This window comes from Netta rufina, assembly GCF_964035555.1.
Source record: "Netta rufina genome assembly, chromosome: 1".
Lineage (NCBI taxonomy): Eukaryota > Metazoa > Chordata > Aves > Anseriformes > Anatidae > Netta > Netta rufina.
Window position 1 is genome coordinate 115269126 of NC_140123.1, and position 72089 is coordinate 115341214.

At 40.6% G+C, this 72089-nt stretch overlaps 1 protein-coding gene across 1 annotated transcript; it reads left to right on the forward strand.

The window, feature by feature from the left end:
* Positions 1-250: 250 nt before the first annotated feature.
* MYH15 (myosin heavy chain 15) lies at positions 251-45950 on the forward strand (the record flags this gene model as incomplete). Its single annotated transcript, XM_084294069.1, has 42 exons — positions 251-341; positions 1417-1520; positions 2052-2195; positions 3943-4099; positions 5396-5423; positions 6326-6419; positions 7745-7765; positions 8398-8490; positions 9486-9549; positions 9693-9791; positions 11983-12086; positions 12517-12655; positions 13233-13351; positions 14450-14599; positions 15379-15549; positions 16812-16991; positions 18291-18423; positions 20247-20314; positions 22007-22094; positions 22308-22425; positions 22661-22784; positions 23467-23603; positions 24004-24259; positions 24489-24731; positions 25336-25512; positions 26043-26188; positions 26745-26835; positions 27954-28343; positions 29646-29772; positions 30854-30972; positions 31446-31642; positions 32272-32621; positions 33359-33483; positions 35749-35864; positions 37970-38162; positions 38820-39023; positions 40033-40158; positions 41542-41712; positions 42191-42295; positions 43418-43513; positions 44011-44148; positions 45933-45950. 42 exons carry the CDS (start codon positions 251-253, stop codon positions 45948-45950), a joined length of 5814 nt encoding a protein of 1937 aa, XP_084150195.1.
* Between the last annotated feature and the right edge of the window lie 26139 nt (positions 45951-72089).

Here is a 72089-nt window from a genome sequence, read left to right on the forward strand (position 1 = left end):
AAGGATCTGTCTGGCTTTAAATAAACTGAGACAGGCAAGGGTTTAGCGAAGGGTTCAGTAAAGCCCAAAATCTCCATTAGGTATTTCTGTTTCAAATTAGTCGTCACTTTAATCAGCCACCTGCCGTGTTCTGCTGAGTGTTTCATATTGCATCACATGGTCCAAGAAATGCAACTTTTTCCTCCTTTTTGTTAGAGCGGTTCCCTGCCTTTCTTCTCCTTGAGCTGTGACACCTTGAAACCTTGCCAAGATGATGGACATGTCGGAATTCGGGGAGGCTGCTCCCTTCCTACGAAAGAGCGAGAAGGAGCTGATGATGGCACAAACTGTGGCCTTCGATGGTGAGTTGCAGCACCATTTTTTTATGCTGGTGTTGGCCTGTTAACCCAGTAAGGGTTGCATCCATAATGTAGCTGGGGGAGTGCAGAGCAAAGCAGGATGCAAACCCCTGTTGCTGCTGATGATGATGAGATGGCTGGTTCAACCAAGTTTGAATAATCTTCTCTATCTTGCAAAGCTACAGAGAGCCCTAAGGCAGTGCTGAAGGGAAGCAATCTATCAACTCATACTAAGTAATTAGCTAGATTTAGAAGCAAGACATACTTGCACTGCACTGCTAAAAGAGAGATTGCTGCTTTGTCCATTTGGGAGAAAAATGTCGCATGCTGATGTTGCTGTAATGTAAGAAATTCTGTGACCTGACTAAATGTCCCTGTTGTACGTGTACCTCTGCTTGATTTGTATGCTTTATTGACAGCCCAGTGCTAGGTTTTAACTTTCCATAAGTTATTTTTCATGAAATGGTTTTGTGAGCTCTGAGGTGTAGTAGTAAGAGTAAGATCACAAATAACCACAGCTGTATGCTGTTCAGAGTAGTTGCTAAAACAAGTCATCTGAAGTCCAGCATGGCTAATCCAAACTTCTAAGAAGCAGCATACATAACTCAGTGTGAGTTATTAATATTACTGTTTTTCAAGACAGACTTCAAAGGAGTGTGCAGGAACAAGGTTAAATCTGATAGCTGGCAGGCAAATAATATGGGCTGAATTCCTCATTCAGATAGCAATACTCTGTGGCTTTTTAGCAAATGGTTTCATTTGGGCTTGGATCTCAGTTCCTCCATCTGCACGCTGGTGATGATGACTGTGGATTTCCCGTGAAGGCTGAGGCTTCGCCAGTGTTCGTGAAATATTATGACACCTTGTGCTGGGAGGATCTAGGGAAGCCAAGTGGTAGTTTCAAAGGAGAGACAACATTTGGAAGCTCTGAACCTTCTGTTTTGGCACTCAGCTCCCGCAGCACTGCCGATCTACTGTGATCCCAGGGGTTTAACTAACCCTAGCAATCTCACTTAGTAGGACTCGGCGTTGTTATTTGACTCAAGACTGTGAACCCTCTGTCTCCTTAATTTCACAGGGAAGAAGAAATGTTGGGTTCCCGATGAAAAGAAAGCTTATGTTGAAGCTGAAATTACAGAAACCAGTGGTGGCAAAGTGACCGTCGAGACAACAGATGGACGGGTATGATAGCATTTTTGTATGACCCATGATGAATGAGGGCTGAGCAGCAAGTCCCAGAACATACCTGGCTCAGTTTAAGCTCTGCTGCCTGGTTCATGTCATCCATGAAATAGGCTGTGAACAAGAAGCCTCAGTAACTGATGGCAAATGAGAAACAACCAAGGGAAAAATAGGAATTTGCTGGTGCCTGAAGGAGCATCAGTATGTGCACAGCACTGTGAACAGAGGTATGCGGCCAACCAGTCCAGGTTTGGACCCCAGAGGGAGAAATAAGGAGGTGGGAGGTAAAACTCTATGCTGACAGTGAATTCCCATGGCTCCACAGCCACACCACCACTCTTCTTATTTGTTCCATCTCAGGCTTCCCTCATTCTTTCGGTGTCTGTGAAAATAAATGGCATCACGTACATAGACGACGTTGAGCCAAAGAATCTCCCTCTACAGGGAAAAACATGTTCTCCTCTAAGGTGTGCAAAGTGATAGAAAATCTCAGTGTCTTCCAGTGGTGCTGTACTCTGTCTGTCTTTGCAGACCATAACTATAAAAGAAGACGACGTGCAGTCCATGAACCCTCCCAAATTTGACATGATTGAGGACATGGCTATGCTGACCCATCTGAATGAGGCATCTGTGTTGTACAACCTGAGGAAGCGCTACAGCAACTGGATGATTTATGTAAGGGTCACTACTTTGTCTCTCTGGAAATACGCATTTCAAATGCTGTGATATTCGAGCATGTGATCTTCATATTCAGTTTACAACTTGGATATGTTATAAAACTGAGGGTCTCACTCATTTTTTTCAGTAGGAAAAAGGAAAGTTCCTTGCAGTAATTTTGACTGAATACAGACAAAAGTGAATAAGATTGTGTCTATCTCTGTTTTTCCTTGCTTGTCTAGGAAAGAGGTGTCGTGGGACATATTTTCAGCAGTCAAGACCTTGGGAAGACCTAGTTTATTTTTCCACTTCTAATGCTAATCCATGTCATTACCAGCTATGGAGATTTCCTTGTTAAGAAACAATGCCTCAAGCTTTTAGAGCACACATATAACTTGTTTTAACTAGAAGCCATTCTATCTTTAGTTCAGTAATTTTATTCGCTTCATTTTCAGTGTTGACATCTGTCTTGTTTTGCTCTGGCCTTTTTCCTCGCTCTGTATCTTCCCTGTAACATCATTAACATAATTTCTGTTATCGCCAGAATAAGTTTCAGTGGCATCTAGTTTCATGAGGCCAAACTTTTGCCCTCAGCTTGCTACATCCAATTGTGTCTGAAGTCAGTCAGGAGAATCGATAGATTTTTCTAGCCAATCCTTATTCAGGTTTTCGGTTTACATCAGAGGAGTGAATCCAATTTAAATTCTGATTGTTATATAGCTTCTGTATTTATTTAATAACCCCTGTATAAACATGTACAGCGTAAAACATAGCTAATAGTCTTGTAGATCATTATAGTTAGAAAATGAAATTTCATCATCTTGCTTAATCCATTTACAGCTTGTTTGTTTGGTTGTTTTTCTGCTTAGAAAATTAGTACTGAAGACTCATGCCAAGGCCATTCTGGAGCAGGTCCTAATCCTATTTTAGGGAAAGACACCTGCAATCATTATCTCATTGAACTCATTAATCTATATGAACTTATGAATTATATGGGCTTGTGCCCATATAATATCTGGGTTCTGAAAAGTTTTCTGCGTTGACCCAGACTAAGTACCTGAAAAGTTATCAGCTAATGCTAATCCCCCAGTGTTACAACCTGAAACTCATTCTTCCTCAGAACTGTCAGGCCCCAGCTAATTGATAAAGAGAGCCCACAGAGTGACTATGAAGATAGATTTTATTTATTTATTTATTTGCCAACTGCATTTCTCCTAAAGCTGAAAAAGCTTTGGGGAATAGTACGACAAAGTTATTTTCTCTTTGAACATCCAACTGAAATTTGCCCCAGGGTGTTCACATCAAGTTAGTAATGGGAGATTTTTTCTCCCAGATTTCTCTTCCTAAGAACAGAGTTCAAACAGAAAAGCTCTGACTTTTTTTTTTTTTTTTTTTTTTTTCATAATCATTGTTTTCAAGAGGAAACAGCTTTTAATGGGTGGCCAGGCAGAAAATCAGACAGAGGTCTCCTTGCTGCTCCTCTGTTCATCTGGAGGGGCTGTTTCTCTCTGGCTGTCATCTTGAAAATCATTTTCCCCCTTTGGAAAACTGCTTAATATCTGTCATATTGGTACCATTGATTGCTAATGGGAAGTCCAGTAGCAAACCAGTAGCTCTAGGAATTCAGATCAAAGGCTACAATTTTGACCAGAATTCAAAGTCAGATCAAAAGCTGGCAACATGAGTTCCTGCCGGGTTAACTTAGGTTTTCTTTCTTATTCCTTGAAAGTTTTTTTTTCCACCCTTGTCTTGTGTTTCCCTCTAGACCTACTCAGGCTTATTCTGCGTGACTATAAACCCCTACAAATGGTTGCCTGTCTATAAGTCGGAGGTTGTCGCTGCCTACAAAGGCAAGAGGCGCTCAGAGGCTCCTCCTCACATCTTCTCCATCGCTGATAACGCATACCACGACATGCTGCGTAGTAAGTGGCGCTCCTTGCTTTTAAATTTAGTTTTGCTTTATTTAGCAGACATGATTGATACCAGATGGCCATTTGTGAGAGTATTTGCAGTGTGCACCAAATGTGCAGATACTCAACAAGCAACAGGGGCTTGGGAGTCTGCATCAGTAATTTTTTTTTAATTATTGTGTTTTTTGCCCTGCCTGTCCCTGTGCTAGTTCTGGTAACAGCTCATTCAGATGCTCATCAGATGCAAACATTCAGAAGTTAATGAAGGGCAGCTATGGAGGATGCTGTGTGCACATTGTTGGCAAGAACCTGCTGTGGATCAGCAACGCGCTGACTGTGCGTGGGGTCTGAGCGCCTTCTGCGCAGCAGCAAGCTCTGCTATTTTTCTATAGAATCTCGCCCAAGCCCTCCAATCACTGGAAAAAGAGTTTGTCAGCAGAGGGCAGCAGTGATGTGCTTACACCGGGTCCTGTGAGGCTGCAGGATAAATCCCAGAGAGACTTGGTGTGGTCACACGCTGCTGTCGCCTGGTTTTCATAAAATGGCAAGCACCATGGCTGCAAGGGGACAAAAGGTGCTGGGGCAGAGACGTGTCTGCAGAAAGATGCTCTTTTATCAGATGAGAGTGAAATATGGCCACGCTGCCCAATATGTATCTCATCAGGATGTCTGGAATTAAAACAGAAAAGAGGGATTCAGGCCCAGTGGTTCCTAGAATCTGCTTCTAGTTAGCATTTGCTGAACTAGTTTAATAATATATTGATTGCAAAACGTTCTTATAAATGTTTACTTCTGCTCAGGCCGTTAACAGTAGGGAAACTATAAAACTTGATTTCAGCAGCATGGCTCACCAAAAAAGCGTACATACATACAGTGATGAATGGCCCAAGAACAAGTAGTAGAATTGCTTGGGTTGGTGCAATAATGCAGGGCAGAGGAGTCAGACATGAGCAGAGACCTACACGGGAGTAAGTAAAGCAACATTTTGCTGACAGCAAATTACTTTATTTTTGTTGTTTGTTTCCTAGACGTAGGGGAATGTGCATGACTTGCAGGTCTTTAGTACTAACTTGAACAAAACATGAGAGGAGGCTTCAGGGTACAGGAAAAACTGGCAATGCTGGAGGTTGGACTAATAATGCTTATTTTTACCTTTCCACTGCTACTTCCTGTGTTTCTCTCCTGTCCATTCAGGACTGGTTCTAGAATAGTTGGTTCTGATTTGAAATGATAACAAGCAATTTCTACAGCCAAGTTTGCTTCAATTCTTTTTTTTTTTTTTTTTTTTTTTTTTTTCCTCCTCCACAGATCGGGAGAATCAGTCTATGCTGATCACGTAAGTGCTTCTCTTTTGGCTGATTCAAGACTCTTTTGCTGCAGAAAAAAACGTCAAAGGGAAAAAAAAGAAAAAGACTATTGAAAAGTCTCCTTGAAAATCCCATTGAAATACAAGTTGACCCTTAAAAGCTCAGCTATATTGCCTGGAACTTGATCCAAGTGAAATAATTGGCAATTTAGCCACCTGATGGCTGCCTTGAGCCCCATTGGAAAGGAATAGCTGAGAGTTTGATGGAGGCTGGCCCGTTTCTGATTTGCATTTGGTGTCCTTTCCAAGTAGGCATGAAAACAACTCAACAGGCAGTTAGAGAAGCTTCTTCCAGGGTTGTCCTTGCTGTGTCTGCCCTCTCTGGACACAGAAGATTTTCTTCAAAATGTTGTTCTTGTTACAAAACATAGTCAAGAATGTTGAATAGACTCATCCACAGGAAGGAATATAACCAAGAAAAGAGGAGGCACATTTACTGTCAAGCATGAAAGGTGGAGAGCTAGGTCTCTCTCTACACAGTTCACATATTCTACTGGATGATGCTGGCAAAATACTGCAGTTCTCATGTATGTTTTTTAACTCATTAGCTGTATAGAGTTGGATTCTGAGTCTGGACATTTTTAATAAACCTTTCTATTAAGACTTAAAGGAAACTCAAAGTAGTGTGGGTTTGCATTAGATTTCTGAATGCAGTCACATGAAGAAATAGTTGCTGTTGTTGTAGGCATTCAGCTTGTCATTCAGTTAATATGACATGATTTTCCTTGGAATGACCCAAAAACAGGCTGCAGAAATCAGTCAGTGACTGTAAGAATAGCCTGTGCAGGGCATGGAGCTGACAGGATGGGTGGGCAAAAGAATGGGTTAGAGCTGATTGGGCGACTCTAACGTTACCTTCCTTCTTCCCCTAGCGGAGAATCCGGTGCTGGCAAGACTGTCAACACAAAACGTGTCATCCAGTACTTTGCCACAGTGGCAGCCTTGGGTGAACCTGGTAAAAAGAACGTAAGTCTGCCAGCAGCTCTTTCATTTCAAGCTTCCAAGATATTTGTTGTGCACAACATTGCAAGTCTGCATCCTGAGTGCTGGACTATGTGCTAGACCTCAATGGGCATGGTTAAGATAAGAAATTGTTGGGAAAAGTTATTGATGCATCTAAATGGCATTACTGAAACCATGTAGTCCTGAAGGTAGGAAGGCAATGCTCTTCCAAATTTGCCATGCTGCAGGCAGAGCAGCAAAACCCCTCCTGTTTCTGAACTACTGCTGGTTGCTGATATTTTTTTCTAAGAGTTTTAGTTGTCACGTGTTAAATGTTTCTTAATGTGTTAAAACTGGTCAAATGCTGGGAAGATCATGAAGATTAAAAAAAAAAAAAAAGATTTCTTTTCACATGGAAAACAGTCTTCAAAAGCATAGCTTTGATCAAAATGTCTGTTTTGTTGAAAAGCCTTTTTGTCCTCTAAAATAGGAATGTTTTGACAAAAGGTTTTAAAATCAACTTCTCTATATTTCCTTTTGGTTAAGTGCTGTTCTGCTTTTAAGTGCTAAGGTTACAGTGAATACTGCATTCATGTTGCTTTTTATTCTGTGTTGCTATGAGTTTATTCACTACACTTCATTGCACTTCAAGGTTCAACGCTCTTTTGTGGCAAATTGATTCCTATGAACTTTATGTATAAAGCTAAGACTTCAGCCAGCCTCAGATTCTGTTTGCTCACCTCATGTTCCCAAAATATAATATGCATTCATATGAAGTCTGCAAAGTTCTCTTAGGAAATGACTGAGTGGTCCAGAGTCAGCCTTGTATGTGCAATGACATTGATGCTCATAATGGCATCAGAAATCTGGCATGAAAAAAAATGTGCAAATAACAGATATTGCAGCTGGAAGACTTTGTCCATGTAACTTCTCAGCTGAAGTCACATTTTATCTTCAACATTTCAGCCCTTGTTTCTAATAATCCAAGAATTCACGTGCAGCACAATCTGATTGTCTAAAACTTTCCTGTTTGCATTTACATTCTTTTATCCTTACCATCTGGTACTTGCCTGTTTTCTCTGTCTGGTTTGTTAATTTTGTCTGGTTCCTTCTGGAACACCTCTGGAGTAAAACCAGGCATATGCTTGGAGTAGGGAGTTAAAATAATGAGCTGGGTAGGAGCAGCACTTGGCTATTTTGTGATGTGTGGTGAATGCAAAATAAGATTTCAGAAATTCCTGCTAGTATGTGGGCCCCAACTAGATGTCTAACCTTGCTAATGTTTATATCCTGTGATCCTGTGATGTCCTTTTAGTAAGTACTCACTTTTTTTTTCTGTCTTTTGACAGCAACCAGCTACCAAAACTGGGGTAAGTATTCAGCTTTGTTTTTTTTTTTTTTTTTTTTTTTTACCTTTTCCATGTGAAGACAGCACTCAGCTCTGTCATTCCATTTCATGAACCTCAGCATCTTGCTTTGCATGGTTCCCCTATTGAAGTGTTCCCCAAAGCCAAGGCAGTTGTAGTTTTCTTTAACAAACTGAAGTTTGTGCAAGTGGTGGTTAACGCTTTTCTCGTTTCCAAAAATTCTAGACACTAAAAGCTCTGAGTGCTTTAAAAATTAATGCATTTCACTGCAGTGCTTGTCACTGTCTTCAGTAGCCCCTCTCCTACACACATGCACTTGGATGTCCCCAGCGACTTCTCAGTACACGGAAAGATATGGTGATTTCATCTGCATGCAGATGGCATAAATTATCAAATCTACAAAGCAAAACAGCAGAGAGCCACTGAACATTTGAGGCATTTTAAGCATTCCTAGTTGGCTGTCAATTCTGCTGTTACACCACTCCATGCTGTGCCACCCCTCGGGTGGAGCTAAGCTGTTTTCCTTGGGAGGCTTCTCTCTATGAGTGAACGCATGCCTGAGTTAGTTACCGTATGAGTTTGTGGCCTCATACGGTATTGAGGTTTCTCAATATTACTGCAACCTTGATTTCTAGGGAACCTTGGAGGACCAAATCATTCAAGCAAACCCAGCCCTAGAAGCTTTTGGAAATGCCAAAACCCTGAGAAATGACAACTCGTCACGTTTTGTAAGTCTGTAATGCAGCATAATAATATCGTCATTAACAATGCCACTTGGTAACATCTCTGTAATAATTATTTCATAAATTGCTTCTCATTTTGTCCACTAAAATGGTTGGGCTTCTTCACAAGGAAGGAATAACAAAGTAGGATCTGTCTAGGAAAAACTATTGGAGGGATTAATGAGGAAAAAAGAGAGATTGATCCACCTTGAATAGTTGTTTAAACAATTCCATGAGAAGGAACCAAGAAAAGCCTCACTTTATGAAGCCCTTCACATCACGTAATTTTAAACAGCAATGGCAAATTCTCCCCAAGACTGCTTCTGCTGCATAGCCTTATTGTCCTACCGTTTTCCACCAGCCCAACTCATCCACCCTCTCTACGATACCTCTACTTGATCATGAAGTGTCAGAGATGTACCACAATCCCTGCTCCTTCCCGCATCTTCTTCTGCAGACCCATATAGAGAGCAGTTCTGCTTTTGACCAACACCATCTACTTTTTTTTTTTTTGTCTCAATAAGCTGTCCCTGCTTGTTTCTCTTGTTTCTTAGTTCTGTCATGAGCTTGGGCCTCTCTCTCTGTTTTCATTAGACCAGTAAATTATAAGTCAGGACTACAAATGAGAGGGAGTCACTACACACACATGCATGGACGCAGACATCTGTGTCTCATGTTCAGGTTTATTGGATTATTACTTTGAGTCCCACATTCCTGTAAAGCTGTAATATGAAACTGGAAGCCACATGCTTTCCCATATCTCAGCCTGGTATAATAGTACACAGTTATCCTTTCCCCACAAGCTGATTAAAGAGCTGTAGATACAGACTCAGGCTGCTTAGGAAACTGTTATATCATTGTTTGGTATTTCTCATTGAAAATGAGCCTGTGCAAAGCCAAGTAGTTAGCATAAACTGATTCTTTGAACCAAATGATCGCCTTCAAGTTTTCCTCTCTGTATACTGTATGCACTAATTAGAATATTTTTCTCTGGGGTTTAGGGTAAATTTATCCGAATCCACTTTGGAACCACAGGCAAACTGTCATCTGCTGATATTGAGATTTGTAAGCAGCAAATTCTTTTTTTTTTCTCTTGTTTCTTTTTTTTTTTTTTTTTTTTTTTTTCTTTTTAAAGTAATTAAAAGTACAATTCCTCATCTGAAAGCTTGGAGAACCTTACTCACTGATTTTTTTTTTTGTGAAACCAGATTTACTGGAGAAATCCCGAGTGATTTTCCAGCAACCAGGTGAAAGAGACTATCACATCTTCTACCAAATCCTGTCAGGAAAGAAACCAGAGTTACTAGGTAAGTGTTTAATGGATACACAGCCTTTAAGAACCAGCCTTTCTCTGAAGCAGCTAAAGAGGGGGGTAGGGAGCAAAGATGTGTTCAGAAAGTCTCTTTCACTGATGCAAGTACCCAATAAAGTGATGTGATTTTAGGTATTAGAATAAAGGAATTAGGTTTGGATGTGACTTCTAAAATGTAGCATTATAAAGCCAAAAACCATCATGTTGAATCTGTGTAATTCAAGCTCTCAAAACATCTGGAAAAAATCTATGCCTTTAAAAGCATTTATGGCAATAAAACTTTGATAATGATTTTTTTTTTTTTTCTTTGTGTGTGTGAGGAGATTTGCTTATATATCCATGAAGAAAAACTATTTCCCTCTTCCTGTCCCAAATGGGCATAGTATCCTAGCACAACTCATAGAAAAGGAGAATATGCATGGCTGCTTGGCGATCTCCCCTGTCAAGTTTCCCCTGGCTGAAGGCAGTCCCATAGACTGCTGGAGAAGAGCAGAGAGCAGATGAGGTCTCCTTGCTCCTATATCCTAACGCTTTAAATAGAGCCTTCACTAATCATTAAAGTGATGTGGCTAGCTGACTTTTATTTGTGCTCTAAGAAACATATTCTATAAAACACATTGAAGAGTCACTCTGTTGCTATGCTGAACTCCCGTTAAGCTGTAGCAATCATAATCTGTTTTGAAGTCTTATCCTGACAGTGTGTGGTCAAGTCCCTAACCCTCTTAACTTTTATGTGGTCTAATGACAATTATGGGAAAGATTTCAAGGAAGCATTGGACTGAGATTCCTCTGTGAATCCCTGTGCTGGGAAAATATGGTCCTTCTCATAAACTGTCTGTATATTCCACAAACAGCATTCACCTTTCTGGCCAGGAGGGGCATGTTTACAGGCTCTTAAAGAGTCTGAAACCAATGGTGGCTTTGCTTTGTAGACAAGAAATGTACATCTTTGTACATCAATACATAGTTCTCTAAATATAGATAAATATATGTATTATGTGTATATTTATAAGTGATCGCATAAGATAGTGATTACATAGCAAAGTAACGTGTAGACATAGAGAATATGACTTTATATATACATAATAACAGACAAAAAAATATATATATATATATATATTTACACACACACTTAGATATGTACTTCTGCTCTACTCTGTACTGGTGAGACCTCACCTCGAGTACTGTGTGTGGTTTTGGGAGCCACAACATTACAAGGACATAAAATTATTAGCATCCAAAGGAAGGTTACAAAGACAGTGAAAGGTCTAGAGGGCAAGACAGTATGAGGAGTGTCTGAGGGCCCTTGGTTTGTTCAGACCCAAGAAGAGCAGGCTGAGGGGAGGCCTCATGAGGCCTCCTTTGTTTGCTTTGAGACGCAAACTCTGATTTTGGGGTGGTCCTGTGTGGAGCCAGGAGTTGGACCTGATGATCCTTGTGGGTCCCTTCCAACTCAGGCTATTCTGTGTGTGTGTGTGTAAATAAAACACTGACATCTAGCTTGGTCAAAGCTTGGTCTGCTGAATCCAGGTGAAACTTCCTGTGAATTCAAGGAAGCAGGACTCTCCATGAAGTATTGAAGCCTTCTAGCATTCTAGAAAATAACTCTGTAATTTTGACTTTTGATGTGAGGAGAAAGGAAAGAGGAGAGAAATAAAAAGCTGTGTTTAGGCTTTTGTTCATTAAGATACAAGAGACTTTTCCAAAGAATCCTGAAACTCATTTTTTTCAGGTCTGTCATAAAATAGGGAACCATCCCAGTTGTCCCTATCTTGAATCCTACTCAAATATTTTTTCCCTGTAACTAAATAGTGTTCTTACCCCCTACAGCCATGCAAAGCAGAAAATAGGGCTATATAGGAAATGATGACCTCAGTATAATGCAAAACATGTTTAATAGAAGTGTGTGCATATTATTCATATTATTTTTATTTACTCTTATTATTTTTATTTTTTTATTTACTCGTATTATTTTTATTTACTCTTTCTCTAAATCTTGGTCTTCAGACTGGAACAGTAAAATGAAAGAGTTGGTTGCTGCCCTGCACTTGAAACACATTTTACACATTTGTGTAAAGACAAATGTATGTCAGATTTGATCCCTTCAGTCTCCATTTTTGGGTGGATTTCCTGAATGGATGGAATTTGGATTGGAATGGATTTTGACCTTGGCAATTCTTTTACAGATATGTTACTGGTCTCCACCAATCCATATGACTACCACTTCTGCTCACAAGGAGTAGTTACAGTGGACAACTTGGACGATGGAGAAGAATTGATGGCAACAGATGTAAGCCTGTATTGATTTAACTTTTTGCCTCATTGATTAGGTGCATGTGAGGAGGAAAGGTGCTGGCCAGGAGCCAAAATTCTGTCACTGAAACTGCTAGAATAAAATGGAAACGGGAATGGGTCTCAATTGTATTCAAACCATGAATCATGAGGCCCGGTAAAATATTGTGCTTTTGAATCTGGTCCATGTAATGCCCATGGGCTCAATGTTCTTATAATTTTGATGCATAAAACACTAAATAATGGGATCTCTTCCCTTGCCTCCCAGCCATTGCTGGGTCATCAGGGTGTTCCAGTGGCTGCTTTGAGATAATGCCCCTTGGCAGGTTAATAACACCCTCCTGTGCAAGGGTAGATTGTGGGGCTGTAAAATGACATTAATATTGAAGAGGCAAGCAATAAAATACCCATTTTTTTGCTTTTCACAGCAAGCCATGGACATCTTGGGATTTGTGCCAGATGAAAAGTCTGGTGCCTACAAACTCACAGGAGCCATCATGCACTTTGGAAACATGAAATTCAAACAACGACCCAGAGAAGAGCAGGCAGAGGCTGATGGCACTGAAAGTAAGAAAAACATTTAATGTTACTCCTTACCTTCAAAAGTCTGGCACATTATCAAACCCTGTGCTGAGGAAGGTGGAGCCTGTTTAATTTGATCTTGTGCAGTATAGCTGCTATTCAGCCAAGAGTGCTGCACTTCATTTCTAGCAGTGATTCGTACACTGCCAAGCAACCTCACTTAGTAGAGAGTGAATCGACACAGTCAGAGCAACACAATGAAACTCCCTTTTTTTTGACCATTTGAACAAAATGGTTGTAAAAAGTTGTTGCTTTAGCTTTAAATTTTATTTCCTCAGGCTTTCTTCTTTGCTTCCTCTAGCACGTGAAATAGTACTATTTCAACTGCCTATATCCATTCTGAAAATCTCTTCTTATATCTGAAGAGTTTGTCAAGTGTGTTTCTAGCTGACCTTCTCCACCACAGAACTGAGCATAAGCACACCCAAGATGAATAATTTTAAAAGAAAGTTCTTTATCTAGTTTCTCTTTGGATGTAGATGAACTAAGAACTTTTTCTTGGCTAGGTATGTTTTCACGTAGAAGTTCAGAGCCAGCTAAAACCTTGTTTTCTCCCGATCAGGTGCTGACAAAGCTGCCTACCTGATGGGAATCAACTCCTCTGATTTGGTTAAGGGTTTATTGCACCCTAGAGTGAAAGTTGGAAATGAGTATGTGACTAAAGGTCAAAGTGTTGAACAGGTAAGGAGAAACTGTCACAGTATTTGGATACCTGTTCCACAAGCCTGGGGCCTTCTGTAACATCCCAGAGAGGCTTTTGCTAGCAATATTAACGTGCGTGCGTGTTGTTTGAACAGTGGATCCTCCAGTAACTGTTCTCATTTTATATCCCCAAACATGGGGGAATAGATGATGAAAGAGCAGGATACTGGTAAAAAGATTGACAAGAGGATAGTGGCCTTTGGGATTGTTTTTCAGACGTGTTAGTAGCAGCCACTCAAGGAAATGAGGTGCAGTAAAAGCACATGGGACTTGGTATCTAATTCTGGATGAGAATAGTTACCTAGAGGAGATGATCTGTGGATTATTTATACATTCATTTATTATTCATGTAATTCTAAATTCTGTGTGACCTCTATCAGCTAAAGGCAATATCCACGTAAAGGTACCTTTTAATTTAGGAAACAAATGTCCTTGGGTTAGCACTGCTGCAGGCTGTATAGTATTCTAGAAGGTACTTCAGCATTGTGGTTAAAATGAAAATTGTTGTCTGAAGGCAGGCTATGGCACAGGCTCAGTAACTGGAGAACTGTTGGAGAGAGCTCTACCTTACTAGTGTAGTCATGCACTTGGTACACTAAAGAAAAGGCACAGACATTTCCTTTCCAACATCCTGCTTGTGACATAGCATCCTTCAAAATTTGAAACAAACGTCAAGGAGTAGCTTAAGCACAGACATCCCCTGTGCCTACAGTTCTGGTTATCATGGCTAACGTCAGGCCTTTGAGCTTTGTGGTACTGAACTCCACAGCGGTACAAGGGATGAAGCCTTTTGCTACTTGCCATCCAGCTCTTTCCAAAGAGGAACTTTACTAACACTTTATGTACATGTTTGTACATATGTGACTGAAATATGTATAGCAATGGTTTGAGGAAAAGTCAGCATAGATAATGGAAGAAGCTGTGTGTTGTATTAACTAGTAATTACCTCAGCGATTATAAGAAAAACTGTGATATTTAAACTGTAAGTAGGAATTTTAAAAGACTAATGTACTGAAATCCTTGTGTTCCACAGTGAATTCTGTTGTATGTAGTGGCATTTTGAAATGTGTATTTTAGGTTTTGTATGCTGTTGGGGCCTTATCCAAGGCAGTGTATGATCGAATGTTCAAGTGGCTGGTGGTCCGTATCAACAAGACATTGGACACTAAGCTACCCAGACAGTTCTTCATTGGAGTGCTGGACATTGCTGGCTTTGAAATCTTTGATGTGAGTATTCATGTGTGAGGACCTGGGGAAGGACACAGAAGTTACTTAACAATACTTCTTGGGATGGGTATTTTCTTCTAAATGGACACAAAGCCAAAAGGCAAGAAAGCTGTAGAGCAAACAGCATATATGACTTTACAAGGTTTTGCCATGAATAGATGCAGACAATGCTCAGTATTCAACACAGCTGGAAATGCTCATAGTTCCTGGGCAGGAAGAGGGTCTTTAGCAGAGACAACATCTCATATTGTTTGGGCTGAATTTTAGGATGGTGTGCCCACTGTAGCCACTTTTTCTCTTTGAGAGAAAGTGCCTTTTATATGATGCAGCACTTCTTCATTTTTTTTTTTTATTATCACCATAAAAAATGTCTGCAACATAAAATATTTCACAACTTCTGTTTCTCAGAAGCCATTCCTAAGGGTATGTGCTTAATGCTGATGCTGCTATGATTTGCTCTCTGTATTAAGCAGAGTAAAGACTGCACTGGCTCTGCTCTAGAGGACTTGGATGGCATGCTGCTGAGGAAAACTGGTGTGCATTCTAACTGAGAGACCTGAACAAATCTGGGCATCCTCATGCTCCAGAGAACAGCACACAAGGCAGCCAGCAGCCTACTATTGAACTCCCCCTCCTTTGCCTTCAGTGTAATGCTCAGTAGTTTCTCAACTTGTTACTGTTTAGAAGGCTGTAAATGTAGATAGCTTCCCTCTTGCTTTTCCACTAAACCCATGACATAGAGAACTATGTACAAATGCATCTCCTTTTAACTCCTGCAGTTCAACAGCTTTGAGCAACTCTGCATCAATTACACTAATGAGAAACTGCAACAGTTTTTCAATCATCACATGTTTGTCCTGGAGCAAGAAGAATATAAAAAGGAAGGCATTGAGTGGGTATTCATTGATTTTGGCATGGACCTGCAGGCTTGTATCGATCTAATTGAGAAGGTACGTACAGGAGTGCTAAGGTGTATTTAATGAATTGTTTTAATTCATGATGTTCCTTTGGAGTTACCCTCAAATCCCAGTCAATAGAGCAGGATAAACAGCAAGACAGATTTCTCACCATATGCATTATGGAATCAAAGAAAAATCAATATTTGTGCCATTTCTTTCTATTTAACTTTATTTCAGTAAGTTTGCCTTGAAGAGCCAACAGCAGCCACAAGTTGTACTTGTTTTTTACTTCACTTTTCTCCTACTGTTCAACAGTTTACTTTGTTCCACATATGCTTAATGGCAGCATCTCTCTCCCCATGATGTCTTGTTTCTTACATAACATGTTCATGTGCAAAGTCCTTCAGGCTCTCCCTAGCCTGAAGCCATGCTTCCCTCCCACAGCTTCCCCAGCATAGGATATGCCTTTCCTTTTCCCTTCCTCATGAACATAATGTAGCCTTGTCAGGGCAGCTGAATCTTGCTGTATCTCTTTATGCCATCTCTTCTGACATAGTATTTAACCCTGCTGATCTCTGAGAAAAAATGAAATTTTGAGTCTTGCATTAGTAGGACACTTGGAACAGCAGAAATAGCCAGATTATTAAGTGCTCTTGTACTTGATCACTTTCTTCTCCAGGGTTAGGATGTCTGTGCATTTCACCCTCATCTCACAACAAATCTGTCCTGTCAACTCCTAGGAAGTCAGTCTATCTTGTTCTGAAAGATGAGCAATAAAATGTGAGTTGGTCCAATTGTCTAAACCAAACAATTTCTGGAAGCCATCAGAAAGCCTCCTAAGGCAGAAGTGTCATACTGAATAGAGAAAGGTGTGGTTACAATTTTAACAGAATAGTCAAAGATTTCATCCTCAGAATGGGAAGAAATTTTGCAAGCTTAAACTTCCATCAGATCAAACTTAAAGGCTGCACAGCTGCTGTAGGCAGACTAAACATTTTCCAAGAAAGATCTGGAGACAGAATTTTTATCAGAGTGGTAATAGGACAATGGGAAATGGCTTTAAACTAAAAGAAGGTAGATTTGGATTACATATAAGGACGAAATTCTTTACTATGAGGGTGATGAGGCACTAGAACACGTAGCCCAGCGAAGCTGTGGATACCCCATCTCTGGAAGTGTTTGAGGCTAGGATGGGTGGAGATTTGGGCAACCTGGTCTAGTGGGAGGTGTTCCTGCCAATGGCAATTAGGTGATCCCTAATGTTCTTTATAACCCAAAGTATTCTATGATTCTGTGACCTTTTTAATCAACAGCCATTGGGAATCCTGTCAATCCTTGAAGAGGAATGCATGTTCCCAAAAGCAACAGATATGACGTTCAAAGCCAAACTTTATGACAATCATCTTGGCAAGTCACCTAACTTGCAGAAGCCCAGGCCTGATAAGAAAAGGAAATATGAAGCTCACTTTGAACTTCTTCATTATGCTGGTGCAGTAAGTTCCTCTGTTTGCAAGTAGACCTTATATTAGTGGTCTTCCAGGTGTGTATGTGTGGAGGGGGGATTAAACTGTAGCACACAGTGAGGAAGGGAGGGTGGGAAGGGTGAAGATGGAAAGGAGTTAAGAGCAAATGCCTGCTCTCTCTGCATAAACATTGCAACGCAATAAGATGCCACCAGGCTTCAGGACATCTGGTTCTTGGCTACACAAATAAAGGAAGTGAACTGAGGAGGGCTAACAGTGGTATTGCTAAAAATAAGCCTTATTTTTTTCACTTGTCCTGTAATCAGATTCAGGTTAGTGGTTAAATAGCAGCAGCATCTAACTTTCCATCTTGTTTTCCTGTACAAATGAACTAAGTAATCTCTGCCTAACTTCAGGAAGGTTTAAAAGAACAGATTTTATATCACTTATTACTCATGTTGGGACCGGTGTGTCAATACAGCCAAAGGGAAGTGTCATTGATTTTGCTGTGAAGGTTTAGTTAACAGGTCTGATGATGATGGGGTAAAGGAATACAATCCAATGTTGTGACACTTGAGTCAAAACGTACACGATTTCAAAGCTGCATTTTCAGACTAGATGGGCAGAAAGAATTTGAGAGGGACATAAGAAATATTTTATTATCAAACTAGCATTGATAAGAAGTGTCAGTACAGCAGAGCTGGAACCTACCTAGTACTGGTTTGAGTTTATTTTCAAGTATGATTGAACTGTAAGCTGCCTTTGCTTTTATTATGAGAAGTAACGCTCATCTTGCTCTTTATCTGTAGATGTTAACGTATTCAGCAAAGAAAATGAGAATTTTCATTTCCACATGGTACTATTAACAGAATGTATTTTTTCACTAAACAGAGAGACGTGGCAAAGTCCAGGAGTTAGTTTTTCAATCACTACATTTCTGTCAGAAAATCTTAATTATTTGAGCGTAGTATACTGTTGTGAAGTGAAATTATTACCTGTGTGTTTTATAGTTCAGCTGTTATAAGGAGGGTTCCTGGGACACTGATGGCATGTGGTGTATTTACAGCCAGCCACATGGAGTTCAGAAGATATAGAGACCAACAAGTTTGGAAAGAGTGTGTGGGATTCAGATGGTAATTGTTAGGAAGAGAGGTCGGGCAATTAAGAAGCAGAGAATTGGATGGAAAGTGATGGAAAAACTGGGTGGCTGGTCCTGCTCTGAGAACAGCATTTTGCAAAAGGTCATTAGCTTCGAGCCAAGCCTTAAGGGACTACTTTGACGGAGAGCATTTGCAACCTCTGGTTTATGTTTTCAACACCTTGCTGTAGGTTCCCTACAACATCATTGGATGGCTTGAGAAGAACAAAGACCCGCTTAATGAAACCGTAGTAGGGATTTTCCAAAAATCATCCAACAAACTCCTGGCAAGCCTGTTTGAAAGCTACGTTGGTGCTGACAGTGGTAAGCAGAATCAACTCACATGAGTTTTTGTTCATTTCTGGGGCGTGTGCTTGGAAATGAATTTAAGAAACAACTATAAACTGCAGTCGACTCAATGCTAAATGAGGCAGTGACTAGTTATTTAGATGCACACAGCATCTGTAGGAGTCTGCCATGTTATCCTAAGTAGGCCATTAACTCAGCTAGTTTGAATGCATAATACCTCTAAGCAATTTTGGCAAGGAAATCTGTGTTGTGAACACTCCAGTGGGTGTTTGAGCATGCAAGTGTTCAGTTATGCAGGCAAGTGTTTCACAAAACATTTTGTACATAAATGCCTGTCAACAAGAACAGCTCTTGTTCCCTGTGCTGTAGTCCTCCTTGCTAGCCATCCTGGATTAAATAAGAAGTTCAATATTTAAGAGAGAATCTTGAAATATTTTGTTGGATTAGTGGCAAGAAGATAATGAATGTGACTGAACACTGTTCCTCCTTTGCCAAAGTAGCAGAAGATTTTACAAATACATCTTCCTTTCTGGTTGCTGCTGTTGACGTGGGTTTCTTTTTTCCTTTTTGTCTGTTTTTGAAAAGACTGATAGACTAATGTACATCTGAGGATGCATTTAAGCTATATGCATTATACAGAACTGTTTTAGTTGAGAGAAGACAAGTAGCAAGCATCCAGAGAAAGGATGCTAAGTAAATAAACTGGCATTCTTTACAAAGATGTCGTTCTTATGTCCTGAAGTTGCAATCACTTACAGCCTACTTATTAGTAACCTCATTCCCGTGGATGATGTTGTCGTGAATCATAAGACACTTGCTGAGAAAGCAAGCAGAATGCAGACTTCATAATGTGTTAAGAGATGGAGCTGAATATAAATAACAAAAATCATGCCATTAGCAAATTCTTGCAAGTTACTAGCTGCCTACTTGCCTGTGGATAGTCCTGTCTGTCAGAATGCTACCTTGCTTTTCTTCAGTGTCAGGAGAAAAGAACAGCCTGCCCAGATTAGCCTCTTCCAGTCTTAGCAGTGTCCCTTTCAGAAGGGGGAGAGGATTTCGATAATTGCATCAAACAGATTGTACTGTTCACCTCACCTTTTACATTGACTGTTGTCAGGTGACAGAATGTCAGACCTCCTGGAAATGATCTAATGGTCCAGTATTTACAAACTGTAGAAATTCAGAAATTTCTGTATATTTTTGGGTCATGCTTTGCTCATGAGTTGTGAAACTTCATAAAGGTCATGTCAAAAATTATCATTTCTTCAAGAGATTTCAACTCTGAAACTTTAAGCAAAATTCAGGGGATGCCAAGCTACTGTATATAAAATTACAAAATAAATATTTATTTCTATTTATTCTGGCCAAATGTAACTTGCATGAGTTCAGTGTCTCATTAGCTGACATGAGAATCAGGTCTGTACAGTACAATGAGCAGTACAAATTCTGCCTAAGCATTTCTTTCTTTAGCTTTTTCTCTTTCTGTGTCATCTCACCCTAGGCATTTTAGTGAAATACAAGCTACTCTGTGTTGTTAAAGTTATTTTTTCTGCCTTGTTCATATTTATGGACTTTCTGTGTAACAAGTGATGCTGTCCAGATCTGAAATGAAAATGCAATGCAGAAAGCAATGGTCTTTGACAAAACTCCTGAATGTGGACAGTAAGCTGCAAACTTGTGATATATAACACTCGACATTCAGAAGGTTTTTTTGTATAATATTTGAATGATCACAGCCATCAAGTCATCTATGGTTTGTCTGTTTCCCGTGCCACAGCCTGCACCCCTTACTGAGATACATGGTGTGATTTTTACTCTTTTTTTTCTTTTTTCCTTAGCTGACCAGGGTGGAGAAAAGAAACGGAAGAAAGGTGCTTCTTTTCAAACTGTGTCCTCATTACACAAGGTTTGTTTACATCACCACACCTGATGGTTAGTGTTGAGACAATGCTTTGAAGAAGGATGTTAATGACTATAATGGACAAAGGAAACTGAAATCCGATATCAGAATTTGATTCCAAGCCTAGGTTATTGACCCTGTCAAAGTTATTAAAACTGTATGTGTGAGGGGCTGTGATGTTTTCTTTTATTTGAGCATGCAGGAGGTAAATCATTTTTAATTCTATTTTAGCAAGTATAATTTATTTCATGGCTTGTAGCTTCATGCAAGTCTTTGGAACTGGAACTGATTACAAGTCATTTGCTACTCCCTGCTTTGTTACTGCTTCTAATGGGATCCTAGGATAAGAGCAATTGTAGAAAACAAAAGTTGTGGAAAGGAGCGGAGTATAACCTCTTTTTTCCTGTGTAATTCCCTCACTGGAATGCATTCCTGGTGGAAGCTGACATCAGGATCATCTCTGGGGAAAAAATGGGCTTGTAATTTACCATTAGTGTGTTTTTGTTTTCTTGTGGGTTTTTGGTTTGGTTGTGTTTTTTTTGGCTTTTTTTATGCATTATATTGAGGAAGACGTAATGTAAGCTAGCATCAGGTGGGGAAGTTGATAGGGGTTTCCCCTTAGACATGTATTTTATTTTGTTAGATGTTACTCCTCATGAAGTGAAATCACAGGAAACAGAGAGACATATCTTGCCAGCTGAAGAAATGTAAAGATATCTGAAGGATGTATTTGCAGACAGCAATTTAATAGTCCAATAATAGAGGCCCATTTTCCAGAGCACAAGGAGCTGCTAAGGAGCTGGCTCAGGTTGTCTCATTTATCATCCTGACTCGCACAGGAGAAATTTTCAGCTTTAACAGCCTGCCCTGATTACATTATATTTCACCTCTAATCTTCTCTATTTTCTGCATACTAGACAAAACACCTTCCCTAGAGCCTGGAGATCACTGGCAGGCACTGAATGCTTGGCTTCTTCTGAGCTAGGTTGCTGCCTGCCTGAAAGATGTCAAAGATTAATAAAGGGAAAATGTTTGGCCACGAGGACAAAAGCCTAGCTTTTACAAGGCACAGATGGGAAGGGTGAAGTGACTAGGCAAAAATGCAGTTCAAATCAGTCTCTTCAGGTGAAAGGAACTTAGTACTCCTAGCGGAAGGTATGAAGTCACTGGTTAAACAGGATGGTGTGAAAATTGTCACCAGACAGTACAGTGTGAAGAGAGAGTCCTGATGGTTAGTGTCAACATAATATTTGATGAAAAACCAGGGTTTAACATCAGTGATGTGTTAATGCAGGTAGTCATCAATGTAACATGTTTTATTGAGGATCTTCCATTTTCATGTACCATTACATAAAGAGTATGCCTTGTAGATAGTGTAAGAGAAAAAAATGCAAAAATGTTCTGCGGGATGATATTGCATCTTGCTGGCTATTCATGTTGCATCTGACAGTTCTGGGGCTGTAAGTAAAACACAAATCTTCTTAAGATTTTGCTAAAACTGATGTGGATTCCTATAAAGAAGTTAATTTCTAGTTTGATTTATTTGAAATCATTTCTTTTTAACGATTTTTAAGTTTATAATCTTACTAGGAACTACGTAGATGACCTTAATAAACTTAACTAACAAACTAGAGAAATAAGCGATTGGAATTCCACAAGACCATTAAAGCTAATTGTGTTTTGTCATGTCTGTTCCAGGAAAATTTGAATAAGCTGATGACTAACCTAAAATCTACAGCCCCTCACTTTGTACGATGCATTATCCCCAATGAATCCAAAACACCAGGTAAGAAAAGCACAGCTGTCTTAAAATTTTAGTATACTCAAACACTGTCATTCCGGTACTTACAAGCCTCCAGAACATATTTCTGTATGACCTGTGTTATTCACTTTTTCCCATGGTGTTGCCCTCTGAGATGACACCTCCCATTTTTCATTTCCCACTGTGAAATGAAGATTAAGCCATATGGAAACATTCTCTTTTGTTTTTCCCCCGTAGGTGAAATGGATGCTTTCCTTGTCTTGCACCAGCTCCGGTGTAATGGTGTCCTGGAAGGTATCCGCATTTGCCGTAAGGGTTTCCCAAACAGGGTGCTTTACGCAGACTTTAAACAAAGGTAATGACAGAGCTGTGTTGTCTCCTGTCCTTATCCTATCAGCCAAAATAAGCAAAGCATGTCCTGTTATTTTTATTTGAGGTATTTTATTTGATTCAAGTTTATTTTCTATCTAGTTTGCTTGAACATAGAAGGCAGAATTCTGCTTTTGCCTGGTGCCTGTAGATGAAAAGTAGGAAATTAGTCTAGGTCATTTTTTTGCCAGTCCTATTCATTGCTTATCTGTTGTTAACAGGTACCGCATTCTGAATCCGGGTGCGATCCCAGAGGATAAGTTTGTCGATAGCAGAAAAGCTGCTGAAAAACTGCTGGCATCTTTAGATATTGACCATAACCAATATCGTTTTGGACACACCAAGGTAACCAGAAAAGATTATCAATTAATATTTAGAGAGAAAGGATGGATCTGATTGTCAGAATAGAATATTATGCAATCTCTGGTGGTGCCAGTTAATGAAAAATTGATAATACAAGAAACCAGCAATATGGCAGCAAACCTATAATAACTTTTAAGGTATGCTAGGGAAATTTTATTTCTCCAGCTTAAGCTCCCACAAACAGCAACACAGCAAGCAAACAGAAGAGCAGCTGATGCTCCATGCCTATCAATATAACAGTAGTTTATTATAGCATAGATAAGCTCAAGCATATATGGACTGCAAGATCAGCTACAGCTTTTTAAATGAAGCCATTTGCAATTATGACATAATCCCATTCAGCAGAGACCTGAGAACTGGGAGTTGAGGTTCAGCTGACCTGCTTTGAACCTGCTATATTCAACAGATACTGTGTAGGATGATGAAAAAGTGGTTTGGCCTATTCAAAACTGGGGAGATGAGAGCCAGTTTTAAAGCAGTTGTGGAACTGTGCAATGCAGTTCCTGATGCAGGTAGTATTTAGCCCTCTATTTTCTTTTGCTTTATAAATGTGCCAATATAGTTACCATTCTTCTGAACAATTAAAACAAAGTCTGTGTAATTGTTGGTGTACTCTGGAAAAAATACATTCACTATGGTCAAATGTCATCTGTGCATGTACCAGGTGTTCTTCAAGGCTGGTCTGTTGGGCCATCTAGAAGAAATGAGGGATGAGAGACTTGCAAAGATCTTAACGATGATCCAAGCAAGGGCACGTGGCAGACTGATGCGTATTGAGTTCCAGAAGATAGTGGAGCGCAGGTATGAAGTCACCCCTTTCAATCTTAGCATATAATAGTCATTGCCATTTAAATATACGTTGAGTGGAGGCCTTTTTACAGTTCCTAAAGCTATAGCTAGTCCTGAATTAAAGGTTTAACTTACGTGTCTGATAACAATAATAACGACTGTATATTGCTGCCCGCAGCTCTGACAAAAATCAGATTTGGAAAATTTTTCACATCTCTGAAAATCAAGAACTGTGGAGAAAGTATCTTGCATATGTTAGGACCTGGAATAAGTTCCCAGTATTACTGGGAGCAAAGCCATAAAACTAACTGGGAATTGTGTGTGTGTGGGGGGGGGGGGGGGGGAGGGGAGGAATTATAATTTTCTCAATTCAGGATAACCATTAGGGGATTGTGTTTTCTTCCTAAAACAGGGATGCCCTTCTTGTAATTCAGTGGAATATCCGTGCATTTATGGCTGTAAAGAATTGGCCCTGGATGAAGCTTTTCTTTAAGATTAAACCTCTTCTGAAGTCTGCAGAAACTGAAAAAGAGATGGCCAATATGAAGGAAGAGTTCTTGAAACTGAAGGAGGCTCTGGAAAAATCTGAAGCCAGGAGAAAAGAACTTGAAGAAAAGCAAGTCTCTTTAGTTCAGGAAAAAAATGACTTGCTTCTACAGCTCCAAGCTGTGAGTAGGGATGTATATTTGTATGTTCATTAGATGTACTTTCAAGTTCAAAAGCTTACAGACCAGTGTGTTAGTGTGATTCAACTAAAATAAGTTGTTGGTCTTGTCAGAGTCTTGCCAAAAATTTAGAGCAGATAGAAACTGCTCTGTAACATTGGGTCAGTCTCTGTGAATACAGAGTAGGTGATAACTGAGGCAATGACCACTTGTCCTCTTCCTTTCTCACCAGGAGCAAGACACTCTGGCAGATGCTGAGGAACGATGCGACTTGTTGATTAAATCCAAGATTCAGCTGGAGGCCAAAGTCAAAGAGCTGACGGAGCGGGTTGAGGATGAGGAAGAGATGAATTCTGAGCTGACTTCCAAGAAGAGAAAATTGGAAGATGAGTGCTCTGAGCTCAAGAAAGATATTGATGATCTTGAAATAACTCTTGCAAAAGTGGAGAAAGAGAAACATGCAACTGAAAATAAGGTACCTTTAGAACTTTGTCATGTTTTCAGAAGAGGTCAGGCAAGGATAACCTTTTTCACAAGAGCTACCGGTATACTTGACAACTTTACACTGCCTGTTACAAAGGCCACACTAAAGGGCCAATATATACAGAGCCATTCAGACTTATGAGGGAAAAAGTGTTAAGTCTGAGCCTTAGTTTCTCTTCTTCAGAAGTGGGTTTTGCTCCAACACTGCTAAAGAATTACGTCTAGTTTTGGTGTGTTTAAGCAAACAATTTTCTGCTGAAACCATGAGTTCTTCCAGCTCTTCCTCTGAGGGCCTGTAAAACTCATCTCTTAATTCTCCCAGAAAGAACCAGGAGCTGGATTTTGTCACAGTGAGAGTGACACTGAAAAAAAAACAACTGAATGTATTTGAAATAAAAATGTCCATAACAAGAATTGGCACATACTGGCTCCCTTGATGACAATTTCATTCAAAACCCCACAAGGAGTCAGGGGAAGACATCCCTTTCTTCCCACTGTCTTCCTCCATACAAATTCAGTATAGACAGTCATCTGAGCCTGGTTGTGATAATCCCTTGCTTAAGAGTCTTATAAATTAACCGTCCTCTCTTCCACAGGTCAAAAATCTGACAGAGGAAATGGCAACTCTTGATGAGAACATCAGCAAACTTACTAAGGAGAAGAAGTCTTTGCAGGAAGCTCACCAGCAAGTTCTGGATGACCTACAAGCAGAGGAGGACAAAGTCAACACACTGAGCAAAGCTAAAGTGAAACTGGAACAGCAAGTGGATGATGTAAGCTGGCTCTGCCTTCACTTTTCTGAAGGCTTGTTTTGTCTACCACTTAACAATTTTCATGTGTCTGAAATGTCACAGAGCTTTGCAATGTATTCCTGTTCTTTCAGAAACAATCAAGGATTTATAAATGCAGTCCTTGTTGCACCTTGCAAAAAGTAAAATTACAGCAACACTATAGATACTTTACTGTGTAGCCACACCTCTGAAAGGAATACAGTAGAAGGGAAAATCCACACTCAGTGTGCATTTGCATTGTAACTGGCATGCAGTCAAGCAGAGCTTTGCTACCAAGAGAACTATAATGCTCACACAAACGTAAAGCATGGACTAATCCTTACACTATGTTTATTTATCCCATATGTCTACTGGCTGCTAGAAACCAAGAAAACATAAGATCAGATGCTTATACTTAAGTACTTCTGATTCAACTATTGCTAGAGCTCTGCACAAAGATGGGTTTAGCATGCAAATGACTGTTGGAAACAATCTGTGTTGAATATATTTAATAAGTGACATTGTACCTAAAGCTTGAGGGCTCACTTGAACAAGAGAAGAAGGTGAGGATGGATCTGGAAAGGGCAAAACGCAAACTAGAAGGGGATTTGAAGCTGACCCAAGAGAGTGTCATGGACTTGGAGAATGATAAGTTGCAGATGGAAGAAAAGCTGAAGAAGTAAGAGACTATTTCTTTTATACAAAGTAAAGCAACACAGTTACTACTGCCATTTAGAGACTTCGGGTGTGTCATTCTGCTCTGATGGTGGCTAAATAGAATTTCCATGACAGAGAGTGTATAACCAAGGAGGGAGGGGAATATCATTGTTACTCGCATACAGTATGCCTGAAACATTATAGATGATTACCCTTATCATCATATTAGCAGATAAAACTGAAGGAAGCCTCTAGAAAGTTGTCCATTCTAAGTAACTATGACAGTACTGTTGAAAGACCTGGCTTGGTTAGGGATATTTTTTTCATTGAGTAAGAAAATAATACTACTTTGTATGACCAAAAGAACAAGAAATGTAATTTCACAAGTTATTGCAGAGTCTTGACTTGGAAACAACTGCTCAGAGAAGGATGTGTTTTCATGCACATGGCAATACATGATTGTTTTCATTTTTAGATGCATTAGGAGTTTTATTGAACAACTCTAAAAATTGCATAAGCCTAACTTTATTTGAATTATGGGGAAAACTGTCACAGTAGGATTTTCCTTTCCTTGGCAGGAAAGAATTTGAAATGAGCCAGCTGAATTCCAAGATAGAAGATGAGCAAGCTATAGTAATGCAGCTGCAGAAGAAGATCAAGGAGCTTCAGGTCAGTGTGGTTCTTTCTCATCTATCTTAGGATGAGTCTCTCCAAGGCCAGGCTGGATGAGGCCCTGGGCAACCTGGTCTACTGGAAGGTGTCCCTGCCTGTGGCAAGGGGTTGAAACTAGGTGATCTTTACGGTCCTTGCCAACCCAAACCATTCAGCGAGTCTGTGATTTTTATGCCTTACTGAAATGCTTTGCAGAGATTTTCACAGCAAGCTGCAGCTCAGCTTTGAGACAGCAAGTGCTGTAACTCTGTAGCAGCCCATATTAATACCTTTTCCCCTTACAATGCTCTCTCCATAGTGGTTCTTTCCCAGTATCAGGACTTATGACTACAGAATGCTAGTGGTTTCAGGATAGACAGAAAGGTTTTGGTAATGTGTTTTAAGCTCTGAACAGTGAACCTGAGGATGGTTGTGAGGATGCTGTGGAGGATTCAGCAGTGAATAGCCATGGATTTGAAATTTAGGATAAGGGCTCAAATGCTCAGAAAATTTTCAACAGAAATTAGAAGGCCAAAGGCAACCAGCACAGTCCAAATTAAATGTCTTGACCCAAAATATCAGTTCTGATGTTTTATAAATAAAGAACATTCAGGTAACTTGAATGTGATTCATATGTTCATCAAAACAACTGTTTTTTGATAAAGATTACCCCCAATGAGTACTCATTATACATGCAGTTTGGCTCACTGCTATATTCAAAATCCTCACTCTTACAGTGGAAGTAAAGAGAACTCTTACACTCCCCTTCAACTGCAATTAATTGCTATTCCTCCCTCCTACTATAAAAAAAACTCACACTGCTGTACTTGACCTAACTGTAAAGTACATGACAGAATACAAGGTCAGTGTACTTCAGTATCTTGAACTAAAGCTTGTATAGCAAACTGTAGAGCTTGTAGAGCAATCTACTATGAGAAAGATGTAACTCATCATCCCTACTCTAGCTCAAGATCCAATTTATTGGCACAACTTGGGAAGTCCTTAACTGCTCTGCTTGCATCTCTGTTGTGAAGCGTGGGCTGTCAGAAGGCTTAAGTATTTGCAAGGTGCCTCAAGTTTCCCTGATAGGAATCATCATGGAGGGTAACCCAAAGGCACTCCTGTCTTTTTGATAGGCTCGTATAGAAGAACTGGAAGAGGAATTGGAAGCAGAGAGAGCTGCTCGAGCCAAGGTGGAAAAGCAGAGATCAGATTTGGCCCGAGAACTGGAGGAATTAAGTGAGCGACTTGAGGAGGCTGGGGGAGCCACTGCTGCCCAGCTGGAGATGAACAAGAAACGTGAGGCTGAGTTCCTGAAGCTGCGTCGGGACCTTGAGGAGGCCACGCTGCATTATGAAGCCACGGCTGCCACTCTGAGGAAGAAGCATGCAGACAGTGTGGCTGAGATGGGGGAACAACTGGACAACCTCCAGCGGGTCAAGCAGAAACTGGAAAAGGAGAAAAGTGAGCTGAAGATGGAGGTGGATGATCTGTCATCCAACATGGAGCAGATGGTGAAGGGAAAAGTAAGCATCTTGAGGCTTTTCAAACCTACAGTGGTCATGCGTAGCCAAGGCTGGTCTGAAGGTTTCCTAGGACACCTGGTAGGACTGGGGTGTTTCACAAAGTGGTTTCTTGCGATATGGTGGTGCATGTGTGCATAGTATCACACTTTCCTCAGCTGGTGGTATAACCCTCCTTACCTTAGAGATGAGACAGCAATTGAGAGGACCTGTCTAATATATAGTGCATCCCCCATCCCAGACATATTGGTTAATCATATATTTCAGAGCACAAAACTGTATCACTTTAATTGTGCTCCACCAGGCTGATGATAACTGGTGTGATGCCATCCAAGGTTAGATTCCCATCCCAAGCACAGTACCCCCAGATCCTGTTCCTGGCTCACTGTTTTGAGTCATGTTAACAAGGAGCATAAAACAAAAGCTTTGTGACAGTTCTCTATTTTGACCTTCTATGGATGAGTTCCCATTTTGCTTCCTGAGCTCGGTAGCTTTCAGGGCACTCTAAAGAGTCCTTTCCGTGCAACTGAAAAAAAGAGATTTCATTATTCTGAGTGTTAGAAGGCTGTCATCAGCCTCAATTTATGATAAATGGCAATTAAATAGAATCAGTAAAGCAGTTTTCATTGGAGGTGATATTCCCATCTAGCAATTATGATGAGGCTTATGACTGAACTTCATAGGCATGTGATTGCTTTTGAAGGTCTTGCAAAGTCTTTTTACTCTGGTGCATTATTTCAGAATGCAGTTAAGGGAAAATGAATGTGGTATGGTCTGGTGGGGAGACCCCTGACTGGGGCTGCAGACACAGGGCTCCTATTTCCTGCTTTGCTGCTGTCCTCCAAGATGCCAAAGCAGGTCTTCCTCTTTCAGTTCCAGTGTCCCTGTCTTCAAAACAGTGGCAAGACTTTGATCTGTTTTATTGAAGAGCTTTAAGAGATACTTATGAGAAGTTCGCTAAGAACAAGGGATGTCATTTGTCCCTCTGTAACCTTTGCTGTTCATGAACTGTATCTTGAAAAACATTAACTACACATGCATGATGATGAGCAGGATCATTTCTTCTTGGTCACTCTTATATCTGAGCCAAATCCCAAATTCTTTATTCAAGCCTTAACCTCTGCCTTATCGCTCCTTGTATGCTGCTGCTGAAAGTGATATTTGGGTCTTTGTTATCTGACATTTCTCTGAAAGGGATGCATACACACACACACACAGATTTGGAAGGCTACAGCTTCCAAATAGTTACTTGGAAGCTACAGCTTTGCGTGTCTTTTCTCCTGCTTCCTGCTTTCTCCTGCTTAGGCAAATGCAGAAAAACTTTGTCGCACTTATGAAGATCATCTGAATGAGACAAAAACTAAGCTGGATGAAATGACTCGCCTCATGAACGACCTCACTACTCAGAAGGCAAAGCTCCAGAGTGAGAATGGTATGTGTGGCACATGAGTGTTCAGCCCAGATACTGGGATTCAGTATATCAGGTGGCTACATTAGAGAGGAGTATTGTGCAGTAGCACTTGTACTGGAACTGGTTGGATTAGGACTGCTGAATGGAGCTGTAGCTTTGTATCTTCCAATTTTCCTGTCTTCAGTATTTGCATAAGCTTGATAGAAGAGACCCTGCCTTGGACTGGCTTTTAAAACTAAGCTATAACTGTAGGTACCAGCATGCTGTGCTACCACCTCATGAGCTGAAATGGATATGTTGGCTAAATATCCAGTTTCATAAACAATGACATGTGCATCTATCCTGCAAAGCTAGAGGGAAGATGAGGAAGTTGGTGCACTGTTGTTGTCTGTGTGGATACTGCCTTCCTCAGCATAACCTCAGGCATTGCAACCTAAAAGATACTTGGATCCACTCAGACATATCCTCCAAGTGTGTGCTATGTTTTTAACTAGAGAACCATTTAATCTCATCATCCTCATCAGTTATCACTGTTCTGCTATATTAACTTTCCATGTATTTTCAAAGACACATGTATTTCATTTTCTGTCAGTTATCTCGTTAGTTCTATGTACTCCTATAAGGCTGCAATTTCCACCCTGTAATGGTGCCCTTCTCGTGATAAATAGTTTTCCTTATGTATCCCCCTGTTCTGTATGCTGGCAGTTGTGAGGATATTAGGATACTTTGGAGCCAACTGAAAAGCAGTCTGCAGAAAAGCAAAATAGTGAAGAAAATATGTAAACAAAACCAGCTACAATTGCATGTGAAAGTAAGAATCAATCTAGCCTGATCCATGAGATGAACTAACAATCATGAATCAAAGTAATGACACTACAAATAATAACTATTAAAAAAAAAAAAAAAGAAAAAAGAGAGAGAGAGAAGAAAGTGAAGTATCTTGGTGGTTACAAGTTCGAAAGACACTTCACAAAAGGTTAGCCACAATCATTGTTAGTTCTTTTCCTCTGCAGAATTGGACAAGTCAGACTTTGATTTTTGGCTCTGGCTAGGAGTGTGTCACTTCCTGTTTTTACCCTTTCTTGGTCAAATTCTGTGACAGGTGAATTTGTAAGACAGCTTGAAGAGAAGGAGTCACTGATAAGTCAGCTGTCCCGGGGAAAAACATCATTTACCCAGCAGATTGAAGAACTTAGGAGACAGCTAGAAGAGGAAACTAAGGTAATGCTTTGATGTTGTCCCATTCATTGAGTTGGAAAGGGAAAAACTACTTGTGTTTGTTTGTACCCTGGATAAAAGCTGAAATGACACATAGGAGTGAGAATACTTCCTGGTAATTTTAAGGATATATGTTCCTGCCCCTGACACAAGTAAGTCAAAGGAGAAGAGTTTTGGAAAATATCTGGTGCCCATAACTGGCAAATGAAACTTATCTAATAGTATACCCAAAATCTTAAATCTTGCATCTTAAAAATTTTTCTGTTTCTCCAGAGGTATCCTCCGTTTTGATGGTTTGCCCAGAATGTCATCAGTAGGGATGACCTCAAGTATTTCTTGACTTGACTTGATCAGGACTGTCAAGGCCAGAGGCAAAGAAGAAACAGACTTCTGTCTCCATTTGAATTTCTAGAGTATGTTTATTTGGGTTTTTCAGTAGGTACCCGTCCAATGCTTTGACCTTTCTATTTCTGCAGTCCAAAAATGCCCTGGCTCATGCCCTGCAAGCAGCCAGGCATGACTGTGATCTCTTGCGGGAGCAGTATGAGGAGGAGCAAGAAGCCAAGGCGGAGCTGCAGCGGGCTCTCTCTAAGGGAAATGCAGAAGTGGCACAGTGGAGAACAAAGTATGAGACTGATGCCATACAGAGAACTGAGGAGCTGGAAGATGCCAAGTAAGTGGGTACTATGGGTTTCATCTGCCCCTCAGCTGGGAGGACTGTAGCATCTGCATGTCTCCAACATGCAGGATCTTCCCCCACTTCCAGTACATTTTCTCCATGTGGCATCTTTGTTGTATTCTTTTGGGGACCCTTCCTTTATTTCCAGGACCTCTTCTTGCTGCTGTGACTACCAAACCCTATTTTCCCAGTCTAGTCTATGAACAAAAGCCCCAAGGCATGAACCAATCCTTATCAGTGGTCATCTCTTTTAGTTATAGAATTCATTATGTGAAACTTCGACTTAGACCAGGTTTTATCAAAATTTACAATCAGCACTTACTGGTTACAGCTAGCAAATAATGGCAGGCTTCTGTTTGAGAGGTCAAAAGTTCAATTTCAAACATTCACACACATATACACGCATGCACAAAATTATCTGCCACTTCTCAGCATTCACAATTTAGATGCTATTCTTTGCCTGTCATAGACCCTTCTCTCTAGAGGCTTGATTTCTATTTATTTTTCCTTCACACTTTCCTTTTGGAAACTGAATTACTGAGATGCTGATTTGGCATCAGTTTTTTTCTGGATAGCATGGCAGTGGTTACTCAGTCATTTTACTGTCTCTCCCCACCTGGCAGGAAGAAACTTGCTGCCCGCCTGCAAGAAGCTGAGGAAGCAATTGAGGCTGCCAATGCCAAGTGCTCTTCTCTGGAAAAGACAAAGCACAGGCTGCAGAATGAGCTGGAAGACATGATGATCGACCTGGAAAAGGCCAATTCAGCAGCTGCCTCCCTGGACAAGAAGCAGCGTGGGTTTGACAAGATCATCAATGACTGGAAGCAAAAGTACGAAGAGTCACAGGCTGAGCTGGAGGCTTCTCAAAAGGAGGCCCGTAGCCTCAGCACCGAGCTCTTCAAGCTGAAGAATGCCTATGAAGAGACACTGGACCACCTGGAGACACTGAAACGGGAAAACAAGAATCTCCAAGGTAGGTTTCATTCAGGCCCCATGCCTGGTGTGAGTGCCACAGCAGGGAGGACAGTTGTAGGGAAAGGCATTTCTCACGTCCTTGGGAATAGCTTTCAGGTGTGTTTAAAGATACTGACTGATGCTGGCAACAGGGGGGTTTAAGTGTAGAAAATGGTGTGGCCGGAGGACTGATTAGGTCTGTGTAATCTAATGTTGCCTACAGTTTTGTTTAGAATGATAATCCTCATTACAAAGGAGAAGAAATGCTCTTAAAAGTCTGTAGCTTTTTACTGACAGTACAATCCACACTTGATAAACCAATGGAGAACTTCACGTCACTGAAAGAAAATTTCTAGTTGTCCCCAGTGCTTTTCTCATCATTCCTATCAGTGTGAGGGGCAGGGGAAGTGAGCCCACCACTGGCAGAGGTGCCAGTCTCAGGAACAAGAAAGATAGCAAAGGTGCAACAGATGAAGCCTAGATAGCTCCTAGAGCAGAGCACGATGTTGCTAGCCTGCCAATCACAGATAAAACTAAACCACTTCAAAAAGCATTTATGACAAAGTCTGTGCCTTCAAGTAAATTGGGTAAAAACAGCTGCTGTAAAAGGAAGCTGAACCCAAGATGTCTGATGTACAGATGAGCCTTTGAAGTAGTAGTCTGAGGCACAGATCCTGTATTCTCACTCCCTGAGTTGCGTTATGTCTGGGACACGCAGACTGAAAATAAATGCCTCCGACCTTTTTCTTGTTTCAGAGGAGATTTCTGATCTGACCAACCAGATTAGTGAAGGAAACAAGAGCCTTCACGAAATAGAAAAAATCAAGAAACAGGTTGAACAAGAAAAGTCAGAAGTTCAGCTGGCTCTGGAAGAAGCAGAGGTAAGGAAAGAGAGCTCAAAGCAAGAGGAAAGGGTGCCTTTGTCATGAAACTCCTTCCTTTTTGATTCTGTCAGCAACACTGTGAATGTGTTGATAGCAAGTATAACTTCCTTGCACCCAGTTCCCCTGGGATTTCCTAGCCATAGCTTTCAAAAGTGACTGGTGACTTTTGGAGATTTCACCTCTAAGATCATCAAATGGAGGCCATGTCAAAGGAGGTGTGTTGTAGGTTTTTGTGTGGTTGTTTTTTCTTTTCTTTCAGAAAGCTCAGATATCCTCTGCCCATGTTCTGACAGTCTAGCATGGAATATTCCAGTCTTTCAGGAAATAGAAATTGCTGGGAACCATGGCTTTACAATGTTTTATCAGATACTTCTAGTGTCTAGATTTCAATCAGCAAATTCACCACTTCCCGTCTTTGAGCATAAGAAAACAAACCTCCTGATAACTTGAAATACTCTAAGGTCTTAGTGTGTTAGATACTGCTGCCTGCAGAAACAAAAAACAAAACAAAACAAACAAAACAAAACAAAAAACAAACAAACAAACAAACAAATAAACAAAAACAGAAGTGGTACCAGGCTCAGATATGAGATGAAAACAGGCCGTCTAGAAAATCTTTGTCTCCCACAGGAGTTTGATAGACACTTAACATCACTGTGTTCATTTATATAGTGACAAGTATGCATGTACCAAGAGGGACACCCCATCCCTGTTTCCAGAAACAAACCAACAACATGGAACAGGCCGGCTGACGATCCTGACGATTCACTTAGAAAGACGGGTTGTCAGGTTTTTTGGAAGTTTGGTGCATGGCAGAGCTAGGAAGGGGTGTAGGTGTTGCTGGCTAGAAGCAACACAGCACAGGATTGTTAGTGAGGGCTGCATTTCATTTGAATTGTTCTCTGCATAGCGTATGCTAAAGTAAACATCATGCGGTGACAGGGATCTGTTAATACCTCAAATATCGTGCAACTTCTTTTGTCTGTTACAGGACGCTTTACAGTTTGCAGGGATTTCACAGCCAACCAAGCAGGTCTGGTGATAAGAGCAGAGGAAATAGCACATCTCGCTTCCACAGCTCTGAGATGTGAAGAGTGATTACATGCTCTGTCACTGAGCTTTTCTCACACCAAAGAATACATCCAGTTCTTGGGGGATCTCAGGGGCATACTTTACTTTCCTGAACCGTGTGGAATGGCTTCCTAAAGCTCAGTGAAATTATTGGCTAATGAAAGTAAAGTGATGATGTATCTTATTTTAATTGTGAAAGCAATGGCGTAATGCTGACTTCCTCCCTCCCTTGTGAGTTTGAGTTTCTGGCAGTCACCACTGGTAATGTGGTACTTCTGTGTGCTGTTAACGTGGGGTGGTTCCTTGGCATGAAACCTGCATCTGAGTGACCTGCAGCTGCTGCACGGTGTCCACGGATTAGCAAGGATTTTGAACAGCTTTGCCATCAGAAACCCCATTCTGTTTCCATCATCTCTTAAGGGAAACACAGCTAAGCCAGTGCAATTTTACCCTTCTGAGAGCATTTCCAAAATATGTGGTGTTCCTTCTGCTTTCCTTCCCTGTTTGAGAGCAGCACTGAGTTGCAATGGCAAGACCTGGGAGTCTGAGGCCCTGTTAGATAACTGCAGGCTGCTCTCAGTGCAGTTTTTGACCTCCATACATGAGAGATGATGTAAGAACAAAGATGTTGGGATAAACCTGCCTTGTTCCACAGCTTCCTTCATGTTAACTGGAGAAAGGGGACAGATTAGTTTTGTATTTTCATACAGAGCTGATGTCTGCTATTTCTTTCCTTAAAGTCATTTGGCATAACAAGATTGTATACCTGGGAGGCTTTCAACACTCTATGATTTGGAGAAGTCCTTATGAGCTGGAAGGAGTGTGGACCCCTTCAACTTTCCAACACCAGTCTGGCTTTAGCCTCTCCTTATTGCTTGCAAGCCCATGAATTTCCAGAGAGTGTCTGTATTGGGGTGCCAGGGGAATGCATTTGTTGATATCAAAACCATACAGGCAAGGCATAATGTATCTTTTTGTGAGCCATGGACTATTTGACAATTTGTACTCTGAGGAGCTTGCTGCTCAATTTTCCAGCTGCCAGCTTGCATTAGAAGGCAGATAAATGTGTTGTTTTGCTCATGTCCTTGCTTAGAGAGAGGGGCAGGGAAGGAATTGTGCTACTGGGAGCAGTGAGAAAAGCATGAAGGGATCATTGGTGCAATTGCAAGCTCTTGGTGTTTTCTGTTTCAGGGAGCTTTGGAACATGAAGAAAGTAAGACCCTTCGTTTTCAGCTTGAACTTTCTCAGCTTAAGGCTGATTTTGAAAGGAAACTTACAGAAAAGGATGAAGAAATGGAAAATATGAGGTACCGTGTAGAGACAAATAATTTTTAAATTATTATTTTTAAGGGGAAAATCTCAAAAGGTCAGAAATATTCTCAAGACCCAAGCCAGTCAAACAAAACACAGGTAAACACACCAGCAAAAGCTGATACTCACTATCAGGAACGAAGGCAGCTCTGGTTATTTGCCACAGGGTAATCCTACTACCTTTCTTTACTTTACTAGTCCTACCTACTACCTCTCCTTGCTTCAGATATTCCTGTCAGTCCAGGTTCTGCCAGTGTACACGTAAGCCCGTCAGACACATCACAAAGCAACCAGTAAACAGCTGGCTGGCACAGCCAAAGTCATGGACACGACCATGAGCGGCAAACCCTACATGTTTACAGCATGGAGCCAAGCACGTCTAGCTAGTCTGCTGCCTCCTTCCCATCCCCTAGGATGAGTGCCTCCCAAGGGGGGAACCACAGGCAAAATCAGTGGTGCTCAAACTGGTGTTGGCTAAAGGCAATCTTTACCTCTGCATTCAGTCAATTTATGCAGTCATGGCTACACCGATTGTGGGAGGATGTGAGGAGCTTGCAGTTACCTGTACATCATTTGGGTAACCCCTGAGACTTGCAGAGGTACAGGAAGTGTCAATATAGAAGGAAAGGAGTTTGCAGGTGAAAGGGATGAACAGGAAAAACGGAAAGCAATTAGATGGCAGAGGGATGATGTCTTTTGTCGCTCCCCTCCTCCCTGCAGCACAAACTCTAGTCTGCAGAGTTACACTGATCCTGGGTCAGATTTTTAGCAATGTGTGTGCAGTCCTTCAGGAAACTCTGGTCTTGAACCACTTCGTGCTGTAGTGTTATTAGTCCAAGAAGCACATCATTATTTACTAGAAGTGTAAAGGCCAGGGAAAGGGGAGGCCAAAGGTCCACTTTGGCTAGAACAGATACAAGCATTAACATGTTAATTGCTTCAGAAAAACAAACAAGATTTTGGTGCTATTTTCTGATGTCCTGCAGATGTCTGGATTACAGAAATCCCAACAGGCTATTCTAATTAGTGTTTCTGCCTCAGCCGCATGCATGTTTTGCTTCTAGACTGCTTAGAGTGCTCAGCAGGCAAGCTGTGGTGTCTCCTGGGAATGCAGGGCACAGTTCAGTGTCTTGCCTAAGCAATAACACCCTCAAGGTTTTCCTTGTTGACTTGGTGATTTCCCAGAAATCCTATGCGATCAGAAAAGCTCAGCTGGCAGTGAGAAGAAAATTCACTGTGTGAGTCATATTTGGTGTTTTGAGTTTCTTTCTGGTTGCAGGAAGGCAAAACCTGTACTACTGGACTCAGAGCCTAGAATTGCAGGGGTTTTTTTTGTTGTTGTTGTTTTCTAAGCCTCTCTGTTGAGATTGTTAGAGGAAAATAATGCACCTGTCTCTATTTTGCCATCTCTTACATAGACAGTAAATGGCCTTTCACATGGGGAGCAGCCTGTTAATTACAGTGGGCTCAATCTCTTCTAATTGTAGATATCTGTAATGCAGATTTCTATTCTTGCAATACTCCTGTCATAATTGAGCATAAGAAATGTACGTTTCAACGTCTACTTTAAGATGTGACAAATTGGATCTTGCCAGTGTCATTTACTATATACAGGGTGCCTAGAATGATTGGCTTGAACATAGCTACCTACCAGCAGTTTGATTAATTTCATTCCATAATGCCTTCATAAAGAGGCCGAGATGTAAAGTAACCAAGTAAATGATTTGGTAAATACCTTGGTAAGTGACAGCTAAGCTTGAAATGCTTCTTGCTAGGTTCAAAGCTGTACTTGCTTGAGCTCACGAGAGCTTTAAGGGAAATCCTTGCTGTAATATTGCCAAAGGAAATGAGGGAGATTAATATTATAGGTTATTGCAGATCAGGAGTTAGCTGAGGGTGTGAAACACAGCAGACAGGGAGACAGCAATGAGGCACTAGAAACCCATGCTATGTATGTCATTCAGGAACGTACTGCTGATTCTAGCAACAAGACACTTGTTGAAGTACTGTTGCATGTAGTTCTGTGTTCCTTCCCAGAGATTAATGGACTTCCCAGAGTCCATTCACTCTAAATGACCCTTCTACATTATTCCAATACCAGGAGAAATCAGCAACGCGCCATAGATTCACTGCAGTCCACCCTTGATTCTGAAGCCCGGAGCAGAAACGAGGCCATTCGGCTGAAGAAGAAGATGGAAGGGGACCTCAATGAAATGGAAATCCAGCTCAGCCATGCCAACAGGCATGCTGCAGAAGCAACAAAGTCAACACGTGTCCTGCAAACACAAATAAAGGTACTCTGAGAGCTCTCAGTCCCAGGCTGGGTTTCATAGCACACAGCAAAACAGTGATGGTGATTAAGAGAAGCTACTCTCAGGGACATGCGGGAAAAGCCCTTAGTGATCACTTCTGACACGAGAGAACACTGAACTGTGGATCTCTTCCAAGACTTGCATACAAGTGGGATGAGATCCAGGTGTAAAACCCCTGCTGGCTATAGTTTCCCGTTGGGGCAGAAAGTTACAGCATGAGGTACTGAAAATCTGATTTCCATGTGAGCTTGCAAAGCCTTTAAAAGTGGAGAGTGTGTTAGTTAGCCAGAGTACAGATTGTGTGTATATATTCTGCTTTCTAATGTGCTTCGACGTAAGTAATTTTTGTTGTTGTAGTTTAAAGAGCCTTGCTAAGAGACCTTTCAAGTCATCGCCTGCCTCATCTCTCTCCCATGCTACGAAGCTGGTTCTGCCTTGGGCAGAAGCACTAGTTCTGACAGATTGCAGATCAGGTTTTTCCCTCTTTGCATCACATACCACAAAAGCTATTCAGATTACGGTCTGGAGGAAGCCTTTCTCGAATAAAGAAGCACTGAACTTCTAGAGGTGGCCCTCTCATGTAAGCACAGTGGCTCAAAATGCATTTGGACTGGTAAAAACCTGTCTGCTTTGTTATAGGAACTTCAGGTGCAGCTGGATGACTCAGGGCATGTGAATGAAGACCTGAAGGAACAGCTGGCAGTCTCTGACAGGAGGAACAATCTTCTCCAGTCGGAGCTGGATGAGCTGAGGGCTTTGCTGGACCAGACTGAACGGGCAAGGAAGCTGGCAGAGCATGAGCTGCTGGAAGCCACCGAACGTGTGAACCTGCTGCATACTCAGGTTGGCTTTTTCTGGGTTAAACAGCCTTGCCTGTTAAGCACTGACGCTGTTTGTCCATTGCTGTCATAAGGCAGACACACTCCTTGCCCACCTTCAAGGTAGAAAATGGTAGAGGAAATAAGTCACTCTGCAGGAATGCCACCTCGTTACTGTCAGGTTAGCTGGAACTGATGACTCAACCAACTGCATTAAATGGTTCACAGAAAATATAAGGATGGGAGATAACAAGAATAAATTTTATTTCTTACTTTCTTTGGTGCTGTAAAAACCCAGCTTCCCGCTTTCATTAGGCTGTGGCTGGGATAGGGAAGTATTTCTTTGAAAAGCAGCAGTGTTTGCACAAGGTGCTGTTATTACTTAGCAAAGCAAACTTCAATGCCTCAAGATCACTAGGTGCATTGTGCACAGCAGCAAAGCGTGCCCTACCACATCAGGTCTTCGTTAAGAGAGCCCTTTGGACTTGGTCACAATGGGCACCGCTGTTTTTACAGGGTTGTGGAGGCAAATGTCCTGAGTCACCAGCACTTTTGCTGCAAAACCCAATCTTCTCTTCACCAAACAACCAACATTCAGAAGGAGATGAAAATGAGCTACAGGCTGGCAATATTTTGTAATATTCAGCACGTGTGATACTTCAACAGTCTGACGTGGGACTTTTGTTTTAATCACCTTATTGACTAACTGATAATGGATCATTACTTTTCCAAGATGAACTGCTTTATTCATGCTTCTGTATCAGTCTCTTGATTATTATTTTACCAGAACTGAAATCTGAATATTTACGTTATTGAAAGTATTTGTAATATTTCCTCAGTCTGAAGCTAAGCGACATAGTAAAGGCCAACCCTTAACCCATACGTGGACCTCCCTCCCTAAATATTGCTCTGTGTAATCCAGGGGCTGCAAAAATCATTAAGCCTTTGTGTGCTATGGTATTTAGAAAAGTTATGTCTCAAATAATCATTTTTCCTAATTTTCCACTGTTTCTTTTGTGAAAAACATTATAAAGAACACAAGCCTAATCAATCAGAAGAAGAAGCTGGAAGGTGACATTTCCCAGATGCAGAATGAAGTGGAGGAATCAATCCAGGAGTGCCGAAATGCAGAGGAAAAAGCTAAGAAAGCAATCACAGATGTAAGTAGCCTCATTCCTTGCTCAGTTTGTTTCAGTACCACACTGTCTTAGGACAACCCAGCATTTCCGAAGCACCTGTTACAAACCTGATATATCTGAAGTGCTCCACAGTTACCTGGAGGCAGCTGATGAAACTACAAAAGTAAACAGACTAGAGGTTAAGAGAAAGGAAATACTTCTGTTTGATCTTTTTTTATTCTTACTTTCCCTGAGAATGCAGATTCCACTGATCCCCAAAGTCTCAGGTCACGTCACCTTTGAATTGGGTGGATTATATACCTGGACTATATATACTTATTATATATATTATATACCTATTATATATATTATATACTTCAGACAGAACGAGCACTAACAGGTCGCCAGGTGTGCATAGAATCTGCTGTGAGGAGTACAATTCCCAAATCCAAAATGAGGCATTCATTAGAAAAATATGAGGATGAAGTTCCCAAGAAGAGACAGTGAGTGCATTCTTCCTGTCAAGAAGATGACATTTTTGGACTAGTATAGTTTCTTTTCCCACAGACCTGGAGTAACAAGAGTTTGGCTGACATATCACATCATACCAGCAGACAGAGTAAAATCTAGAACTGGATGTTTCTGTGAGTTGTGTCTGGAGTGCCTGGATGAAGCTATTCTTGTACCGTGGTCTTCACTGCTTCTCAGCTGGCAGTACTGTTACTGCCTGCCAGAGAGAAGACACTGACTGTCCTTGATTCAGCTCCAGCCTGGACTGCAGTGCTTGCTGTCTTCTGATGGATGTTCAGTGATGGATACAAGAATCTGCAAATGGCTCTAGGAGGCAGGGACGCATGTCAGATCAGACATGAGCTAATTGGCACCCTTGTTACCAGTCTTAGAGAACGGTCAGGGAATATGTAAGATGCTGAAGCTGAGCTTCCTATCACAGCACAGACTGCAGAAATTGCTGTGCTGTTACAGCTGCTCAGGCAGCTCTTGTCTCTGGCTGTGCCAGGAAACTTGTCTGCCATTTTCTTTAATTCACTACCTTTCAGGAGTCCCAAATTCCAATATTAGACTTTAAATAAATTCTGGGTGAAATGCCTGCAGTGAGTGGCATAGGTTTACTTGTAGCTATTATAAATGAGGACATTGTGTAGCATGGATACAAGCAAGCAAAGACTTAAATCACAGTGTTAGAATATGGGGGGAAAAAGAAAAAGAAAAAAAAAAAAAAAAAAAAAAAAAACAAGCATTCTCTCTGTCCAGGAGAGATAAACATACACCATCTATTCTTGGCAGCATTAGGTATAGCCAGTGAGCCAAGTAGTGGATTATCCAACATGGATCTTCTATCACTATTTTCTGAGACATAATTCAGCAGACTGACAGAAGTGTTGTAAAGTTTGGTTGTTTTTTCAGGCAGCAATGATGGCTGAGGAGCTTAAAAAAGAGCAAGATACTAGTGCTCACTTAGAGAGAATGAAGAAGAACATGGAACAAACCATTAAAGATCTCCAGAAACGATTGGATGAGGCAGAACAAATAGCCCTGAAAGGTGGCAAGAAACAGATCCAGAAACTGGAATCCAGGGTAAGTTTGTGATCAAACTATGGACTGCTACCTCCTGCTTTACAGACTTGGGAGTGGGTGGGTGCCCTTGGGGTGCCTGGTAAGTTCAAAGGATGCAGGTAAGCAGCTCTTGGACACATCCTTCCCCTTCAAGATCCAGTTATAGTGAGCTGTGAGCTGTTGTAGCACAGTAGGTGACCAAGCCCTTGATTAAAAAAAAAAAAAAAAAAAAAAGGCAAGACATCTACAACTAGGAAAACCCTCTGCTTGGCCTTTGCATGTGTATATAGAGCATCTAGTTCTGAGTGGGGCCTTTGGCTGCTGGCACAGCTTAAATACATTTATGAAAAAATAGAATGAAAAGGCTACATTTTGATCTATTCCTCACATTGAGCACTATTAAGATGCTGAGGAAAATGAGTATGTCTTGAACTGTGAACTAAGTTACCCTCTGCTTTATATTTGTAGCATAATTGCAAGGTTTTTTCCTTTTTTGCAGGTTCGTGAACTGGAGAATGAACTTGAGACTGAACTCCGTCGCAATTCAGATGCCCAAAAAGGAGCCCGCAAGTTTGAGAGGCGCATCAAAGAGCTGACTTATCAGGTACGCCGAGGACTGTAGTAACCACCCTGGAAAGAAATGTTTTCTCCCTGTCCGGGACTGAATTTGTTTCAGTGTTTCAGTGAAGGATGAAGGAGGGCATTACCCAGAGCTTTCTCATTGCAGGAAGCTTTAGGGATGGGAGGAACATCTTCCTAGTGCTACCATCATCTTGCCTGACGAATTGTAACCAGTGTTAGGTTACTATTGCTGGGATTTGGACAGTTTCAGCACAGTACTAAATGGAGCAGGCTTACAGGACTATTCATACTGCAAGAGAAGGAAGAGCTCAGATGTCTCTCAGCTGTGCTGGTGTTGCTAAAAAGAGCCATAAGGAGTCAGTTAACTCTGGTGCATCACTCGGCATAGGGCTGCCCAGTCCCAGGGCTCTGTCACCTACTGCTGGGTGTAGTACTACTACTGCTGTAGTAGTCTCAGCCTCCTGCAGGCTTACTAACAGCTGCTGTTGCTGCTTGCCTTTTGAAAAGGTCTTCATCGCAGAGCACTGTTTCCCTTGCTTTCAACATGAATCCTGAGCAGATAATCGTAACCATCTGCTTTAGGATATTACTTAGCATCCTACATGTTGTCTTACTCTGACTTGTGTGTGCAGAGGTTGTTTTCTTAGAAGACAGTGCTGCAGCGCAGGCACACAGAATTAGCAGGTCCTTCTGTTTGTGGACTGTGACAGCTTAAACCTGGATTATTTTGCCAGAAATGCCTGCCCCCAACAAAAATTTAAAATATGCAAATTACACGTATTTTAGGCCTGCCCATTGGTCTGTTTCACTCAGTAATGACACTCTCTATAATGACAAGAGAGGTCCTCACCTGCCAAGCAAGGAACTCTGTGTGTACACGTGTGTGTGCATACATGTATATGTGTGTGTATGTATCTCAATATTTACATACAGATAAATAGGGAGGCTATTCTTAGTCCTCAGCAAGCAGGCCCTCACAAATCTTTAGCTTACAGATTTTTTTCTCATCTACACACAGGTTGATCACAATATGGCTGGTTCATATTTTAAACTACGCGTTTGTAAAATGATATATATGTCACCCATAACTAGTCGACAGATGCTTTTGTACACTATTAACCTAACTGATGGTGTTTTGGTACAGTCAGAAGAAGATAAGAAGAATCTGGCCCGGATGCAGGATCTGATTGATAAGCTACAACTAAAAGTGAAGAGCTACAAGCACCAAGCAGAGGAAGCTGTAAGTGACTATTTAGGCCTTTTTTCCTCTGAGAAATTCGTTACCCTATGACCACAATCTTTAATCGGCAAAAATTTTTAGTACAAGTACCGAATTTGTGTGTATTACTATTTGTATTTATACAAACTCTTTATTTATAAATGTATTTATATACATAGTATATAGCATTTGTGTTGATTACATTAAGGTATTCCATTTTATCTTAAGATTGGAGTGTAATTTGCAGGGGGTGGAGGGAAGGGGAGGAACAGGAAAGACCTTTTCTTCTGGCTAGTCCCCCAGGAGACACGTTGAAATCCTCCCCGTTCACTTGAAATGAAGAGTGCCACTGCAAACAACAAACCCTTAAACAAACAAAAACCCTCATCCCTCCAAGAGTCTAGTGGTTCCCATAGAAGTGTTGGTTATTCATGTTGAGCACTTCTGTCCTGCTTGAAATGGAAGGCTTTGCTTCACGTGGACTGGAGGAAATCGGCTGTACTATTTTCTCTCCCCAGGAAGCACAAGCCAATCTGTACCTTTCCAAGTACAGAAAACAGCAACATGATCTGGATGATGCTGAAGAAAGGGCTGAAATAGCTGAATCTCAAGTTAATAAGCTGAGGAGCAAGTCAAGAGATATTGGCATGAAAAAGGTATGGTTCTACCATATGGAGCAAATGTGACAGGTTAATCCACGGTGGCACATGCTCTGTATACAGGAAGATTTGTTGCATCTCCTCAAGTAATATGGACTAGAATAAATAGTTTTTTACTAATTTTTTTTTAGTTTCAGTCAACCCTTTGTTTTAATGTTACAGTAAATCTTTAGGACAGCAATTTGTTGCTTATACAAAATGAAATCTCTGTTCTCTCAATGGTGTCACTTAACCTCTCCGCTCAGCATCCAGAAGTTGCCAAACTGTCTTTTTATATGGGATATTTAAAAGCTCCATCTCTCTCTCTCTGTCTGATGTAGGTTTCTACCTATGGAATAAAGCCGGGGGATTACTGCACTAGCAGATTGCCAGATACTTTAAGAGTGCTCTTTCAAAAATTGTATTGAATTGAAGAGCTTGATGAAAATAGTAGTCATTAGTCACTTGGATGCTGGGAAGTAATTAGTAACTAGAAGTATATTTGTGGTGTTTTGCACTTGATCGGAATGGTAGTAGAGTAATACAGATGAACCTAAAAGGTGCCTAGGAACGTGGTCTGGAACTGAAAGCAAACCCTTGCTTGTCTATGCTTGCCTGATGGCAACCTCAGCAAGGAAGACTGGTGCTGCTATTTGTAGGAAAGACAGAAAGAGGAGCTGGGTCATTGCTTTATCTATTTCATTTACAAATGTAATGTAAACTCCCATACTTAATAGCAGGTAAGTTTAATGGGGGTACAGCTCCACAGTCAAGTGACATAAAAGAAACCTTTCTGTAATCATTTAGCTATTTCCATACCACTTGATCCCTTCTCTCTACTTTACCCACAATTCTGTGGGAGGAAATTTCTGCTTTTATATTGGACTAAAAAATCACCTCTAGTTGAAATTAATTCCTGTAGCTCCACCATCTACATTAAAACTAGATGAACATCTGGTCTCGCGCATTTGCACGTGATGGAAGCAGTACTGCAACTGAAACTCACATGAAGTTTTGTAGGCTTTAAGAGGAAAAATTTCCATGTTTTTCTTCAATTTTTTCCCACCTCCTCCTTCTCCCACCCAAAAAAACCTCCTAATTTCACAAAGACACGGACACTAAAATAGGTAAATCATGAGAGTCATTTATTGTACTTTGTAGACTGTAGTTCATTCCCTGTATTTTCCTAGCACCTTCTTCTGCCTCATAACTGCAGAAGTCATAGAGAAGTGGGCACTTGTTCAGATAACGAATGCTGTCCCAAAAATCAGCAAACAACAACTCCTTTAGGAAGAGAAAGGCATTGGAAAGACTTTTTTTTTTTTTTTTAATAGCGTAGCCCTAAAAATACCTTCTCTACTATGGCTATTCATGTTTGTGTATGTTCAAAAGTATGTTCATACTTTTGAAAGGATGTGTCATTCAGAGCAAACAACATCATGTATTGCAAGAGGGCTCTATAGAAATCCTCTGCTGTCAAAGGGATGATGCACATCTTAGCATAAGGACAAGAAGCCTGTCTTCTTAGCTGAAGCAAGACTCAAAATGACGGCTAAATTCAATATGGTACATCCATTTAGTGTTAGTGTATTTCAGACACAAGCTGGCAATGCTAGGAAGCAGAAGCGTTAGTTAACAGAAACTTCTGTCATTTACATGTAAACTTGAACTCTAAACCCCCCTGTAAAACTTGAACAGTTTTAAAGAGTTCAAATTCAACAATGTAATTTTAATTTCTAGCAGTTTAAATGTAACAGTTTAATTTTAACAGTTGTGTACTATCTCTCTCAATTGCATTTCAGGTTCATGAAGAGGAGTAAGTGCAGTCCAAGCTGACAAATATGAGAAGATGTTTCATATAATCAGGCATAACCAAAAGCAGGTGTATGGGGAAAAAAAAGAAAAAAGAAAAAGCACTTACAGAAATAAATGTCAAGTGAAAACCCAAAGAGACTCTGTAGTGGATTACATTCATTTCTATGTATTTCTGTTTTGTCAAGCCCCAGGGATCAATACAAGATTACACACTGCCAACAACCCACTTCATTATGTTGGAACAAATCCTAATTGGCAGATGAAATCAAACCTAAGGGCAAATAATGAAATCAAACCTAAGGGCAAATCCAGTCACGTTTCACAGTCCCACATCCTTCATGTGCAGATCGTTAAAGCACTCTGGATTAAACCTGTGTAGGGGACAGCCCTAAAAGCTGGGATAGCCCAGCTTCTAGCTGTCCTGCCAGTCAAAGGCTACACCTTTTTTTTTTAGGACAGCAGAAACTGACTTTAATGCAAATGGTCAGTTTAGAAACTTCCACTAGTATCAGTGAAAGCATTTTTGTTCTCCATCTGCTCAAGGGGCCTAAGAGATGCTGCTGAGGGACTTATCTCATAAGGACTGCCCCTGGCTCATAAATAGCATTCTTTTAAAACATTTCAATGTCAAAACTGAAAACAAAGGGAAGAGTTGTCATGGAACTGGAATTACAATACTCAGCGAAGTGCAAAACAGTAAGCCCTCTCTTCCCCTCATAGTCCAAAAACAAACCCAAAGTCCACCGACACTCAAAACTCAAACTTGTGTGACACTTTTTCATCGTCCTTTTAGTACACTCGCATGTCGGTTCTTCACACAGGCTCCTCATATACAAATGTCAATTGACTTGTATATGTTCTTTGTCAGTTTGTTTGTTATTGTTGTTCAGATGATTGCATTTCCACTTGGTTCTTAGTGTAATTCAATAGGGAAGACGAAGGAACTCCTCTGCTCAAGCTTGTATTTCAGCAGCATTCTCAGTAGTTTTTGTGTTTGTGCAGACAGGTGTTTTTGGTATGTCAAAGTGCTTATACCACTCCTGATCCCTTGCATCTTGGAGTGATCCCGATTCTCTATTTAAAACAAAAACATCCATGAGAACTACTGATGCATAAAATTAACCCCCCAGTAGGAACAGAACAAGACATACTCATGTTAGAGGTAAGTCACTATCTTCTATTTTAACGTTAGCTGAATAAAATAAACATGTACATAAAAGGGCAGCAGCATTCCTGTTTCTTCCATTTAGTTTTCATAAACATAAACAGAGCAATGTTAACTTGTAAATTATTCTGCTTCCTCCAGTTATATGTTAAAGGTTTCAACAGGTCCCAATATATATTCATCTTGCTTAAGTTCTTTAAATGAAACAGCTTCATCTCAAAGGTATTGGTTCTATTAATCTATCAGGGGGAGAACCATATGTCCTTCTGACTTGGTAGCACTAGTAAATAGAACAGATGTACAGAGAGATGAGATTAGAGGCTATATGGTCACAGCAGTCTCCCAAACAAAGCAATTTGCATGTCTTTACACAAACAAGCTTCGTTGAATTTTGAAGTTGGACAGAGCTGAAGTGATAATTTGGGCCCAAATGAATGCTAGTACAGCCTGTTGTTTGGGGACCTTCACTGGTTTTGTTTGTCTTAAATAAAAGTGAGAGAAAATTACAAAAATGTTTAATTATTTTCAAAGCAAGCTATCAGCAAGTATTTGTGACAGGTAATCAATTTTTTTCATCTTTTTATAGAGTGCAGGAGAGCAATTTGGTCAAGGAAAGGGCATGTTAGCATTGTTACAACTAAAATACTATTGCCTAGATGTACTAAAGAGGGCTTTTTGGACATAGAATACAGAAAAAAAAATAGGGCAGTTTACTTAAGCTGAGATTCATTATTCTAAGTTTTTCAGTGTTGTTTGCATCCTTTATGCCATGAAAATCAAGTCTGTTTTGGTCAAACATTCAAGGTCTGAAATTCAGCTTAATAGTATGCTCAAAAGTAAATACCATAATGTTTGTACATACCTTGCGACAGAGATAGACCCCTGTCGCTGCCAGTCCTATCACCACCAGTACAACTGTTGTCACAGTTATCCAAGAGGTATCTGAATGTTCTATGGAAATACAAATTCCAAACTGTTAGACAGGAACTCAAAAACTTATTGAATAATAGTGAATATTAATCTGAGATGTTTTATATTCAATTATTCATTGTTATTCATTGCTATTTGATACTTACATCAAAATTATGATTTTTCTCTTACTTATAATCTCATAGCTATGATGAAGGGAGAACATTTCCATTTATTGTTAATGGTACTGATACAATGGTCAAGTTACATGACCCATCCTATAAGTGAAGATTTCAAAAGGATACTTTAATGAATTAAGGGTGAATGGGTAAAAGCCAATTGCTTTACTTAACTGTGCTGATAGAAAACTGTTTTCTCATTAAATATGATTTGAGAACTTCTTATACAAGTCCTGTTGATAATCAACTAAGTTCTCAGGTGGGTAAATGCTGCTTCCAGGTACAGTGCTTAATGCCATTAACCGTACTCCCAATTTGCAGAAGTGGGTGGTACCAACAGATTCCACAGGACATAAAAGCCCATCTAGCCGAGGTTGGCTCTGGTTCTAGGCAGCATTATTTCAGCTGCTTTCATCAATATGAGAACATTCACATTTGAAGGACTCATTTGTTCATCTACAGTTCTTCTATTTCAGGTTTCCTTTCCACTGCCGCATCTTGTTCAAAAAAGTTTTTTTGGAAAATTCTACACTCCGCCATAAACTTAGGTTTACGGGATAAGGACAAACATGCTGGAATTTGAGCTTCAAGGAGGTATGTTTGTCTGACTCAACAGTTTTCTTTACACTAACTCCCCTCCTTCATATATATATACCATGTGTATAGTCGCTGCCATTTAGAACACCCTATAGTTTCAGACAGAAACCAAGCTGTGGTGGGGAAGGAAGGGAAGACAAATATCCAGGTGTTATAACTTACTCTAGTCCCATTTTTGCTATGTTGCCTCTGTGTTTCACATTCTGCAGACTGTCTCAAGCTTTCTTCTTTTTTAAAACAATAATGGAGGTGCCGTATATTAGTTCTCTGTCTTTTAGTTGATTGCATTTAATGGATGCCTACTTGCTACTGCTTGAATGTGGTTTTGTTTTTTTCCATTCCCTTTGAACGGAGAGTTCAAGAGGCACCACCCCAAACAGCACGCTATTTTTGAAAAACTCTGTAATTTGTTTACACTATGTTTTTAAAAAGCTGGAGTCAATTTTTTTAACCTCAAGTAAGAGTTTTCAATAGATAGAGAAGTTAATCCTAAGTCTGCTTGAAACCAGAGATAATGAAATAACTGTAACTAAGACTTCACAGCTGGATGTTTACTACAGTTCGTAAAAAGGAAGGCATACATACAAACATACATATTTCCAAGTGTAAAAAAGGCCTGCTGTGTAGAATTAAAGCTTTGAAAATAACAACTACATGCTTTTCTCAACAAGGTTTCTTCTGCAGAATAAAAATTGTACCACTTCTATGGGCATGCCTTCATCTCCCTCCCACCTTTAAAGAGAGTATTTGCTACCAACACAGCATTTAGGATATGAGTCCATAAGTTTCTTTGTGCTCTCAGCTGCACAGCCCTCTGTGCTTTGAAGAAAGAAAGAAGTCTTTAAATACATATGTCTTAATGTTTTTCAGTATTTCACAGATTTCTGGTTGACTCTGGCCCTGTACTCCCCTCATTTGTCCCCACCCTCTGATAGGGAAGGAGCAGCAACTTACCAACTTCCAAAGTTCTCACAGTGAGTTTTGTGTAGTGAGGTGTTGACATGTTACAGAGATATTCTCCACTGTCACTTGTGGTAAGATCACTCAATAGCAGTGAAAAGTCACTTTGGTTAATCCAGACTCGAGGCTGGTAAGAGTGAGAGGTACCATTGAAGGCAGCCAGGACTGAGGTCACTGAATTTCTGTTTAGTATCCAGACAACACTGATGCCCTCTCTGTGTAAAGTGTCACTGCTGAATTCACAAGGAATGGCAATGCTACTTCCTTCTGCTTTTGCCAGTTGGTCTGAAACAGACAATTACAAAACACTATAATTGGTTTAGAAAGTATTATCAAGGATGGTTAGTTTTTTCACCAATTAGTACAACACAAACATTTCAAATTATACTCCATTGTTTTGATATCCTATTCAAACATCACAGTATTCTTCTAGAAGAATTTAAAGATTTTTAAATACAAACTGATCATATATACGTTTTAAAAAAAATCTAATTAGTAACAACATATAATTGTTAAACTTGAATTTATTTTCATTTTGCTATTTCTCACCTAATCTGGGGGACTATGAGGGACTGACTAACAGAACTGATTTGACCTAGTGATGGGCAGGTAAGTGGAACTAACAGTTAATGATCCAATAAAATACTAGTATGGGACAAATCAACATCATAGCACGACTATTTAACTGCAGAGATCTGCTACAAGCAAGGGAAAAAACAGGAGGCTATGGTGGCTGGCAGTCTGCTGGAAGGGAAGTATAATACATTATTTTGACATAGTATAACCACACTTGGTTTCTGTGCATGGATCCAAATAAGCAGAGGTGTGGTGCTGAAAACCATTAGGAAAAATGAAACAGTACCCAGAGCTGCTATTATATAAGGAACGGGAAAGCAATATATTCTCAAAAATGTTTCAGCGAGACAGCAGACAGATGCAGGGGAATTTAAACAACGCTGTAATGAAATGTACCTTTTCCACTTGTGACTTGGAAAGGCAGATTAACAAAACAGACATTTCTGGTGCACTTGTTACCTGCTCTGATACCGTAGTTGAAACCTTCCAGAGTCAGAAGGTACGTAAATTAAAAACACCACCCTTGTTCTGAAGCATATGCAGTGGGTTAAGAGCTGAGTGTGTACTGGGTACACTTCAGGAAGAAATCTGAGCAATGGAGGCAGCCGTGCATATCCAATAAGGGAACTGCTCTTGCATTCCTCTTGATCCAATTAAAAATACTTCCTGAGATACGTGAGAGAATGAAAAGTACCAGTATCTGAATTTCCAGAGAATGCTTGGGATTGCTTGAGACAAAATGGAGACTGTAATTTTCGTATCTCGGTTTTCCATTAAATAACAAGATCAGCTGCAGTTTGCCCAAACATAAGCAGTGCTGCTGTTCTTCACTCCCATGCACCCCACATACTGCACCTGGGTACTTAAGACTGCACTTCAGGAGAAGTAAGAAGAAAGGATTGAATGGTACTGAACACTCTGGCACAAGGTGGAGAATAGACAAAGAAACATACACATCAAGAACAAAAAACATCACTACCTCATATAACGCTTTCCACATATTTTGTCTGAGTTCATTATGTTTTTGACAGTGTGAAGTTTGATCATCATGCGTCCCTTGAAATGTGAAACTGATACAGAAAAAACATTGAGAGTAAAGCAAACTTACAGAAATGTGAGCTACCCTCTCCTTTCCCTACTTCTTGGACTTGTGCTGGCTTGTAATTGTAACTGAGGAGTTTCTAAGAGGATGATGATGCAACCTCTTGCATTATGCCATACCCATGCTGCCCCACTGCAGTGTAGTGGATTTAATTGGGCTCAGAACCCAGCCATCGCACTCCATAATGTTGCAGGAAGAGGCCTCCCTTTATTCCTACCTTTCATCCTCCATTCAGCAGTCCACCTCCCTTGAGGGAGATGAATATGACAGGAGTAAGGATCAGATGTGGTTATAATGCTCTGGTGACTTCGAAGAGAATAGAGAATGCCATCCCTGGTTTCCTCACGACGTGTTTCTTGGATGGGTTTATTGCCTATTACCCAAGTTATATTTGGTTCTGGATACGTAAGAAAGGCAGAGCATGTCAGCATCCTTTCTGTGTCGTTCTTGTGGTACTCCAGTGCATAATAAGAGGCAACTAGATTAAAACAAACAAAAACACACAGCAGTCCTATTATTTTCAAATCCTTTCCAAGTTGAAGTGATTGGTCTTTTGAAATGACACTGGGGAGAATAAGCACAACAGAAAACAAAATTTAATGTGGTTTCAGGAGAAAGAATGGCATTACTTATTGTTAATGCTGTGGTCTATACTGTTCTAAAAAGCCGTATGATGTTTTATGACTTAGGTACACCAACTGCCCTTTGGAAGTCACTGTGCAGTAGGTTATCAGAAGCAATGCTGCACTGTGATTTTTTAACTTGTTACATTTCTCCAGAGACAAAGAGAACACCAACAGGCCCAGGAGGTGCTCTGTTCCACTGGAGGATTTCAATACCATGTAAGAAATCATGTCAGACAATCTGTGGGTGTTATCCGGTTTCTACTAGCATCATCCAAGCACTTTTGTTATCTTACTGACCTTGCACATGCAGCTCAACTTCCACTTCTGTTTTAGTTTGTTGTGTTCCCACATAGCAGAGGTAAAGGCCCTCGTCAGTCAAGGTCAGGTTACTAAGTTTCAAGGAGGCATTTCCATGAGGAATATGCTCATGAAAAAGGTGAGTTCTGTTTCTGTAATTCGGGTGTTGTCTTTCCAGATAATCCCTCCTGTAGTAGTAGCTATGTACATCATTTTCTTCTTTCTTCCAGTAAATTACTTCATCATCACCAGGTGGAAAAGGACAAGGAAGGATGACATCCTTTGCAAACAGCCCTGTTACTGTTTCCTTTTCTGTAGAAACGTGTAAGTACAAATGAGTGGATTACATTAAATCTAGCTTATAAGCATTTTTCTGCCCCTCCTTATCCCTGACCCAAAAAATTCTTTGGCTCCAACAGGTAGAACACTCCCACCATGTGTTTCAATAACACAGACTCAAATATTTTCTGTAGCACAGATCTCTGGGACAGCAAGGGTGGCAGCTGCACTTTTCTCCGTTAAGTTTGATCAGTATTATAATGCAGATCTCTGAGCTTTGAGCTCAGGTTAAGTGGGCAACCTGATTAATCATCTGTATATTTACATCAGCATGCCTCTGCCTTAGCCACCTGAGTTTCCTGTGCTTTTCCAAAAGCACCACCTCCGATACCAAATCCGGGTGAGAGAGTCCCCAGCCTCAAGCTGCAGCTTGTCCTCACTCATATGTTCATAGAGCTGGCTGGCAATGATCTGGGTGATCAGTGACCCTTACTCAGTGCCAAGCAGTTATACAGACAAAAGCATGCAATCGTGCGACTGACAGGAAGGACAGAACTTCTCAAAATGGCTTCACCACCGCCGAGTTGATCCTTAACCATTAATAAATAATGTCAGAATTAATTCCCCCATCAAAAAAAAAAAAAAAAAAAAAAGAATAAGAGTTGTCATCTTTATCATTTTTTCATAAACAAAATAATTAAAACCTACCCCAAGTTGTAGCACATATGGAAAGCAAACAGAGAAGAGATGGTATCTTCCGTCCCTTCATGTCTTCGTTGGTTCATCTCAAACTGACAACGAAAAAGGAGGGGAGACAGCATTTTTAAATGCAGCTAAAAGATTTGCCCCTCACTTTGGGGTCCACAGCTCAGTCACCAAACCACATGCATAGACTTGCACCACATTTGAACTTTGCATTTTACCTGCATGCTCACTAAGGGACATGTGATTAATTACCACTTAACAAGCTTTCCTCTTACTGCTTTGGGAGCAGCCACACACATATTGTAATAGTCTCCTCGCCTTGTTAAATCAAAATTATTTATTTCTTAGTAAGAGGATTCTGATTAATTGCTTTTCAAGGTAGCTTAATAACAGCACGTTTCAAGAATGTATGCATTTAGGAGAACTAGAAATGCCTGAGCATGTCAAGTTTTGCCAGTGAGCAAACACAACTGCATGTGTAAAAATCTTAACTCTTCCACATATTGATAAAACTCCGTGCCAGCCATACTGATTCTAACTTTCTGGAATTTTCCCTCTGAATCTTCAGGAGACATTTTCTGTAGTAGAAAATAGTCGCAGTTCTCTGCCTTCCCCCAATGCACCCCCTACGCCTAGTGCCCTAACCCCATGCCTTGGTTGGCGAGAAGTACTCCTGAAGGCAGAAGGCTCCTGCACTACAACCACACAAAGTTTCCCTTAGGATGCAGACCTGACCCACAAGTTTTACCTCTCGGATATAACCTGTGTCCCTTCCCCCCACCTCCGCTCATAACACTAAGAGCAACAGAGAAGTATTATAAGAATTTATTTTTTGTTACCTCTTCTAAGTTCACGAGTACCCAACAACTTCAGCATCCAGCTAATTGTTCCAATAAAGGCTGGTGTTTCTTGGAGGCAGGATTTTTACATATTTGTAAGTAAAATGAATTATACAGCTCTCTTCTCTAAAAGTGAAAATCTTTTCCCTATTCCTTCCGTAGCCACACCTATACATGGCCGACAGCTCAAGTAATCTGCACTTTTTGCAACGCTCCTGCAGGTTGACTCCTGCCCCGCAAATGAAAGTACAAGAAGCTGTTCCCTCCTCCTGGCCTGCCCCCGCTCATATTGCTCTTACATAATCAGGTAAGCAGCAGGTAAATATTTGACCTGAGGGAATGAACAACCTTATGCAATGAAAAAACTTACAGCCCACTCAGGCAGTAGGCAGAAGAAAGCAGCCCTGCTTGCTGACGAGGGAGTGCAGCACTGGCCCTCCCCCTGCACTGCTGCCTAGCCAGGCCCAGCTTGGAAGGGTTTAGGAAGAGTTTAAGGGTTTATGTGCCACCATCATCGTGAACGGAGACTGCCCCCTCCCCACCGCCAGCAGCGTCGTGAGTGGAGACCAAAGAATGCTCTTGTTGAAGGAGAGGCCTGAGGATGAACTCAGTAGCTAAAAGTTGCTTTTAGCCAGCTGTCTGACCACCTGTGTATGTGGAGCAAGGAAAACACACTTTGTCCACCTGAGCGAGTGCTGTCTGCAAAGGGAAGCACTTGGCTCTGAGTATCCTGCGTACACACAATGTGTATTTTGAGGGACTAACTATGGTCTCCTTTTATGGGCTAAATGCTTATCAGGGCTCATTATTAGGTATGCCAGTAGACCACATTTTTCCATTCAGTTTGATCCAAAACAGATCCAGTTAGTCTACCTCGCTCCCTGAAGTGACCCAAAAGACAGTGGGTGAGGGTGTGTGGAAGAATCGCTTCAGAAGAATGCTCCTGATCTGAGCTGTACACCAGCCTCTTGCCCAGCCACTAGCTGAGGAAGGCAGAAAGGGGAAGAGATTTGGGGAGTTAGGAAGCCAGAGGAACTGGTGTATTGCTGTTACCAGGACGAGTATTTGGAGATGTTAAGGAAGGCCCAGGTGGCAGGGTTATTCTGGTACAGTGGTGCGGATGAGGACAGCACTCAGACAGGGCACAACTCAGCAGGACATCAAGCAATGACACCTCAGTAACGTTGCTTTCCCATCCTCACAGAAGTGCCATTCAAGTTTTCATGTGGTCAGTTGGTGCAAAAAAAAAAAATTATGTTATTTTTAATGAGGCATATTAAAGCTGGAATTGCCCAGCTTCTAGCTGTCCTACCAGTCAAAGGCTGCACCATTTTTTTCAGGACAGGAGAAACTAAATTTCATAGTCAGTTTAGAAACTTTCACTATTATCAGCCAAAGGATTTTTGTTCTCCAGCTGCACAAGAGGCCTAAGAGATGCTGCAGAGGGACTTATCCCAGGCCTTTTGAGGGATTTCTGACGTCATTGATGTCCATCAGTGCTGGTCAATCTTTAGCACTGCCTCCTAAAAGCACAGGGTAAGGCAATTGTAAAATATCGGAGGTCAAGCAGGTGGGGCGGGAGGCTGGCTTGCCTGATCAGGTATCTGGGTATTTAAGATTGAACCTGGGTACTTAAGATTGCACTTTAAGAGAGGTATAAAGAAAGGATCAAATGGTACTGAAAACTCTGGCAAAAGGTAGAGAAGAGGCAAAGAAACATACGCACCAAGAAAAAAAGTATTCTTCTCCCTTATATAAGCCCTGGGTTCACTAAGGTTTCCATTTATCTTGTCTGAGTTTGTTATTTTTTTGACACAGCATGACGTTTGATCATTATGCATCCCTTGAAATGTGAAACTGATAGAGGAAAAATGTTGGGAGTAAAGCGAACTTACAGGAATATGAGCTACCCCCTTCTGTTCCCACTTCTTGGACATGTGCTGGCTTCTAATTGTAACTGATGAGTTTCAAAGAGGATGATGATGCTACCTCTTGCCCTATCCCATAGCCATCCTGCCCCGCTGCAGCTGTAGTGGATTTAATTGGGCTCAGAACCCAGCTGTAGCACCCCCACAATGATGCAGGAAGAGGCCAAGCTGTTGTACGGACAAAAGTACACAACTGTGTGACTGAGAGGAAGGACAGAACTTCTCAAAATGGCCTCACCACCACTGATGGCATCTGGGAATGTTGTCCCAGCCCCAGCGCAAGTCAATAATACACAAAGAATATCCAATTGCTATTGATGTTCAATTTCAGAAGTTTAAATGAATATTTTTCACAACCGATTGTATTCACTTGGTGATGCTGCATGGACATTCTTGGTCAAGGTCACACAACCTTGTTGGGCTGGTGGCAAGTGCCTGGCTGTAGCTGTTTGCCGCTGCCTTCTTGGAAAGCTTGATGCCCTCTCCAGCGCAGGGAGATCTGGCAACCCTGGCAGAGCAATCTGCGTGACTTTCCCTCAGCTATCTCAGCACAAACCCACCCAATGTACTTCAAGCCACTTTCAGTGCTAACAACTACTGACCACTGAGTGGTATCACAATGTACTCCACCAGCCAAGCTGTGTGGCAGAAACGTGGGCAGCTGAAGTCCAGGTGCTTAACACACTCAATGGCCACGGACATGTGTGACACAATCTTTGTCTTCTTTTGCTTCAGGAGTGTTTTACCCCAAACTGATTCTTAACTGTTAATAAATAATGTCAGAATTAATTCCCCTAACAAAAAAAAAGAAAAAAAAAAAAAAGAAAAGAAAAAAAAAGAATAAGAGTTGTCAGCTTTATCATTATTCATAAGCAAAAGGACTAAGCCCTACTCCAAATTATAGTACATATGTCTCTGTTTTGCCATCTCTTACATAGACAGTAAATGGCTTTTCACATGGGGAGCAGCCTGTTAATTACAGTGGGCTCAATCTCTTCTAATTATAGATATCTGTAATGCAGATTTCTATTCTTGCAATACTCCTGTCATAATTGAGCATAAGAAATGTACGTTTCAACATCTACTTTAAGATGTGATAAATTGGATCTTGCCAGTGTCATTTACTATATACAGGGTGCCTAGAATGATTGGCTTGAACATAGCTACCTACCAGCAGTTTGATTAATTTCATTCCATAATGCCTTCATAAAGAGGCCGAGATGTAAAGTAACCAAGTAAATGATTTGGTAAATACCTTGGTAAGTGACAGCTAAGCTTGAAATGCTTCTTGCTAGGTTCAAAGCTGTACTTGCTTGAGCTCACGAGAGCTTTAAGGGAAATCCTTGCTGTAATATTGCCAAAGGAAATGAGGGAGATTAATATTATAGGTTATTGCAGATCAGGAGTTAGCTGAGGGTGTGAAACACAGCAGACAGGGAGACAGCAATGAGGCACTAGAAACCCATGCTATGTATGTCATTCAGGAACGTACTGCTGATTCTAGCAACGAGACACCTGTTGAAGTACTGTTGCATGTAGTTCTGTGTTCCTTCCCAGAGATTAATGGACTTCCCAGAGTCCATTCACTCTAAATGACCCTTCTACATTATTCCAATACCAGGAGAAATCAGCAACGCGCCATAGATTCACTGCAGTCCACCCTTGATTCTGAAGCCCGGAGCAGAAACGAGGCCATTCGGCTGAAGAAGAAGATGGAAGGGGACCTCAATGAAATGGAAATCCAGCTCAGCCATGCCAACAGGCATGCTGCAGAAGCAACAAAGTCAACACGTGTCCTGCAAACACAAATAAAGGTACTCTGAGAGCTCTCAGTCCCAGGCTGGGTTTCATAGCACACAGCAAAACAGTGATGGTGATTAAGAGAAGCTACTCTCAGGGACATGCGGGAAAAGCTCTTAGTGATCACTTCTGACACGAGAGAACACTGAACTGTGGATCTCTTCCAAGACTTGCATACAAGTGGGATGAGATCCAGGTGTAAAACCCCTGCTGGCTACAGTTTCCCGTTGGGGCAGAAAGTTACAGCATGAGGTACTGAAAATCTGATTTCCATGTGAGCTTGCAAAGCCTTTAAAAGTGGAGAGCGTGTCAGTTAGCCAGAGTACAGATTGTGTGTATATATTCTGCTTTCTAATGTGCTTCGACGTAAGTAATTTTTGTTGTTGTAGTTTAAAGAGCCTTGCTAAGAGACCTTTCAAGTCATCGCCTGCCTCATCTCTCTCCCATGCTACGAAGCTGGTTCTGCCTTGGGCAGAAGCACTAGTTCTGACAGATTGCAGATCAGGTTTTTCCCTCTTTGCATCACATACCACAAAAGCTATTCAGATTACGGTCTGGAGGAAGCCTTTCTCGAATAAAGAAGCACTGAACTTCTAGAGGTGGCCCTCTCATGTAAGCACAGTGGCCCAAAATGCATTTGGACTGGTAAAAACCTGTCTGCTTTGTTATAGGAACTTCAGGTGCAGCTGGATGACTCAGGGCATGTGAATGAAGACCTGAAGGAACAGCTGGCAGTCTCTGACAGGAGGAACAATCTTCTCCAGTCGGAGCTGGATGAGCTGAGGGCTTTGCTGGACCAGACTGAACGGGCAAGGAAGCTGGCAGAGCATGAGCTGCTGGAAGCCACCGAACGTGTGAACCTGCTGCATACTCAGGTTGGCTTTTTCTGGGTTAAACAGCCTTGCCTGTTAAGCACTGACGCTGTTTGTCCATTGCTGTCATAAGGCAGACACACTCCTTGCCCACCTTCAAGGTAGAAAATGGTAGAGGAAATAAGTCACTCTGCAGGAATGCCACCTCGTTACTGTCAGGTTAGCTGGAACTGATGACTCAACCAACTGCATTAAACGGTTCACAGAAAATATAAGGATGGGAGATAACAAGAATAAATTTTATTTCTTACTTTCTTTGGTGCTGTAAAAACCCAGCTTCCCGCTTTCATTAGGCTGTGGCTGGGATAGGGAGGCATTTCTTTGAAAAGCAGCAGTGTTTGCACAAGGTGCTGTTATTACTTAGCAAAGCAAACTTCAATGCCTCAAGATCACTAGGTGCATTGTGCACAGCAGCAAAGCGTGCTCTACCACATCAGGTCTTCGTTAAGAGAGCCCTTTGGACTTGGTCACAATGGGCACCGCTGTTTTTACAGGGTTGTGGAGGCAAATGTCCTGAGTCACCAGCACTTTTGCTGCAAAACCCAATCTTCTCTTCACCAAACAACCAACATTCAGAAGGAGATGAAAATGAGCTACAGGCTGGCAATATTTTGTAATATTCAGCACGTGTGATACTTCAACAGTCTGACGTGGGACTTTTGTTTTAATCACCTTATTGACTAACTGATAATGGATCATTACTTTTCCAAGATGACCTGCTTTATTCATTCTTCTGTTTCAGCCTCTTGCTTATTATTTTGCCTGAATTGAAATTTGAATATTTACGTTATTGAAAGTATTTGTAATATTTCCTCAGTCTGAAGCTAAGCGACATAGTAAAGGCCAACCCTTAACCCATACGTGGACCTCCCTCCCTAAATATTGCTCTGTGTAATCCAGGGGCTGCAAAAATCATTAAGCCTTTGTGTGCTATGGTATTTAGAAAAGTTATGTCTCAAATAATCATTTTTCCTAATTTTCCACTGTTTCTTTTGTGAAAAACATTATAAAGAACACAAGCCTAATCAATCAGAAGAAGCTGGAAGGTGACATTTCCCAGATGCAGAATGAAGTGGAGGAATCAATCCAGGAGTGCCGAAATGCAGAGGAAAAAGCTAAGAAAGCAATCACAGATGTAAGTAGCCTCATTCCTTGCTCAGTTTGTTTCAGTACCACACTGTCTTAGGACAACCCAGCATTTCCGAAGCACCTGTTACAAACCTGATATATCTGAAGTGCTCCACAGTTACCTGGAGGCAGCTGATGAAACTACAAAAGTAAACAGACTAGAGGTTAAGAGAAAGGAAATACTTCTGTTTGATCTTTTTTTATTCTTACTTTCCCTGAGAATGCAGATTCCACTGATCCCCAAAGTCTCAGGTCACGTCACCTTTGAATTGGGTGGATTATATACCTGGACTATATATACTTATTATATATATTATATACTTATTATATATATTATATACTTCAGACAGAACGAGCACTAACAGGTCTCCAGGTGTGCATAGAATCTGCTGTGAGGAGTACAATTCCCAAATCCAAAATGAGGCATTCATTAGAAAAACATGAGGATGAAGTTCCCAAGAAGAGACAGTGAGTGCATTCTTCCTGTCAGAAAAATGACATTTTGGACTAGTATAGTTTCTTTTCCCACAGACCTGGAGAAACAAGAGTTTGGCTGACATATCACATCATACCAGCAGACAGAGTAAAATCTAGAACTGGATGTTTCTGTGAGTTGTGTCTGGAGTGCCTGGATGAAGCTATTCTTGTACCGTGGTCTTCACTGCTTCTCAGCTGGCAGTACTGTTACTGCCTGCCAGAGAGAAGACACTGACTGTCCTTGATTCAGCTCCAGCCTGGACTGCAGTGCTTGCTGTCTTCTGATGGATGTTCAGTGATGGATACAAGAATCTGCAAATGGCTCTAGGAGGCAGGGACACATGTCAGATCAGACATGAGCTAATTGGCACCCTTGTTACCAGTCTTAGAGAACGGTCAGGGAATATGTAAGATGCTGAAGCTGAGCTTCCTATCACAGCACAGACTGCAGAAATTGCTGTGCTGTTACAGCTGCTCAGGCAGCTTTTGTCTATGGCTGTGCCAGGAAACCTGTCTGCCATTTTTTTTTTAATTCACTACCTTTCAAAGCAATATTCAAGATCAAATTCCAATATTAGACTTTAAATAAGTTCTGGGTGAAATGCCTGCAGTGAGTGGCATAGGTTTACTTGTAGCTATTATAAATGAGGACATTGTGTAGCATGGATACAAGCAAGCAAAGACTTAAATCACAGTGTTAGAATATGGGGGGAAAAAGAAAAAGAAAAAAAAAAAAAAAAAAAAAAAAAACAAGCATTCTCTCTGTCCAGGAGAGATAAACATACACCATCTATTCTTGGCAGCATTAGGTATAGCCAGTGAGCCAAGTAGTGGATTATCCAACATGGATCTTCTATCACTATTTTCTGAGACATAATTCAGCAGACTGACAGAAGTGTTGTAAAGTTTGGTTGTTTTTTCAGGCAGCAATGATGGCTGAGGAGCTTAAAAAAGAGCAAGATACTAGTGCTCACTTAGAGAGAATGAAGAAGAACATGGAACAAACCATTAAAGATCTCCAGAAACGATTGGATGAGGCAGAACAAATAGCCCTGAAAGGTGGCAAGAAACAGATCCAGAAACTGGAATCCAGGGTAAGTTTGTGATCAAACTATGGACTGCTACCTCCTGCTTTACAGACTTGGGAGTGGGTGGGTGCCCTTGGGGTGCCTGGTAAGTTCAAAGGATGCAGGTAAGCAGCTCTTGGACACATCCTTCCCCTTCAAGATCCAGTTATAGTGAGCTGTGAGCTGTTGTAGCACAGTAGGTGACCAAGCCCTTGATTAAAAAAAAAAAAAAAAAAAAAAAAGGCAAGACATCTACAACTAGGAAAACCCTCTGCTTGGCCTTTGCATGTGTATATAGAGCATCTAGTTCTGAGTGGGGCCTTTGGCTGCTGGCACAGCTTAAATACATTTATGAAAAAATAGAATGAAAAGGCTACATTTTGATCTATTCCTCACATTGAGCACTATTAAGATGCTGAGGAAAATGAGTATGTCTTGAACTGTGAACTAAGTTACCCTCTGCTTTATATTTGTAGCATAATTGCAAGGTTTTTTCCTTTTTTGCAGGTTCGTGAACTGGAGAATGAACTTGAGACTGAACTCCGTCGCAATTCAGATGCCCAAAAAGGAGCCCGCAAGTTTGAGAGGCGCATCAAAGAGCTGACTTATCAGGTACGCCGAGGACTGTAGTAACCACCCTGGAAAGAAATGTTTTCTCCCTGTCCGGGACTGAATTTGTTTCAGTGTTTCAGTGAAGGATGAAGGAGGGCATTACCCAGAGCTTTCTCATTGCAGGAAGCTTTAGGGATGGGAGGAACATCTTCCTAGTGCTACCATCATCTTGCCTGACGAATTGTAACCAGTGTTAGGTTACTATTGCTGGGATTTGGACAGTTTCAGCACAGTACTAAATGGAGCAGGCTTACAGGACTATTCATACTGCAAGAGAAGGAAGAGCTCAGATGTCTCTCGGCTGTGCTGGTGTTGCTAAAAAGAGCCATAAGGAGTCAGTTAACTCTGGTGCATCACTCGGCATAGGGCTGCCCAGTCCCAGGGCTCTGTCACCTACTGCTGGGTGTAGTACTACTACTGCTGTAGTAGTCTCAGCCTCCTGCAGGCTTACTAACAGCTGCTGTTGCTGCTTGCCTTTTGAAAAGGTCTTCATCGCAGAGCACTGTTTCCCTTGCTTTCAACATGAATCCTGAGCAGATAATCGTAACCATCTGCTTTAGGATATTACTTAGCATCCTACATGTTGTCTTACTCTGACTTGTGTGTGCAGAGGTTGTTTTCTTAGAAGACAGTGCTGCAGCGCAGGCACACAGAATTAGCAGGTCCTTCTGTTTGTGGACTGTGACAGCTTAAACCTGGATTATTTTGCCAGAAATGCCTGCCCCCAACAAAAATTTAAAATATGCAAATTACACGTATTTTAGGCCTGCCCATTGGTCTGTTTCACTCAGTAATGACACTCTCTATAATGACAAGAGAGGTCCTCACCTGCCAAGCAAGGAACTCTGTGTGTACACGTGTGTGTGCATACATGTATATGTGTGTGTATGTATCTCAATATTTACATACAGATAAATAGGGAGGCTATTCTTAGTCCTCAGCAAGCAGGCCCTCACAAATCTTTAGCTTACAGATTTTTTTCTCATCTACACACAGGTTGATCACAATATGGCTGGTTCATATTTTAAACTACGCGTTTGTAAAATGATATATATGTCACCCATAACTAGTCGACAGATGCTTTTGTACACTATTAACCTAACTGATGGTGTTTTGGTACAGTCAGAAGAAGATAAGAAGAATCTGGCCCGGATGCAGGATCTGATTGATAAGCTACAACTAAAAGTGAAGAGCTACAAGCACCAAGCAGGGGAAGCTGTAAGTGACTATTTAGGCCTTTTTTCCTCTGAGAAATTCGTTACCCTATGACCACAATCTTTAATCGGCAAAAGTTTTTAGTACAAGTACCAAATTTGTGTGTATTACTATTTATATTTATACAAACTCTTTATTTATAAATGTATTTATATACATAGTATATAGCATTTGTGTTGATTACATTAAGGTATTCCATTTTATCTTAAGATTGGAGTGTAATTTGCAGGGGGTGGAGGGAAGGGGAGGAACAGGAAAGACCTTTTCTTCTGGCTAGTCCCCCAGGAGACACGTTGAAATCCTCCCCGTTCACTTGAAATGAAGAGTGCCACTGCAAACAACAAACCCTTAAACAAACAAAAACCCTCATCCCTCCAAGAGTCTAGTGGTTCCCATAGAAGTGTTGGTTATTCATGTTGAGCACTTCTGTCCTGCTTGAAATGGAAGGCTTTGCTTCACGTGGACTGGAGGAAATCGGCTGTACTATTTTCTCTCCCCAGGAAGCACAAGCCAATCTGTACCTTTCCAAGTACAGAAAACAGCAACATGATCTGGATGATGCTGAAGAAAGGGCTGAAATAGCTGAATCTCAAGTTAATAAGCTGAGGAGCAAGTCAAGAGATATTGGCATGAAAAAGGTATGGTTCTACCATATGGAGCAAATGTGACAGGTTAATCCACGGTGGCACATGCTCTGTATACAGGAAGATTTGTTGCATCTCCTCAAGTAATATGGACTAGAATAAATAGTTTTTTACTAATTTTTTTTTAGTTTCAGTCAACCCTTTGTTTTAATGTTACAGTAAATCTTTAGGACAGCAATTTGTTGCTTATACAAAATGAAATCTCTGTTCTCTCAATGGTGTCACTTAACCTCTCCGCTCAGCATCCAGAAGTTGCCAAACTGTCTTTTTATATGGGATATTTAAAAGCTCCATCTCTCTCTCTCTGTCTGATGTAGGTTTCTACCTATGGAATAAAGCCGGGGGATTACTGCACTAGCAGATTGCCAGATACTTTAAGAGTGCTCTTTCAAAAATTGTATTGAATTGAAGAGCTTGATGAAAATAGTAGTCATTAGTCACTTGGATGCTGGGAAGTAATTAGTAACTAGAAGTATATTTGTGGTGTTTTGCACTTGATCGGAATGGTAGTAGAGTAATACAGATGAACCTAAAAGGTGCCTAGGAACGTGGTCTGGAACTGAAAGCAAACCCTTGCTTGTCTATGCTTGCCTGATGGCAACCTCAGCAAGGAAGACTGGTGCTGCTATTTGTAGGAAAGACAGAAAGAGGAGCTGGGTCATTGCTTTATCTATTTCATTTACAAATGTAATGTAAACTCCCATACTTAATAGCAGGTAAGTTTAATGGGGGTACAGCTCCACAGTCAAGTGACATAAAAGAAACCTTTCTGTAATCATTTAGCTATTTCCATACCACTTGATCCCTTCTCTCTACTTTACCCACAATTCTGTGGGAGGAAATTTCTGCTTTTATATTGGACTAAAAAATCACCTCTAGTTGAAATTAATTCCTGTAGCTCCACCATCTACATTAAAACTAGATGAACATCTGGTCTCGCGCATTTGCACGTGATGGAAGCAGTACTGCAACTGAAACTCACATGAAGTTTTGTAGGCTTTAAGAGGAAAAATTTCCATGTTTTTCTTCAATTTTTTCCCACCTCCTCCTTCTCCCACCCAAAAAAACCTCCTAATTTCACAAAGACACGGACACTAAAATAGGTAAATCATGAGAGTCATTTATTGTACTTTGTAGACTGTAGTTCATTCCCTGTATTTTCCTAGCACCTTCTTCTGCCTCATAACTGCAGAAGTCATAGAGAAGTGGGCACTTGTTCAGATAACGAATGCTGTCCCAAAAATCAGCAAACAACAACTCCTTTAGGAAGAGAAAGGCATTGGAAAGACTTTTTTTTTTTTTTTTTAATAGCGTAGCCCTAAAAATACCTTCTCTACTATGGCTATTCATGTTTGTGTATGTTCAAAAGTATGTTCATACTTTTGAAAGGATGTGTCATTCAGAGCAAACAACATCATGTATTGCAAGAGGGCTCTATAGAAATCCTCTGCTGTCAAAGGGATGATGCACATCTTAGCATAAGGACAAGAAGCCTGTCTTCTTAGCTGAAGCAAGACTCAAAATGACGGCTAAATTCAATATGGTACATCCATTTAGTGTTAGTGTATTTCAGACACAAGCTGGCAATGCTAGGAAGCAGAAGCGTTAGTTAACAGAAACTTCTGTCATTTACATGTAAACTTGAACTCTAAACCCCCCTGTAAAACTTGAACAGTTTTAAAGAGTTCAAATTCAACAATGTAATTTTAATTTCTAGCAGTTTAAATGTAACAGTTTAATTTTAACAGTTGTGTACTATCTCTCTCAATTGCATTTCAGGTTCATGAAGAGGAGTAAGTGCAGTCCAAGCTGACAAATATGAGAAGATGTTTCATATAATCAGGCATAACCAAAAGCAGGTGTATGGGGAAAAAAAAGAAAAAAGAAAAAGCACTTACAGAAATAAATGTCAAGTGAAAACCCAAAGAGACTCTGTAGTGGATTACATTCATTTCTATGTATTTCTGTTTTGTCAAGCCCCAGGGATCAATACAAGATTACACACTGCCAACAACCCACTTCATTATGTTGGAACAAATCCTAATTGGCAGATGAAATCAAACCTAAGGGCAAATAATGAAATCAAACCTAAGGGCAAATCCAGTCACGTTTCACAGTCCCACATCCTTCATGTGCAGATCGTTAAAGCACTCTGGATTAAACCTGTGTAGGGGACAGCCCTAAAAGCTGGGATAGCCCAGCTTCTAGCTGTCCTGCCAGTCAAAGGCTACACCTTTTTTTTTTAGGACAGCAGAAACTGACTTTAATGCAAATGGTCAGTTTAGAAACTTCCACTAGTATCAGTGAAAGCATTTTTGTTCTCCATCTGCTCAAGGGGCCTAAGAGATGCTGCTGAGGGACTTATCTCATAAGGACTGCCCCTGGCTCATAAATAGCATTCTTTTAAAACATTTCAATGTCAAAACTGAAAACAAAGGGAAGAGTTGTCATGGAACTGGAATTACAATACTCAGCGAAGTGCAAAACAGTAAGCCCTCTCTTCCCCTCATAGTCCAAAAACAAACCCAAAGTCCACCGACACTCAAAACTCAAACTTGTGTGACACTTTTTCATCGTCCTTTTAGTACACTCGCATGTCGGTTCTTCACACAGGCTCCTCATATACAAATGTCAATTGACTTGTATATGTTCTTTGTCAGTTTGTTTGTTATTGTTGTTCAGATGATTGCATTTCCACTTGGTTCTTAGTGTAATTCAATAGGGAAGACGAAGGAACTCCTCTGCTCAAGCTTGTATTTCAGCAGCATTCTCAGTAGTTTTTGTGTTTGTGCAGACAGGTGTTTTTGGTATGTCAAAGTGCTTATACCACTCCTGATCCCTTGCATCTTGGAGTGATCCCGATTCTCTATTTAAAACAAAAACATCCATGAGAACTACTGATGCATAAAATTAACCCCCCAGTAGGAACAGAACAAGACATACTCATGTTAGAGGTAAGTCACTATCTTCTATTTTAACGTTAGCTGAATAAAATAAACATGTACATAAAAGGGCAGCAGCATTCCTGTTTCTTCCATTTAGTTTTCATAAACATAAACAGAGCAATGTTAACTTGTAAATTATTCTGCTTCCTCCAGTTATATGTTAAAGGTTTCAACAGGTCCCAATATATATTCATCTTGCTTAAGTTCTTTAAATGAAACAGCTTCATCTCAAAGGTATTGGTTCTATTAATCTATCAGGGGGAGAACCATATGTCCTTCTGACTTGGTAGCACTAGTAAATAGAACAGATGTACAGAGAGATGAGATTAGAGGCTATATGGTCACAGCAGTCTCCCAAACAAAGCAATTTGCATGTCTTTACACAAACAAGCTTCGTTGAATTTTGAAGTTGGACAGAGCTGAAGTGATAATTTGGGCCCAAATGAATGCTAGTACAGCCTGTTGTTTGGGGACCTTCACTGGTTTTGTTTGTCTTAAATAAAAGTGAGAGAAAATTACAAAAATGTTTAATTATTTTCAAAGCAAGCTATCAGCAAGTATTTGTGACAGGTAATCAATTTTTTTCATCTTTTTATAGAGTGCAGGAGAGCAATTTGGTCAAGGAAAGGGCATGTTAGCATTGTTACAACTAAAATACTATTGCCTAGATGTACTAAAGAGGGCTTTTTGGACATAGAATACAGAAAAAAAAATAGGGCAGTTTACTTAAGCTGAGATTCATTATTCTAAGTTTTTCAGTGTTGTTTGCATCCTTTATGCCATGAAAATCAAGTCTGTTTTGGTCAAACATTCAAGGTCTGAAATTCAGCTTAATAGTATGCTCAAAAGTAAATACCATAATGTTTGTACATACCTTGCGACAAAGATAGACCCCTGTCGCTGCCAGTCCTATCACCGCCAGTCCTATCACCACCAGTACAACTGTTGTCACAGTTATCCAAGAGGTATCTGAATGTTCTATGGAAATACAAATTCCAAACTGTTAGACAGGAACTCAAAAACTTATTGAATAATAGTGAATATTAATCTGAGATGTTTTATATTCAATTATTCATTGTTATTCATTGCTATTTGATACTTACATCAAAATTATGATTTTTCTCTTACTTATAATCTCATAGCTATGATGAAGGGAGAACATTTCCATTTATTGTTAATGGTACTGATACAATGGTCAAGTTACATGACCCATCCTATAAGTGAAGATTTCAAAAGGATACTTTAATGAATTAAGGGTGAATGGGTAAAAGCCAATTGCTTTACTTAACTGTGCTGATAGAAAACTGTTTTCTCATTAAATATGATTTGAGAACTTCTTATACAAGTCCTGTTGATAATCAACTAAGTTCTCAGGTGGGTAAATGCTGCTTCCAGGTACAGTGCTTAATGCCATTAACCGTACTCCCAATTTGCAGAAGTGGGTGGTACCAACAGATTCCACAGGACATAAAAGCCCATCTAGCCGAGGTTGGCTCTGGTTCTAGGCAGCATTATTTCAGCTGCTTTCATCAATATGAGAACATTCACATTTGAAGGACTCATTTGTTCATCTACAGTTCTTCTATTCCAGGTTTCCTTTCCACTGCCGCATCTTGTTCAAAAAAGTTTTTTTGGAAAATTCTACACTCCGCCATAAACTTAGGTTTACGGGATAAGGACAAACATGCTGGAATTTGAGCTTCAAGGAGGTATGTTTGTCTGACTCAACAGTTTTCTTTACACTAACTCCCCTCCTTCATATATATACCATGTGTATAGTCGCTGCCATTTAGAACACCCTATAGTTTCAGACAGAAACCAAGCTGTGGTGGGGAAGGAAGGGAAGACAAATATCCAGGTGTTATAACTTACTCTAGTCCCATTTTTGCTATGTTGCCTCTGTGTTTCACATTCTGCAGACCGTCTCAAGCTTTCTTCTTTTTTAAAACAATAATGGAGGTGCCGTATATTAGTTCTCTGTCTTTTAGTTGATTGCATTTAATGGATGCCTACTTGCTACTGCTTGAATGTGGTTTTGTTTTTTTCCATTCCCTTTGAACGGAGAGTTCAAGAGGCACCACCCCAAACAGCACGCTATTTTTGAAAAACTCTGTAATTTGTTTACACTATGTTTTTAAAAAGCTGGAGTCAATTTTTTTAACCTCAAGTAAGAGTTTTCAATAGATAGAGAAGTTAATCCTAAGTCTGCTTGAAACCAGAGATAATGAAATAACTGTAACTAAGACTTCACAGCTGGATGTTTACTACAGTTCGTAAAAAGGAAGGCATACATACAAACATACATATTTCCAAGTGTAAAAAAGGCCTGCTGTGTAGAATTAAAGCTTTGAAAATAACAACTACATGCTTTTCTCAACAAGGTTTCTTCTGCAGAATAAAAATTGTACCACTTCTATGGGCATGCCTTCATCTCCCTCCCACCTTTAAAGAGAGTATTTGCTACCAACACAGCATTTAGGATATGAGTCCATAAGTTTCTTTGTGCTCTCAGCTGCACAGCCCTCTGTGCTTTGAAGAAAGAAAGAAGTCTTTAAATACATATGTCTTAATGTTTTTCAGTATTTCACAGATTTCTGGTTGACTCTGGCCCTGTACTCCCCTCATTTGTCCCCACCCTCTGATAGGGAAGGAGCAGCAACTTACCAACTTCCAAAGTTCTCACAGTGAGTTTTGTGTAGTGAGGTGTTGACATGTTACAGAGATATTCTCCACTGTCACTTGTGGTAAGATCACTCAATAGCAGTGAAAAGTCACTTTGGTTAATCCAGACTCGAGGCTGGTAAGAGTGAGAGGTACCATTGAAGGCAGCCAGGACTGAGGTCACTGAATTTCTGTTTAGTATCCAGACAACACTGATGCCCTCTCTGTGTAAAGTGTCACTGCTGAATTCACAAGGAATGGCAATGCTACTTCCTTCTGCTTTTGCCAGTTGGTCTGAAACAGACAATTACAAAACACTATAATTGTTTTAGAAAGTATTATCAAGGATGGTTAGTTTTTTCACCAATTGGTACAACACAAACATTTCTAATTATACTCCATTGTTTTGATATCCTATTCAAACATCACAGTATTCTTCTAGAAGAATTTAAAGATTTTTAAATACAAACTGATCATATATACGTTATAAAAAAAATATAATTAGTAATAACATATAATTGTTAAACTTGAATTTATTTTCATTTTGCTATTTCTCACCTAATCTGGGGGACTATGAGGGACTGACTAACAGAACTGATTTGACCTAGTGATGGGCAGGTAAGTGGAACTAACAGTTAATGATCCAATAAAATACTAGTATGGGACAAATCAACATCATAGCACGACTATCTATTTAACTGCAGAGATCTGCTACAAGCAAGGGAAAAAACAGGAGGCTATGGTGGCTGGCAGTCTGCTGGAAGGGAAGTATAATACATTATTTTGACATAGTATAACCACACTTGGTTTCTGTGCATGGATCCAAATAAGCAGAGGTGTGGTGCTGAAAACCATTAGGAAAAATGAAACAGTACCCAGAGCTGCTATTATATAAGGAACGGGAAAGCAATATATTCTCAAAAATGTTTCAGCGAGACAGCAGACAGATGCAGGGGAATTTAAACAACGCTGTAATGAAATGTACCTTTTCCACTTGTGACTTGGAAAGGCAGATTAACAAAACAGACATTTCTGGTGCACTTGTTACCTGCTCTGATACCGTAGTTGAAACCTTCCAGAGTCAGAAGGTACGTAAATTAAAAACACCACCCTTGTTCTGAAGCATATTCAGTGGGTTAGGAGCTGAGTGTGTACTGGGTACACTTCAGGAAGAAATCTGAGCAATGGAGGCAGCCGTGCATATCCAATAAGGGAACTGCTCTTGTATTCCTCTTGATCCAATTAAAAATACTTCCTAAGATACGTGAGGGAATGAAAAGTACCAGTATCTGAATTTCCAGAGAATGCTTGGGATTGCTTGAGACAAAATGGAGACGGTAATTTTCGTATCTCGGTTTTCCATTAAATAACAAGATCAGCTGCAGTTTGCCCAAACATAAGCAGTGCTGCTGTTCTTCACTCCCATGCACCCCACATGCTGCACCTGGGTACTTAAGACTGCACTTCAGGAGAAGTAAGAAGAAAGGATTGAATGGTACTGAACACTCTGGCACAAGGTGGAGAATAGACAAAGAAACATACACATCAAGAACAAAAAACATCACTACCTCATATAACGCTTTCCACATATTTTGTCTGAGTTCATTATGTTTTTGACAGTGTGAAGTTTGATCATCATGCGTCCCTTGAAATGTGAAACTGATACAGAAAAAACATTGAGAGTAAAGCAAACTTACAGAAATGTGAGCTACCCCCTCCTTTCCCTACTTCTTGGACTTGTGCTGGCTTGTAATTGTAACTGAGGAGTTTCTAAGAGGATGATGATGCAACCTCTTGCATTATGCCATACCCATGCTGCCCCACTGCAGTGTAGTGGATTTAATTGGGCTCAGAACCCAGCCATCGCACTCCATAATGTTGCAGGAAGAGGCCTCCCTTTATTCCTACCTTTCATCCTCCATTCAGCAGTCCACCTCCCTTGAGGGAGATGAATATGACAGGAGTAAGGATCAGATGTGGTTATAATGCTCTGGTGACTTCGAAGAGAATAGAGAATGCCATCCCTGGTTTCCTCACGACGTGTTTCTTGGATGGGTTTATTGCCTATTACCCAAGTTATATTTGGTTCTGGATACGTAAGAAAGGCAGAGCATGTCAGCATCCTTTCTGTGTCGTTCTTGTGGTACTCCAGTGCATAATAAGAGGCAACTAGATTAAAACAAACAAAAACACACAGCAGTCCTATTATTTTCAAATCCTTTCCAAGTTGAAGTGATTGGTCTTTTGAAATGACACTGGGGAGAATAAGCACAACAGAAAACAAAATTTAATGTGGTTTCAGGAGAAAGAATGGCATTACTTATTGTTAATGCTGTGGTCTATACTGTTCTAAAAAGCCGTATGATGTTTTATGACTCAGGTACACCAACTGCCCTTTGGAAGTCACTGTGCAGTAGGTTATCAGAAGCAATGCTGCACTGTGATTTTTTAACTTGTTACATTTCTCCAGAGACAAAGAGAACACCAACAGGCCCAGGAGGTGCTCTGTTCCACCGGAGGATTTCAATACCATGTAAGAAATCATGTCAGACAATCTGTGG